At 37.7% G+C, this 70652-nt stretch overlaps 1 pseudogene; it reads left to right on the top strand.

The window, feature by feature from the left end:
• The first annotated feature begins 28382 nt into the window (after window positions 1-28382).
• Window positions 28383-28691, top strand: LOC144455367 (ubiquitin-like protein 5 pseudogene; annotated as a pseudogene).
• The last annotated feature ends 41961 nt before the right edge of the window (window positions 28692-70652 follow it).

Here is a 70652-nt window from a genome sequence, read left to right as displayed (position 1 = left end):
TGACTCCATGAGACAGCAAGAATCAGTCAAACAAAATTTTTAAAAAATGAAAAAATAAAAGAAAATGTTTTTTCCTCATTGGAAAAAAAAAACAACTGACCTGGAAATTAGATTCAGGAGAGATAATTTAAGAATCATTAGTCTACTTGAAAGCAATGATCAAAAAAAGAGCCTGGACAGTATCTTTCAAGAAAGTATCAAGGAAAACTCCCCAGAGGTGCTAGAACCAGAAAGCAAAATAGTCATTGAAAAAATCCACCATTCACTTCTTGAAAGAGATTCCAAATTGAACATGCCAAGGAATATTGTAGCCAAATTCTAGAATTGTCAGGTCAAGGAGAAAATACTGCAAGCATCCAAAAAGAAACAATTTAAACATCATGGAAACACAGTCAGGATTACACAGGACCTTCCAGCTTGTACATTAAAAGATCAGAGAGCTTGGATAGGATATTCCATAACGCAAAAGAACTTGGATTACAACCAAGGATCAACTACCCAGCAAAACTGAGTATAATCTTTCAGGGGAGGAGATGGATATTTAATGAAATAGGGGCCTTCCAAACCTTCCTGATGAAAAGATCAGAGCTCAACAGAAAATTTGATCTTCAAATACAAGACTCAAGAGAGGCATTAAAAAGGTAAACAGGAAAGGGAAAAAAATGTTATTCAATAAAAGAAAACTGTTTATGTCTGTACATGGGATTTGAACATTACTCTCATCAGATTTGGCTCAAAGATGGAATAACATACTCAGATACTGAAATTTAATTTACCCTATAGGAAGTAGGAGGGGAAAATGGAGGGGGCTGATAGAAGGGAGAGGAGACTGAGGGAGGTGTTGGTCAGAAGCAAAACACTAGTAAGGAGGAAAAGGGAGAAAGGACATAAAAAAGCATAAAGGAGGGGGAGAGAAATAGGATGGAGAGGAAGACACAGATAGTAATCATAATTTGAATGTGAATGGGATGAACTCTCCCATAAAACAGAAGCAGATGGCAGAGTGGATTAAAAAAAGAATCCTACAATATGTTGTTTACAAGATACAAATTTGAAGCAGATGGATACACACAAAGTTAAGGTAAAAGGCTGGAGAATATATTACGCTTCAGCTGAAGTTAAAAAAAAAAAGCAAGGGTAGCAATCCTAATCTCAGACAAAGAAAAAGCAAAACTAAATCTAATTAAAGGAGATAAGGAAGGAAACTACTTCCTGCTAAAATGTACCATACACAATGAAGTAATATCATTACTAAACATATATGCACCAAGTGTGATAGCATCCAAATTCTTAGGATAAGTTAAGGGAGATACAGGAAGAAATAGACAGCAAAACTATACTAGTAGGGGACCTCAACCTCCTGCCTCAGAACTAGAGAAATCTAACCACAAAATAGACCTCTGGAGGAAACTGAATGGGGATAGAAAGGAATATACCCCTTTCTTAGTGGCATATGAAACCTACACAAAAATTGGCCATGCATTAAGGCATTAAAAACCTCACAATCCAATGCAGAAAGGCAGAAATATTAAACGCATTCTTTTCAGATCATGAGGCAATAAAAATTACATGTAATAAAAGGCCATAGTAAGAGACTAAAAATTAATTGGAAACTAAATAATCTAATCCTAAAGAATGAGTGGGTCAAACAACAAATCTTAGAAATAATCAATAACTTTATCCAAGAGAATGACAAGAATGAGACAATATACCAAAACTTAAGGGCTGCAGCCAAAGCACCTCTTAGGGGAAATTTTATATCTTTCAATGCTTATATGAATAAAATAGAGAAAGAGGAGATCAATGAATTGGGCATACAACTAAAAAAGCTAAAAAAAGAACAAATTAAAAACCACCAATTAAATACCAAATTATAAATTCTGAAAATCAAAGGAGAAATTAATAAAATTGAAATTGAGAAAACTATTGAACTAATAAATAAAACTAAGAACTGGTTTTATGGAAAAAAAACAATAAAATAGATGAACTTTTGGTTCATTTGATTAAAACAAAGAAAGAAGAAAATCAAATTACCATTATTAAAAATGAAAAAGGGAAATTTGCCACCAATGAAGAAGAAATTAAAACAATAACTAGAAACTATTTTCCCAACTGTATGCCAATAAATTTGACAATCAGTGAAATGGATGAATATTTACAAAAACATAAATTGCCCAAATTAACAGAAGAGGAAATTAAAAATGTAATAACTCCATTTCAGAAAAAGAAATTGAACAAGCCATCAACAAACTCCCTAAGAAAAAATCTCCAGGGTCAGATGGATTTACAAGTAAACTCTATCAAACATTTAAAGAATAATTAATTCCAATACTATATAAGCTATTTGAAAAAAATTCTTTTTATGATACAAATATGGTGCTGATACCTAAACCAATAAGAGCCCAAACAGAGAAAGAAAATTATAGGCCAATTTCACTAATGAATACAAAAATTTTAAATAAAATATTATCAAAGAGATTACAACAACTTTTCTTGAGAACAATACACTATGACCAGTTGGGATTTATGCTAGGAATGCAGGGCTAGTTCAATATTAGGAAAACTATCAGCATAATTGACCATATCAATAACAAAACTAATAGAAATCATATGAGTATTTCAACAGACACAGAAAAAGCTTTTGACAAAATACAATATCCATTCCTATTAAAAACACTAGAAAGCAAAGGAATCAACAGAGTCTTCCTTAAAATAATAAGTCATGTGAGAAGTAAGAAACGTTAAATTTCCTTATAAGGAAATTGAAAGGAAAGTAGCTCTGGGTAAGGAACTTCAAGAACCAGCTAAAATCAAGTGAAACTGGTAGTATGGTTGGGAAGGCTGTGAGTAGGACAAAGGTTAAGCTTTACTTAGAGTGTGCAAGCTTAATAGGCTCATGAATACTAGCTTCTCCACCTCCAGGCAGGTCTAAGACACCATTATCTGAACATACATGTATGAAGAAGGGGGAGAACACACCAAGGGGAACATGTGGTAGGTGTTTCAGGAAGTCTGTGACCTTTGATGACTTCTACCAATGAAAATCAGTTAGGAGGGACTTGCAGCCAGGAATAGGGAAAAAAGGTTTGCTCTCGCTTCTGTAGGGTGTATGTGTCCATCTTGAGTTCCATACCCACTTCCTGCAGAAAGTGTATTAAAGGTTTCAACTGCTTCATTCATCCTGACTCTTATCTAACTTAGACTGTGTCTATTTGGGCACTAGAGGTTATTTCCAACAGTGTTGGGGCTTGTCTGGAATGATGTCATCAGACTGGGGATCAACCACCACTGGAGAATGAAAATGGGCATCCCCACTGAAGGGGCAGCTTTGTTACCCTGGCAGTGGCCTCTCCTCTGTTCCTCTCCAACTGTGGGGGACCAGGAGCTCAACATTTCGAAAGGGTGAGTGAACCAGCGATTGAAAAGGAAGCAAATGGCCACCATTACATAAGTCTGCGTGCAGGGCAAAGTAAGGAAAATCAGGGTTGGGGTTCGAGTCTCAAAAATGGGAAGTAAAGGAAGTAAAGAAAAGGTACCTGAGAAAGTAGGTTCAAGTCCTCCAGAGATTCCTGTGAATAGCCCATCAGAGAGGATGTTAAAATATTGGAAAGACACTGAGTCTACTGGGGTACAGTGGAGTTCTTTAGGTTGGTCAAGGTTACTTTAAAATTAGAGTTGTGCACACTTTGTCTTGTCAAGCTATCTCTGTCTGTGTGTGTGTGTTTCATGTTTGTGGTGAAAGTTTGTTTTTTTTTTAATGTAGCCAGAAAAACATCTAAGGAACTTCTAAGGTCTATAATTAGAGAGAATGCATTAGGAAAGAACTCCCACCTTAGGCTTTCAGTGGGAGATTAAGACCTTTTCTTGGTGAGGGAAGGGGGGCTGGGGATCCCAACACCGACCAAGTTGGGATACCAGAATCAAAAAGCGGGGGCTCTCCCAGAAGCTAGTAGTGAAATAAGAGCAGCAAGTAGCCTCTACTGATAAGGATCTAGAGCATATGGCCCAAGATAGCAAGGGCTGAGAGATGAACAAGCAAAGTATTTGAATTCAGGTTTAATCAGATCCCAAAGCTGACAGTTTAAATTACTGTCTTTGTATCCCTCTCCCCAATATATCTGATATCAAGGTGATGTGTTTAAAACTGCAAAAATAAGGGTTTTTCTATCTTTTAATGTGATCACTTTAGGATTTCAATGATTTGTTTAAAATGCATATTAATATTATAAAAGCTGTTTGTGAAGAGAGTGAGGGAAATCCAGTTCTTAACTCCCTTCAGATTTTAACAGGGCAAAGAGAAGCAGACCAGAAATGGGGCGAGTGTAATTTTTTTTTAAATTTGGAATACAAAGGAAATTGGAGGTAGTCAGGGTAACACATTTGAAAGATTAGGAAAGAGGAGTTAAGGTTTTGAGGAAAAATATGACAGGTAAGGAAAAAGAAAAAGAAAAATTATATACAGCATGTATACATACATACATACATACATACATATATACATATATGTATATACATAGTTTGAGAATGAGTGGGGGTGGAGTGTTCTGAGGCGAGCCCATATGCTCTAAGTTCCTCATCCTTGGATGTTTGTTCTGGGTGACGTTATGCCATCTTGAAGGGAGTTTAAAAATGTGGGGAAGTTTGATTCTGTTTTGGGCAGAAAAATTGATTTTGAAAATTTTGTAGCTTGATTTAAAAGCCAATGAAGTTATAGAAGGCCACCCACCTCTCAGGACAAACCTGCAGGAGGGCTTTATTAAATTTGGCCTTGCGTAAATTTTGGCTATGATAAAGATATTGGTTATTGTGATTGGATATTTTCACATAAAATCTTAAAATTATTTCCTGGGCCATTCAATTAATTATTGGAACTCTAGAGGCTTTCTGCCTTGCAGGTGAGGTGGTGGTGGGGGAAGAGAATCATTCAGAGCAGGAAATGTCATCACATGCCTTTTTAAGGGAATATATGAATTTGTGGAGAATATTTCCTTTTAAAGGGCTAAGAATATTGGATTTAAAACAAAAAAGTTTTAAAATGTTTACCATTAGTGACTAAAAATTCAGATCTGATTTAAGTTTAATATTCTGTAAAGGAAAAAAAAAATAATGGTCATGGGATAAAAATGATATAATGATTGTAAAGTGCTTAATACAATGGCATATGTTATATATGGCACTATTATTCTCTAATTTAATGTAATTGTTAAAAATACCAAGAGTAGTAAGATCAATAATTTCTACATGGGATAATCTGGAAATGCAATTGATAGTATCTGAAGTTTATTGTTTGCATTTTTAAAATTGCATAGCACATCTAAAACTCCCTTAGATTGTAAAATTTGAGAGACCATTGTGAGGTAGAAATGGTATTAAAGCAACTCTTAATCTGGAGTGGGTCTTTTAAAAAGATGTGATAAAAATAAGATAATTTGAAAACTGTTAAATATCTAGCAAGGTATATATTTGGTTACAAGCAGGTAATAATAATGATATTTACTATGATAGCAGATTTTTCATCTGAAATCTTGACTATTATAAAAACATATGGTGGTTTAAAGTTGTAGTTTCAACATATTAATTATGAGATGAATGATTTTCTGTGCAAAATAATTTATCTAAATTGATAATAGGTTGTTTCAAAGTTTATTACTATTGTGGAAATAATACCTGTTTATAATGTGTGCCCTGTGGTACAAACATATTTTATTGTGAATAACTTATTGCCCATATATCAGGGCCTCATTTAAAAGAAAAAGTGTGTAAATTTATGGATAATAATCTTTTCCTTTAGAGTAAGAAATTAAAATGTATTGTTGAGGTTTAGAGGTCGCAACAATAGTCCTGCCTGAAAGAATTTGACCCAGGCCTTCTTTTAGCCAAGGACAGGGTTTGTTAAGGATGACCCATGTGGGCCATACTCTTGAAGAGTCTGAATATTTGCGAAGTTTATCGGGATGAGTAAGCATGGATCTTGAATGCAGAGGGACTATGGGGGTGGCTCTAGGAATGGCCAGGTGTCTTGATTGTAGTAGACAGTAATTTGGGGACGGTCCAGGGAGAATCCTCATGGGAGTGTCTGGGAGGTTGAATGGGGTCTGGATAAAACCAAGGATGGGAAGTGTGGCCTGGGACTATCAGGACAGTATTAGACAATGAAGGGTTAGACTTCCATTAGGTTAACAAAGAATTGAGAGATTGGGCATAGGTAATAAGGAAAAGTTAGTTAATAGGAATGGGAATGGACTTCCTTGACCAGGTGGAGGAGTTCAGTGCAGGTTCAAGAAAGAGTTGTTTTTTTTTTTTCAGGGGCCCATCTTGGGCCCATACCCCATCATTATCATTAATGATTATGGATCCAGATTTTATATACTCATCCAAATAATCACCTAATAATAATTAATTGGTTCTGTTTCAAGTTTTAAATATATGATAATTGCTTATGGTATGGTTATATTTCTGAATTTTCTTATATGGTGTAATCTGGTAAACAAATTGGTATCAGCTGTGTTGTTAGAAAAACTATTTCTCTTATAATCTAGAATGTTGTTAGATTAAGAATTGTACTGTCAGAGAAAGAGAAAAAAGAATGGGTTGGGAAGCTGTTAGGTCATTCCATCTGACTATGTGTTGTAACTGTAGTTTAAGAAATATGAATTTCCAAGTTTTGTCTATATTTAAAGGGAAGTTTCAGCTAAAATTATTTGGTTCTCACGACATTCAAGATTGTTAACTAAGCTATTTGGAGTTATTATTTAAATCAGGTATTTGTAAAAGTATTTTTGTGAAAGGAACTTGGTAATTATGCAAAGATAGGACCTCATAAAATCTTGTAATTAATTTAGTTTGTTATAGTAACAGGATAAATTGTAAGCTGTTTTTAAGAAAGGGAAATACTTTTATGAAGAAATGTTTTGCAAATTCTTTGTGTGATTTTTAAAGGGCCTACTAAATTTCTATTTGCAAACTAATTTTGTTGCAAGTAATAATTTGATATCAATGACAATTATGTCCAAACTTACTGTGAATTTTGAGTTTGTTTCCTAGGTTTGTTGTGTCCCTGGACTGGTCTTAATTGGTGCTTTCTGAGAAACAGAGTCAAAATCAGCAACTAAATGGAAGCAGCATGAGAGATCTAAGGCTAGTGATTAATACTAAAGTAACTGCTGTAATGAGTTGTAAGTGGGGGAGATCTTGCTGTTCTGATCTGAATTCATTCCAGGGCTTAGCAAGGGTTAGAATGAGTGTTTCCTATAAATAAGCTTGAGAAACAGAAAGGCAAATTTATTAGAGTAGCAACTTATGATCTTAATGGAAATTTGATTTTACTAAGGATGTTATTAGGAACTAGAACATGTGTAGGAAGGCATGCAAACTACTAAGGGCCCATTTTGGAGGTGTTCTCTAATTAATGTGGTATAGTCACACCTGAAAACCCGGATGAGGGGAATTTGCTATCCGAGATCTTGGAGACTGTTAATGAACTCTAGGGAAGAATTGTTCCCTTACTTTAGTTATGTCCCTATTCTTTCATGGCAAATTTCTATAATGATAAGCTTTGTAAGCATAATATCAAATCTATTAAGTAATAGATTGATGCAGGAAAATCTGAGATTATTATAATAAGATGCAAATATAAGATTGACATATTTGGCCTAGAATTTTGGAATTAAATATTCAGTCTTGACATCTTTTACTAGTATATTTCTGTGTAAGTCAGGGTCCTTTAATTTCTCATGATGGTATGGGGATAATTAGGCCAGGAGCTTGTAGAACCAGGACATTATTCTGTTACATAGTTAATACTTAGCTAATATTAAAGTTGTCTCAGTTTGTTATGATTAATTAATGTTAAAAGAAGAATGCCTTGTGGCCTATCTTGTAAATGCCTTAAAAGAAGCATCAGTTTTAATTAAAGATTAATTATTTGTACATGACTAGAAGTTGGAATTGCTTTATTACTTCACATGTACTGTTTTTAAATTGATTACTATGTTTTGGAGTCTGTTATTAATTCCTTAGTGGAATCTCATCCTCCTGATAGAGGAATATGTATATGAATGAATAATGAATGAATTAATGCAAGGTATAAAACTAGAAGTAATTCAGAGTGTAAGGCTTTTTCTGTTACTTTTCTAATTTGAGTTTCTTAAACATGACAATTGGCCAAGGTTCCAATTTTGGTCTTATAATAGTGGAGACATAAGGGTTGAGTTAACTTGCATTATTTGCCCTGGTTATTGGCAAGGTAATTTTAAAATTGTGTTAAGATCAATCTTGTAAGAGAGTGGACACAAGAAAGAGGATCTCTACAAGAAGACAGTCTGCTAGACACTGCTTGAACAAGACTTAGACCAGAAAACTTCACTAGGTAATGTCTAGAACACCAGGCAGCTATATAAGAAGAGACTTCTGAATCCTTAAATGGACAATATAGCATTACTCTTGGGTCTCTGTATATGTACTTACTAAGGGGACTGCCCTTTTTGAATTTGTCAATGTGTTAATCAATTTCTCCCTTCCTTCTCCTGTATTGTTATAAATCCCCAAAATCCCTTGATGAAATGTTGTCCAACAACACAGCCCCAGATGAAACCATTACTAAGATTGCAAGGTCTAACCACTTTAGCTGAGGAGTCAGCAGAGAATTCTGGGATAGATAATTAGTTAAAGGGATGGTTACAATCATGGTTTGGCAAATGGAAGGGAATGGTGGTCTCGATCATAATCTCCCCCAATTGTGGTAACTGAAGTTCTAATGGTAGTAGGATGCTGCATAACCCCTCGTATAAAGGTGCTGGTGCAGACTTATCAAGCAAAGGCCAGTTCAGTACAAGCAAATTAATCTCTTCCTAATGAAGGAACAAGACTTGGAGGAGGCTTGTGCCCTCACCCTAGAGAAGTTTGAAAGGTGTGGAAACATAAAAGCTGAGAAAAAGAGAGGGAATTGTGAGAAGTAAGAAATGTTAAACTTCCATATAAGGGAATTGAGAGGAAAGTAGCTCTGGGTGAGGAGCTTCAAGAACCAGCTAAAATCAGGTGAAATTGGTAGTGTGGTTGGAGAGGCTGTAAGTAGGACAAAGGTTAAGCTTTACTTAGAGTGTGCAGGCTTAACAGGCTCATGAATACTAGCTTCTCCTTCTCCAGGCAGGGTTAAGACACCATTTTCTGAATATACAATGTATGAAGAAGGAGAAGAACATACCAAGGGGAACATGTGGTGGGTGTTTCAGGAAGTCTGTGACCTGTGCTGACTTCTAACAATGAAAGTCAGTTAGGAGGGAATTGCAGCCAGGAATAGGGATATGAGGTTTGCTCTTGCTTCTGTAGAGTGTGTGCTCATCTTAAGTTGCACACCTGCTTTCTGCAGGAAATGTATTAAAGGTTTCAACTGCTTCACTCATCCTGAGTCTTTCTAACTTACTGTGTCTATTTAGGCACCAGAGGCTATTTCCAACAGTAGCGTCAATCGAAAACCATCAGCAAGCATTATATGTAATGGAGATAAGCTAAAAGCATTTCCAATAAGATCAGAGGTGAAACAAGGATGTCCATTATCACCACTGTTATTCAATATTGTACTAGAAATGTTACCTTTAGCAATAAAGAAGAAAAAGAAATAGAAAGAATTAGAACAGGCAAAGAAGAAACAAGGCTATCACTCTTTGCAGATGACATGATGAAAATCCTGGGGAATCAAGCAAAAAACTGCTTGAAATGATAAACAATTTTAGCGAAGTTACAGGATATGAAATAAAACCACATAAATCATTGGCATTTCTATGTATTACTAACACCCAGCAGCAAGAGGTAGAAAGAGAAATTCCAGTTAAAGTTACAGTAGACATCATAAAATATTTGGGAATCTACCTGCCAAGACAAATCCAGGAACTATCTGAACACAATTATAAAACACTTTTCACACAAATAAAGTCAGATCTAAATAATTGGGAAAATATCAGTTGCTCATGGGTAGGCTGAGCTAATGTAATAAAAATGACAATTCTACCTAAGTTAATTTACTTATTCAATACCATATCAATCAAACTACCAAACATTATTTTATAGAGCTAGAAAAAATAATAACAAAATTCATCTGGAAGAAGAAAAGATCAAGAATATCAAGTGAATTAATGAAAAGAAATGCAAGGGAAGGTGGTCTAGCCAATACCAGATCTTATATTGTGTTACAAAGGAGCAATCATTGAAACTACCTGGTATTGGCTAAGAAATAAAGTAGTAAATCAGTGGAATACATTAGGTATATAAGACACAGTAGTCAATGACTATAGTAATCTACTGTTTGCTAAACCCAAAGACTACAGTTTCTAGAATAAGAACTCACTATTTAACAAAAACTGCTGGAAAAACTGGAAAATGACCAACAACTTACACTGTATAGCAAGATAAAGTCAAAATGGATACATGATTTAGATATTAAGGCTGATACTATAAGCAAACTAAGAGACCAAGGAATAGTTTACCTGTCAGATTTATAGAGAATGGAAGAATTTATGACCAAACAAGAGGTGGAGAATATTATGAAATGCAAAATGGATAATTCTGATTGCATTAAATTGAAAAGTTTTTGCACAAACCAGGCCAATTCAATCAGATTACAAGGGAAGGAAAAAGCTTGGAAAGAATTTTTTACAACCAGTGTCTCTGATAAAGGCTTAATTTCTAAAATATATAGAAAACAGAGCCAAATTTAAAAGAATCCAAGTCATTCCTCAATTGACAAATGTTCACGGGATATGAACAGGCAGTTTTCAGCTGAAGAAATTAAAGCTACCTACAGTCACATGAAAAAATGCTCTAAATCACTATTGATTAGAGAAATGCAAATCAAAACAACTCTGAGGTACCACATCACACCTGTCAGATTGGCTAACATGACAAAACAGGAAAATTACAAATGTTGGAGAAGATGTGGGAAAATTGGAACACTGAAGCATTTTTGGTGGAGTTGTGAACTGATCCAACCATTTTGGAGAACAATTTGGAACTATGCCCAAAAAGCTACAAAATTGTGGATGCCCTTTGACCCAGCAATAGCGCTTCTAGGGCTGTATCCCGAAGAGATCACAGAAATGGGAAAAGGACACACATGTACAAAAATATTTATAGCAGCTCTTTTTGTGGTGGCCAAGAACTGGAAATTGAGAGGATGCCTATCAATTGGAGAATGGCTGAACAAATTGTGGTATGTGAATGTAATGGAATACTATTGTTCCATAAGAAATGATGAGCAGGTGGACTTCAAAAAAACTTGAAAAGACTTACATGAACTGATGCTGAGTGAAGTGAGCAGAACCAGGAGAACATTGTACACAGTAACAGCAACATTGTGTGATGACTAACTTTGAAAGACTTAGCTCTTCTCAGCAATGCAAGAACATAAGATAACTCAAAAAGACTCATGATGGCAAATGCTGTCCATTTCTAGAAAAAGAACTATAAAGTCTGAATGCAAATGGAAACATATTATTTGCTCTCTTTCTTGTTGTTTCTTCTTTCTCGTGGTTCTTCCCATTGGTTCTAATTCTTCTTTACAACATAACTAATGTAAAAATATGTTTAATATGAATGTAAATATAGAGTCTATATCAGATTGCACACCATCTTGAGGAGGAGCTAGGGAAGGATGGGGGAGAAAATTTAGGACACAAAATCTTATGGAAGTGAATGCTGAAAACTAAAAATAAATAAATTAATTAATTTTTAGAAAGAAAATAAAAACAGAAAAAAGAGAAATCATTTTTAAAATAATATAAATAAGTTTGTAGGTTCCTTGACCAAAAAAAAAAAAGAAATTTTTTAAAAGCTTGCAAATACAAAGATACCTAGGTTTCATTTTAATTAGATTGTATTAGATTTTTTATGTCATAGATGGAAGGGTCCTTAGAGATCATCTAGTCCAACCCTTTCATTTTACAGCAGAGGAAACTGAGGCTCAGAAAGGTTAAGTGAGGAAATGGAAGTTCAGAAAGATTAAGCAACTAAGTGACACAGGAATTCTTGGTTGGAAGCCTTCAAATCTCTTCTCCATCTCAGGAGACTGCTTTAGGGCCTGATTTTCACTTTCGTTGTTCTTAAAACCTTTTGCTTGTTTCTTTTGATTTATGTGTTTGCATGGAGATTATTTCCCATAGTGAAGCATTTTAACAAACTATTCGTTTTCTTTCCTGTTGGAAGCATGTTTCAATCTGCTTCTGAAAGAATATTGCTTTGGAGACATTTGGAGGAGTCTCTTATGTATCACTTGGCAGAATCTTGGACATAGTTATTCAAGGATTCCCCCAAAGTCAGGTTCCACAAAAGTGCATCATTTGCATTTGTCTGATTTTCTCAAGAAATTTTTCCACCACTTATTGCAAACCGTTTTCCACCAAATGTCTCTCCCTTGTTGAAAAATTCTTACTTTAGAAGAGGCATTTTTTATATAGTCACGAATGCTGAATGTTTTGAGATTAATTTTTAGGGTAAACAGCTTTTTTTTTTTAACAAAGCATATCTTGCTATTCTAGCACAGAGGAAAAATCCATATAATGATAGCTAACATTTACACAGCACTTTGAGCTTTGCAAAGTGCTTTATATTTATTATTTCATTTGATCTTCAAAACAATCCTGTAAGATAAATACTATTAGTATTATTATCATCCAGTGACTTGACCAAGTGAAATAGCTAGGAAGTGTCAGAGGTAGGAGCCAGATCTTCCTGACTCCAAGCCCAGATTCCATCCGCTTACTCCTCCTCCACACTGGCACAGCATCAATGCCAACAAAAAGCATCAAGTCAAACATTTATTAAGCATCTATTATGTGCCAGGTCCTGTGATTAAGCACTGAGGATACAAAGAAAGGCAAAAAACAGGCCCACCTTCAAGGAACTCACAATCTAATGGGAAGAATGTCATCCTTTGTGGGCTGGATCTATGGAAGTTGAACTTTTGAGGCACTAGTCATGTTGAGATTTCAAAGAACAGAGAAATAGTCCCACCTGCCATAAGTAAGCTGACCATGGGGTTCATTGAGTAATATACAAAACCCACAGTTATACTTATGCAGGAAGGATATAAGAAGACAGACATGTACACGCTTCTGGTCCACCTCACTTCCACTTGTTGAATCTGTCTGGCCTGGGGAAATCAAGCTACATGTAGAACTGTTCCTACAAAGTTGATTTTGTCCAGACGATATCAACCAGCAGATGGTCCGAAGACAGGGGCTGTGTGCTTTTACACTGAGGAGGACAAAGGGAAACAGAACTTCTTACAAATACACCAATTCTGGGGTAAGCAGATGAAACTAAACACAAGAGTGGATAAATAGTTCTGGCACCAAATGCTGGACTTGTGGATTTCCATATATTTCAGTTGCGTCTATCCAAATGCATCCCCATCTCTGGCAAATAATACCTCACGTCTGTACTATAGGTATAATTTTCCCCATTTTAGAGGGGAGGAAACTGAGGTTCAGAAAGGATTCAAGTTATGCAGCTATTTTCATAGGTAGGATAAGCAGAGCTCTCACCTAATACTAAGTTCAACAGTCATTCCACTAACCCAAATTATCTATTCTTTCCTTTTTAAGTATTTTCTTTCTTAAAGCATTTGCTAAGCAGGCCATTTGCTTCCTCCCAGGCTTTTATTCTTTACCTCTAGTTGCTACTAGCAGGTCATTAATGATAGTGTAACTGGCATAGTTAAACTGGATAAATGGCTCTGGGGATAGACAGTCAATAAAATCACAGATCTTCTACTTCACACTACCATTTATAATAACATAATAGGAAATAGTTAATTCACTTTTAACTGTGCAAACCATACAGTAACAAAAAGAATAAAGAAAAATAAAACTTCTAAGGACAAAGTATAATAGTATTACTTCACAACTTAACAATGGTAAATTTTCAGTATAACCGTATGACTTGTAGTATCATTGAGTCTGTTCCAGTTATTTCTAATTACCACTCTCAGGTTGTCTATAGGCAGCTGACAGGATGACTAAGAACACTGACATATTTAAAAGAGAGACTGCTTTGCAACACTACCTATTAAACAAAACTATACTATTTAACAGAGCAGTTGTAAGTTAAACAAACAAAAACCTTTGCCTTTTCACTTGATTGCTCAATATTAATCCATAATTTCACTATGAATATACCACTAGGGAAAAGTGATTAGCTTCCTAATTAAAATTAACTTCAGGCCCCCTTATGAGGGTGCCTAAAATGCATGTAATATTTATGTAAAAATTGTGGTAATCAGGAAATTTGTGAAGCAGGCTAATGTTTCTGTGATTCTCACTCTCTCTTGAGTCTCCTCTACCTGTCTGATGACTCCCTTTCAGGGTCTACTATAGGATAATCATCCTTTCCCACCCAAGTGTAGGTGTTACCCCAGGCTCTTTCCTAGATCTTTGTCTCTCTCTTTACAAGTTCTCCTTTTGTACTCTCATCTGCCCCCTGGGGTTCAATTATCATCTCTATGCATTGTCAAATTTATATATACAGCCGGAATCTAGCTTCTGAATTCTAGGCTCTTGCTGCCACCTTCCTCCTCTACCTAACTCAACATATCTAAAATGGAACACAACCTCCTCTTCCCACCAAAACAGAACAAAACAAAATAACAAAAACAATAATAAAACATAATCACATCCCTCCTCCAAAATTCCTAACTTTCTGTCACAGATACACATCTATCCCTATAGTTAGCAGGATCGCAAACTCAAATTTTGCTTTCGCTCACTCCTATATCTAATCAGGTGCCAAATCTTGCTAATTCTACCTTCACAACATATCTCATTTACAATAAAAAGCATTTTAAGGTTTGTGAAGTACTTCACAAATAATATCTCTTTTTATCCTTACAGTAACCGTGAGTGATAGGTGCTATTATTATTCCCATTTTATAGATGAAAAAATTTGAGGCAGGCAGAAGTTAAATGACTTGCCAGATGAAGTCCCTGAGGCTTGATTTGAATAGTTTTTCCTGACTCCAAGTACAACACTCTAGTTACCTAGCTACTCCAGACATGCAAATGTTCTTCTAGTTCAAGGCCTTAACATTTCTCATATGTACTATTGTAATCACCATCTAATTGGTGAAGGCAGCTAAGTGGTCTGGTGGATAAAGTGCTGGGCCTGAAGTCAGGAAGACCCATCTTTGTGAGTTCAAATCCAGCCTCAGACACTTATTGTATCTGTGTGACCTCAGGAGAGTCACTTGCACCTGTTTGCCTCAGTTTCCTCATCTGCAAAATGAGCTAAAGAAGGAAATTCCAGTATCTTTGCCAAGAAAACCCCAAACGGGGTCACATAGAGTAGGATACAACTGAACAGCAACAACCTAACTGGTGACCTTATATTATAGCTTTGTATGTAACTCAGGAATTTATATCATATATCCCTAGAATATATTGCCTCTTTGAAGGCATGGAATGTTTCTGGGTTTTTTTTATATCTCAATGCCTAGTACAATGTCTTGTGCATTATAGGTACTTAACAAATATTTGTTGAGTTGAATTAATTCTAGAATTGTTTTTAAAAAGATAACCTGTCTAAGGTCATCTACATTTCTAACATCAGTTGTGTACAAATGTAACTTCCAATCTCAGTTCTGTAGTGGGTCTATCTCCTTCAGCTAGAGAAGAATTAATTTCTCAGGAAGACATTAAAGTTTTTTGCTGGACCAAATATAACACCAAAGCAAGAGTTTTATATAATATGACCTAAACGCTTTAGCTTACTCTTTTTCTGGTTCAAATTAAATTATATGCTAAACCAAAGAGGATCTTGGAAATGTCTATCTCAAAGTGAAATACTGATCTGGAACAGAGTGCTATAATCCCTGCCCAGACATAGAGATTGAAAAGAAAAGCCTTAGTTGTAGCCCAAGTTCACTTTGCCTAGTTTTTGTTATCTGGGTGTTGTAGCTATGATAGATAGCTCTCTACTTGTCCTTTTGGGTTAGCCAGTTGGGTTTTGTGGGCAAAGATGCATAGTCAAGTATATTATGTAAGTACTTGTATAACAAGAGAGAAAATAAATTTCTCTAATTTTTTATTGATGAAATTCAAAATGCAATAATACTAAGATGTTGTTCAGTCGTGTCTGACTCTTCATGATCCCACTTGGAGTTTTGTTTTGTTTAGTTTTTTTGGCAAAGATACTGGAGTACCTTGCTATTTCCTTCTCTAGCTCATTTTTCAGATGAGGAAACTGAGGCAAATAGGGTTAAGTGACTTGCCCAGGGTCACACAGCTAGTAAGTGTCTGAGGCCAGGATTGAACTCAGGAAAATGAGTCTTCCTGACTCCAAGCCTGGCACTTTATCCACTGCGCCACCTAGCTGCCCTAATAATAATAAGTACATTTTAAAAATACAGATCTACTAATAAGGGGAATAGAATTCTTTGGGGGTTTTTTTGGAAGGGGGTAACATTTTACTTAACTGAGGTGCAAAATTAATGTTCCCTAGCATCAAAATCAATTACAAATGTTCATCTGTTAATGCTGATCTATAATGAGATTTTACTTATTTCATATTTGAAAATGTCTTTTCACACATAGGTACTGCCAAATGCTAATATCAGTTTGTGAGCATATGATATTAATTGAGCATATTTACTACTTATAAGGCATTTTTAGAATTCTATTAGATTCTTCTCCTGAAAATTTCCTTTTAGTATGTCATTACATTGCAGATTAATTATTTCCAGTTGAAGGGTAAGTGAAGCTCTGCAATTGCACAATTAAATGGATTTTGAAATATGGAAATTTCTTCTGCACTTGCATTCAGATCTTAAGAAAAATATTGGAACTGTAGTTTGAGCTCAGAAAATATATCCCCTGAAAATCTGTATGGGAATGGAGATCTTGTTTTAACTTTTGACAGTACAGTAAGTGGATAAAGCAGCTTAACATTACTTGCAATTCAAATAATGCAAGTTGGTATCAAATTTACTATACTCCCAGTACAAGTTTAGCAAATAAATGCTATTTCACCTTATAATTTTATGTTAAATTTATTGAGAAATATTATCAAATCTTCAGCAAAAGCTAATTCCAAACTCATTCAATGTTCAATAACAGTGGTTGAAGATGGTTCTCATTTGAAAAAAAAATTTCCATCTCAGTTCTGAGTTTAAAGTATTGTAACAAAACTTTTTTCCCTCATTTTTCCCCTTCTTTTAACATGATGGATATGTACTGGTAATTAAAATTAAATAAAATTTTGTGGTATGATGAGAGACATGACACTCAAAATACTGTCAAATTAGAATTGTGTCACTGAGATTTGTAGTACACCAAACAGCAGTGCAAATCTGAAGAGAGGGCCACATATGGTCTCTGTCACAACTACTCAACTCTACTTTTGTAGCTTGAAAGCTACATAGACATGGAATGTCATAGACAATATATAAGAAAATGAGCATGGCTGTATTCCAATGAAACTTTATTTGACACTAAAATTTGAATATAACAATATAATTTTTACATTGTGAAATAGTATTCTTTTTTTTATTCCCCCCTCACACAATTTTAAAATGTAAAAACCATTTTTAGCTCACAAGCCATATAAACACAGACAGTAGGGTGGATTTGGCCTGCAGACTATAGTGTGTTGACCTCTGTCCTAGCAGATAAGAACTAAGATAACCTATAGCAAGTCATGATGAAACAAGGCTCAGAAGCTAGAGAGCAATGCCCAGTGTAGACTAAATACCTTGTAGCTATCATAAGACCAATGGGGTCTTTCAGTAATTAGTCCAGTAGTAATACCACTCCAGTTGGGAACATGCCCAGTAAAATCAGATTAATGACAACAACAGAAGGAATAAATAGTTCTGTATTGTCAGAATTAAGAGTTAGTTGACCCTCCACATGTATGTACTGGCCACATATGTTTCCTCAACTAGCATTTATTCATTGCTTATTATATGCTATAGGTGAACTCCCATGTGTGTCCACTCTCTCCACTGATGGTTTACATATTTGTGGAAGAATATGAAAGGGATGTTCTCTTGTACTTTCTTAAATCGTATTTTCATTAAATGCCTTTGTTCTGAACTTACTGTTAGTCAACATTCTCTGACTTTAAAAAAAAAGCATTGGTGGAAACTTGTGAGCTATGGTTTTTGATGGACTCATACCTACAGGGTACCAAAAACTAAACCTACAGGTGCTACACTAATAATAATAGCTTACACAGCACATTGTAATTAGAAAACACTTTATATGTATATCACTGGAACCATAAATATTATTTCTTTTTTGCAGAAGAGGAAGTAGCATCAGAAGAGTTAAGTAATTTGCCCAGAGTTATGTATATAGTAAGTAGTTGAGTCCATAATTAAGACAAGATCTCCTAACTAAAAATCAGGGGGCACTGGAACTAGCTAGAACCAGCTCATTCAAGTCAATTGTTAAAATTCCAGTGTAAACATTTATGTCTCTAAATTGGCAAACACTAAAAATCATCGGTTGGTTTATTGTTTTGTTGATTGTCTAACCTTAACAAATTGATAGACAATATGGTAATAATATAAATTAATATTGTGTTGAGGTTTTTTTTTTGAGATCTAGTTGTTAAACATTTACCAGGGCATTATTGCTGAAAATCCATGACTCTTTCCCCTATGTCATATTGCCTCTATTCTTTACTAGATTTTTTTCATCACTTATGATAAGTTCTTCTTAATTTGGCATATGACTAGAATTCTTTTGTTATTGGATTCGTTTAAATTCAGGCCATTTTCTTTTACCCTATTGTCTTCATTATTAGTGGTTTTACTTGTTTACATATCTATTTGACAATGTCTAAGCCCCTAACATGAGTTGTACAAGTTATCTATTATATTGAAATACTTCATTTTACTAAATGTAATCTGAACCAATGGCTAACGTTTACTAGTGTGTTTTATGGGGGACGGAGCCAGACTTGCTTGAGCTCTCCCCCAAAACCCTCCAAATACCTGTAAAAAATGGCTCTAAACAAATTCTAAAGCAGCAGAACCCACAAAAAGACAGAGTGAAACAAATTTACAGCCCAAGACAACCTGGATGGTTGATTGGAAAGGTATATTATGCCAGGCGGGGAGAGGAACGCAGTTCAGCATGAAGCACAGGCAAAAAAAGGCCTCAGCAAACCTGAAGGACTCAGAGGACGGAATCATGGGCAGCTGTGGTGGTTTCCAGACTTCTCAACCCATGAACACCAAAGACTACTTAGAAAGTCAATAGGAAAAGTCTATGACTGTGGTGAGAGAGAAGCTCGGTCCCAACTCCAGTTCCCAAGCATGGCCCTGGGGCAGTGGCTGCTTCCAGAGCTTCCGGCCTACAGATTGAAGGGGAAGCAAGTGGCTGATTAGATGGGGTTTGCAGGGATCTCTTTGCTGTTGCAAGATTCTCTTGCTTTGCCCTGCTTGGATCTGGTTCATAGCTCTAGGTGGCAATCCTAAGGCGAGGAGGACTGCTGGTGTGGTAGAGCACAAGCACTACAAGTAGTGATAGAAAGGAAATCCCCCTTACAATTCAAAGGCAGAAAACAGTGCTTGTGGTTACTCCAGACCAGAGCACAGGCCAGGAAAGGAGTAAATACCTTGCCCCTGATTATACCACCTTGGAAGAATTGAAAATTTATAGGTCCCTAGAAGTATCTCTGAAAACAGCTGCACAAAACTCCCAAAGTTTTGGACCCCTACCTTAAGGAAGCATTTATAATTCAAGTAATTGGCTGGGATCATGAGCAAACCTTGCAAAAAAAAAAAGTCAGACCATAGAATCTTTCTTTGGTGACAAAGAAGATGAAAACATACAACCAGAAGAAGACAACAAAGTCAAAGCTCCTACATCCAAAGCCTCCAAGAAAAACATGAATTGGTCTTGGGCCATGGAAGAGCTGAAAAAGGATTTTGAGAAGCAAGTAAGAAAAGTAGGGGGAAAACTGGGAAGGAGAAATGAGAGTGATGCAAGAAAATCATGAAAAACAAGTTAACAGCTTGCTAAAGGAGACCCAAAAGAATACTGAAGAAAACAACACCTTAAAATAGCCTAACCCAAATGGCAAAAGAGGTCCAAAAAGCCAATGAGGAGAAGAACATACTAAAAAGCAAAATTGGCCAAATGAAAAAGGAAATCTAAAAGCTTACTGAAGAAAATATTTCCTTAAAAATTAGAATGGAGCAATTGGAAGATAGTGACTTTATGAAAAATCAAGACACTGTAAAATTCCAAAAGAATGAAAAAATAGAAAACAATGTGAAATATCTCACTGGAAAAATAACAGACCTGGAAAATAGATCCAGGAGAGAGAATTTAAAAATTATTGGACTATCTGAAAGCCATGATCAAAAAAAAAAAGCCTAGACATCATCTTTCAAGAAATTATCAAGGAAAACTGCCCTGATATTTTAGAACCAGAGGGTAAAATAGAAATGGAAAGAATCCACTGATCACCTCCTTAAAGAGATCCCCAAAGGAAAACTCCTAGGAATATTATAGCCAAATTCCAGAGTTCCCAGATCAAGGAGAAAATATTGCAAGCAGCCAGAAAGAAACAATTCAAGTATTGTGGAAACACAATCAGGATAATACAAGATTTAGCAGCTTCTACATTAAAGGACAGGAAGTCTTGGAATATAATATTCTGGAGGACAAAGGAGATAGGATTACAACCAAGAATCATCTACCCAGCAAAACTGAGTATAATCCTTCAGGAGAAAAATGTTCATTCAGTGAAATAGAGGACTTTCAAGCACTCCTGATGAAAAGACCAGAGCTGAATAGAAAATTTGACTTTCAAATACAAGACTCGAGTGAAACATGAAGAGGTAAACAGGAAAGAGAAATCATAAGGGACTTATTAAAGCTGAAGTGTTTATATTCCTACATGGAAAGATGATATTTGCAACTTGTGAGACCTTTGTCAGTATTAGGGTAGTTGGAGGGAAAAATTATATGTAGATAGATAGATAGATAGATAAATAGATAGATAGTTAGAGGACACACGGTGAGTTGAGGGTGAAGGGGTGATATCTAGAGAATAAAATTAAGGGGTGAGAAAGGATTATACTGGGAGAGGGAGAAAGGGAGAGGTAGAATGGAGTAAATTATCTCACATAAAACAAGCTTTTACGGTGGAGGGGAAATGGGGGAAAGTGAGAGGGAATGAGTGAAGCTTATTCTCATCGAATTTGGCTTAAGGAGGGAATAACATATATGCTCAATTGGGTATGAAAATCTCTCTTACCCTACAAGAAAACAGGGGGAAAAGGGACAAGAGAGCAGGGAGATGACAGAGGGGAGGGCAGATTGGGGAAGGGGGCAATCAGAAGCAAACGCTTCTGAGGAGGGTCAGGGTCAAAAGAGAGAATAGAATAAAGGGGGGGCAGGATAGGATGACAGGTTATCCTAACTATAGTTAGTTTTTCATAACATGATTACAATGGAAGTGTTTTGCGTGACTACACGTGTATAACCTTTATCGGGTTGCTTGCCTTCTCAATGAGGGTAGGTGGGGAGGGATGAAGGGAGGAAATTTGGAACCCAAAGTTTTAAAAACACGTTAAAAAAATTGTTTTCATATGCAACCAGGAAATAAGATATACAAGAAATGTGGTATAGAAATCTATCCTGCTCTACAGAAAAATTGAAGGGAAAGGGGATAAGAGAAGGGGACGAGAGATAGAAGGGAGGACAGATTAGGGGAAGGAGTATTCAGAATGCATGCCATCTTGGGGTGGGGGGGAGGAATGAGATGCGGAGAAAATTTAGAACTCAAAATATTGTGGGAGTGAATGTTGAAAACTAAAAATTAATTAATTTTAAAAAGAAATGTGTTTTATTATAACAGATATCTGTGGTAGGAGCTGTATCTTAACTTCTCTTCCCATGCAAGGCTAGCTTTTCCTTACAAGGTATTAAGAACACTATTAAGTCTTGGTTGGATCAGGGGACTCCAGACTCAGACTACTGATATTATTTCCTCATTTCTAGAGTACAAAATAGCCATGAGATATTCTGGGTACATTCAGGGATTTGGCTAATGGATGAGGATTCATAAATCAGGCCAAGGAGCTCTGCCCAGTTGAATCAAATCAAGGAGTCCTCAGTGGCTAAACTTTTCAAATATCTTTATCTCATTTTGTTGCAATATTAAACTTAAAGGACCAAGGGATTGGCCCAAATCAGGCCTAGCATAAAACATTCAGCATAGTGGCTCAGGACTGGAATATGGTGAGCTTTTTGAAGTAGTAGATGGGCAGTGCTAAAGAAGGTGACCCAAGATTGACCTTATGCTTCTGATGGTTTTTTCTGTGATGCTTCTAAATATAGTGATTATTTAATGTGATGTACTCCCCACTCCTGGGAGATTAAAGAGTAAACTGACTATGATAATCCAGCAAGGAGTGACTGATATGAGACCTTAAGAATTGTATATTTGAGATAATGATAGTAAACTATCTTTTGTGCCCTTCAGCTTGTTTGGATCTCCTAGCCTGGTAATTTAAGGCTCCACCAAGTTCTGCTATGTGATATCTTCATCATTCAGTTTACCTTCAAAAAAGTCTGGGTAGATTTAATTTTGGAGAATAAAGAGAGATTTTCTGAATGCAGAACCAATATGGCAGAGAGAAGCCAGGAGATGCCTGAGCTCTTCCCAGTTTCCCTCAGAAACAACTTTAAATCAAACCTCTAAATGCATTCTGGAGTGACAGAACCTGCAAAAAGATGCAGTGACACAGTTTTCTAGGTTAAAATAACTTAGAAAGATTTCGGGAAAGATCTGTCTCACTTGAATAAAAGAGTAGTCAGCCCAGCACACATGGTGTCTGAGCAAGTCAGCAGGAGGCTTTTAGCCACGGCACAGATCAGCAGCTGAGGCCCCTCAATCCTTATTCAAGAGGCCAGTGGCACAGTAGGCCAGCTGTGAGGCCTCCAGCTCCAGGACAAAAGGCAAATTGCCAGCTCCAGCTTGGAAAAAGAAGGACAAAAAATGACTGAAGAAAACAATTTCTTAAAAAATAAAATTGGCCAAATTAAAAAAAAAAACACTGAAGAAAAAAAAATCTTTAAAAAGTAGAATTGGCCAAATGGAAAAGAAGCACAAAAGTTAACTGAAGAAAATAATTCCTTCAAAATTAGAATTGGCAAATGGAAGCTAATGACTCTGTGAGACAGCAAGAATCAGTCAAACAAAAGCAACAGAACGAAAAAAATAGAAGAAAATGTAAAATACCTCATTAGAAAAACAACTGACCTGGAAAATAGATCCAGGAGAGATAATTTAAGAATTATTGGTCTACCTGAAAGGCATGATCAAAAAAATAGCCTGCACAACATCTTTCAAGAAATTATCAAGGGAAACTGTCCTGAGATCCTAGAACCAGAGGGTAAAATAGTCATTGAAAGAATTCACGGATCACTTCCTGAAAGAGATCCCAAAATGAAAACACCAAAAAATATTGTAGCCAAATTCTAAAATTATCAGGTCAAGGAGAAAATATTGCAAACAGACAGAAAGAAACAATTTAAATGTCATGGCACCACAGTCAGGATTACACAGGACTCAGCAGATTCTACATTAAAGGTTTGGAGGGCTTGGAATATGATATTCTGGAAGGCAAAAGAGCTTGGATTACAACCAAGAATCAATTACCCAGCAAAATTGAGCATAATCCTTCAGAGTAAAAGATGGACACACACTCAATGAAATTGGGGATTTTCAATCATTCTTCATGAAAAGACGAGACCTGAACAGGAAATTTGATCTTCAAATACAAGACTCAAGAGAAGCATAAAAAGGTAAACAGGAAAGGAGAAAAAAAACATGTTATTCAATAAAGTTAAACTGTTTACATCCCTACATGGGAAGATATTTGTAACTCTTGAGAACTGTATCTTTATTAGAGCAGTTAGAAGGGTGTGGGTATAAGTTGACTGTGATGTGATAATATAAAAAAATAATTAAGGGGTGAAAAAAAGATTGTACTGAGAGAAGAGGAAAGGGGAAGGCAGAATAGAGTAAATTATATCACATAAAGAGGCACAAAAGACCTATTACAATAGAGGGAAAGAAGGGGGGGGTGAACATTATTTAAACCTTACTCTTATCAGATTTGGCTCAAAGAGAAAAAAGCATGCACGTTCATTTGGGTATCTTACACTACAGGAGGAGAAAGGGGAAAGAAAAGGGAGGGGTTGAATAGAAGGGAGGGCAGATTGAGGGAGGTGGTGGTCAGAAGCAAAACACTGATGAGAGGGGAAAGGGAAAAAGGAGAGAAGAGTACAAAGGGGGAGGGGATAGGGTGGAAAGAAAGATACAGTTGGTAATCATAACTGTGAATGTGAATGGGATGAACTCTCCCATAAAACAGAAGCAGATAGCAGAGTGGATTAAAAACCAGAATTCTGCAATATATTGTTTACAAGAAATACATTTGAAGCAGACAGATACACACAAAGTAAAGGTAAAAGGATGGAGCAGAATATATTGTGCTTGAGCTGAAGGAAAAAAAGCTGGAATAGCAACCCTGATCTCAGACATAGGAAAAAAAATACATCTAATTAAAAGAGATAAGAAAGGAAACTACATACCATAGACCATGAAGTAATATCACTACTAAATATATATGCAACAAGTGTGATAGCATCCAAATTCTTAGAGGAGGAGTTAAGGGAGTTACAGGAAGAAATAGACAGAAAAACTATACTAATAGGGAACTTCAACCTCTCCCTCTCAAAACCAGATAAATCTAACCACAAAATAAACAAGACAGTTAAGAAAGTGAATAGAATATTAGAAAAGTTAGATATGGTAGATCTCTAGAGAAAACTGAATGGGGATAGATAGGAATATACCATTTTTTCAGTGGCACATGAAACCTACACAAAAATTGATCATGTATATTAGGGCATAAAAACCTCACAATCCAATGTAGAAAGGCAGAAAAAGGCAAACTTTTCAGATTATGATGCAATAAAAATTACATTAAATAAAGGGCCATGGAAAGACAGACTAAAAATTAATTGGAAACTAAATAATCTAATCCTAAAGAATGAGTGGGTCAAACAACAAATCATAGACACACTCAATAATTTCATGAAACAGAACAACAATAATGAGATAACATGCCAAAACTTATGGGATGCCGCCAAAGCAATTCTTAGGGGAAGTTTATATCTCTCAATGCTTACATGAATAAAATAGAGAAAGAGGAGATCAATTAATTAGGTATGCAACTAAAAAAGCTAGAAAAAGAACAAGTTATAAATCACCAATTAAATACTAAATTAGAATTCTGAAAATCAAGGGAGAGATTAATAAAATTGAAATTAAGCAAACTATTGAACTAATAGATAAAACTAAGAGCTGGTTTTATTTAAAAAAAAAACACAACAACAGTAAAATAGATAAGCCTTTGGTCAATTTGATTAAAACAAAGAAAGAAGAAAACCAAATCATCAGTATCAAAAGTGAAAAGAGTGAATTTGCCACCAATGAAGAAGAAATTAAAGCAATAATTAGGAGCTATTTTGCCCAACTGTATGCCAATACATCTGACAATCTAAGTGAAATTGATGAATATTTACAAAAATATAAACTGCCCAGATTAACAGAAGAGGAAATAAAATATTTAAATAACCCATTTTAGAAAAAGAAATTGAACAAGCCATCAATGAACTCCCTAAGAAAAAATCTCCAGGGCCAGATGGATTTACAAGGCAGTATGGAATTATGCGGTAAGTTATCAAAATGCACATACCCTTTGACCCAGTTTTTCTACTACTATGATTATGTCGCCAAGAAGACTATTGAAAGGGGAAAAAAAGAGTCCTATCTGGATAAAAATATTCCTAGCAGCACTGTTTGTGGTAGCAAAAAACTATAGACAAACTGAATATTCATTAATTAATGAATGGCTAAATTAATTATAGTCTATAACTGTAGTAGAATATCATTATGCTCTAAGAAAGGGCAAGTATGGAAAGACTTGCATAAAGAGATAAAGAAAAGAGAAAGCAGATTTAAAAGAATACATGTTAACTACAATCACAACAGTAAAAATAAATTCGTTATTCATCCAGTTAAATTGTCCAAAAGAGGTCAGTATGCGTACAACTATGTTAAAGTCAATATACATATCTTTTGAGGCAGAGGCCACAACTGACAAATAGCAGAAGGCATAAACGTACATAATCATTAGTGATCTTCGAGTTTGTTTTGGTTGATTTCAACTTATGTGCCTGTTTTAATATTTTCTTTTCTAATGTGTTTATTAATATATTTGAATATTTGTCAATGAAAGTAAAAATAAAATCTATGTTAAAATATTCATATGGGATGGAGGAAGATTATGAGCAGTATTGCTTAATAAAACAGTGAGAAGTATGAAGGAAAAACAAGCTTACATAGATCTTGGCATAAGACCCAGTTAAGTCCTATCATCCTAAAAGCACTCAAAGGTGAAATTGGAAGGAGAACAATAAAGAGAAAAAATTGAATGGTTTTGGCAGTATTTATATAACAAACTATTTTCTTCATCAATAACAGTGCTAGCACCACACTTAGGCTCCAACATCTTATTTCCCTACATGCTGAATGAGGAAATAAAAATAACAGTAAAGAAGACAAAGACAGGAAAACCAGCTGTACCAAATTAAGTGTGTATATACATGTACCTGTATGTATACATATACCCACATATATGTATGTTTATATGCGTATACAAACACATATATGTATATGTGTATACATACTTACACATACATACTTTTCACCAGGCAGTCAACAAAGGACCATATGACACAAATTTGAAGGCACTGAGGGCCTGCATTTCAATGTATCTGAAAAACAAGAAAATACAAAACCTTTGCAACAAATCATGGGAAGTATTACTACTGAAAGAAAACACTGAAGATGACCTGTATTCTAACATTCTTGTTTCTATAAAATCTTTATAAGAATCATATGTGTGTGTAAATATACACATATACAAATTTACACACATATTTCAAGGGTATCCTTGATGAAAATATGAGAAAGAAACAGGAAGGTTTTTTACCAGTGACATTTAACACATCTTCACACAACTGACTGAAAGATGCAGAGAATACAAGGGCCCACTGTACAAAATGCAGCCTTAAATATGTTTGTCCATATGATGTCAGTCTTTGATTTCAGTATGCCACAAAGCACAAAACAGAAAGGTACATGCCTATGACAGTTGTGTGCCACTGTCATGAAAGACGTCCATTACAAATGGAAGAGAAATTCCTTATAAATGAAGAGGTCTTCCAGATGGTCTTCTTTAAAAATGAACTTGTGTTCATTGTGTTAAGCCGTAGCACATTCCACATTCTCCTAAATGAGATGCATAACACAAATTTTTTTGGGGGGGGCCAGGCAACGGGGTTAAGTGACTTGCCTAGGGTCACACAGCTAGTAAGTGTTATGTGTCTGAGGTCACATTTGAACTCAGGTCCTCCTGAATCCAGGGCCGATGCTCTACCCACTGCACCATCTAGCTGCCCCCATAAGACAAAATTTTGAACTAACATCCAATTCAGACAAAAAAGTGGGTAAAAAGGATCTCTTTTTCAGATTATTACATAAACATGAACCCATAAATATTACATGTATTTTGGACAGAATACTACAGATGAACAATGAGATAGACACAGAAGTATACACAAGAAGAAGAGAATGAACTTGATTACTTTGACAAAATTGTGTAGCACTTTCAATGAACCCAAGCTACACCCTGAAATGAAATACATCTTTTAAACATTTTTTTCCTAGTGATGCTATATGGCTGCAGATAATTTCTGAAGAATTAAAGTGGTAGATGATCCAAAGGTTATCCAAGAGACATTTTATGGGCATAAGTATGCTGTAGCATGTTGCCAATGATGATTTCATCTTGAGAAATTGTATGAAAGCTACCATCTAAGAGGTGTGTGTTCAGAAAAGGAGGTAGGTTGACCATGTAGTCAAAGTGAGGAACAGCAAATAGATGGTGGCTAGCCAAAGGGCTTCACTGATTATGAGCATCAGAGAAATGCATCTGTTCGCCTCCTTCTCATGAGGGTCTTATGCAGACACAAGGCTGGGAGTCACATAAGACAGTCTGCAAACAGCTCCATTGAAATGAACGTACATATTAAGTCCACAGATTCATTGGCATGATGAAATATAATACATATTATGTATATCACATATAATATCACCAGTAGTTAGCCACATTGCTGACCATATCCAGCCCTAATGTCTCTCCTGAGCTCTAGTCCCACATTATCAACTGCCTGCTAGGCACGTCAGCTGTTATATCCCATAGCCAGCTCAAACTCAGGCGTCAGAATGGGACCTTTGACATGCGCAGTGAGGCCAGCGCTGCAGCTGCTGGTGGCCAAGGGCATCCGGGAACCACGATCGAGGTTGTGTGAAACGACAGGCTGCGCAGGAAGGTCCGTGTGAAGTGCAACCCCGAAGACTCCTTAGGGTACCTGACGAAGCTGGCTGCGGCTCAGACGGGCACCCGTTGGAAGAAGAGCGTCCTGAAGAAATGGTGCACGTATTCAAGGACCATGTGACCCGGGGTCTAGAAAATCACGACGGAATGAACCTGAAGCTCTGTTACCGTTAGGGGATGGCCAGCGCCCCGGCACCCAAATTATACACCTCTTCCCTACTTTTTTTTTTAATATAAAAGGCTAATAAAATAACTTTTAAAAAAAAGAACAACAAAAAAAATGGGACTCTTTCTCACTAAACCTACCCCTCCTTTAAAATTTCTTTTTTTGTCTTGAGAGGAATTTCTCTTCCCAATTGTTTCAATCATTGAACTTTACAAGCTTAGAGTTATCTTTTATTCTTCCCTCTTTTTATCCCCTATGTTAACTAGATGTAGTCTCATCAATTCTGCCATCATAGCATCTTTTGTATCTATTTCATTGTCTCCATACATATGGTACCCATCCTAGTTCAGAAAGATAAACATATAGACAAACAGACAGAACGTTTATTCAAAGCTTACCATATGCCAGATATTGTACTAAGTACCGGGGGTACAAATACAAGCAAAAAGGAGAATCCTTACTGTCAAAATGCTTACATTCTAATTCAGTAAGACAACACATAAAAGGTAGCTGGAGGGATGGCAGGGTCCTCACGTGCAGGCAAGGTTGCTTCAGAAGGCTGGAAAAATTTAAAGAGTGAGAAGTGAAAGTAGGCATGAAGTGAACATGGCCTGGGGAACTCATGTAATAGTGGGGTAGGTCAGGAGTTCATCAGTCAGTAGAGAGGATCACAGGCTGGATCCATATCCCAAGTGAAAAGGCTCCTGATAAGGAGATGGAAAACTCCAGAGAGTGAGGTGTGGAGCTGGGAGTGAAATAACCATGGCCTAAGCACCTCAGGAAACAAAGGTCTAGGCCAAGGACTCACCAATCTGGAAAGAGGGCCACACAGCAGAGGAATTTCCAGGTGAGAATGCTGTGGGGGAGGAGCTGGAACAGTCCAAAGAGTAAGAAGTGAAGGCCAGAGTGAAGTGAGCAGGCCTTTATCACCTCTCATCTGGATTGGCCATTCAAATAGCCTTCAATTGGTCTCCCTCTTCCTAGTTTCTCCCTTCTCCAAGCAGTCCTCCTCCACTTAACTGCCAAAATAATTTTCCAAATGCATAACTGACTGTGGCATTCCTTGCTTAAGAATCTTCAGGGATGCCATATTTACTTTTGGATAAAATACAGATTCTTCAACCTGGTATTTAAAATGCTCTCCCATCTGGCTCCAACTGACCTTTCCAGGCTTATTTCGGTTATTACCCATCACATACTCTATGTTTTAGCCAAACTGGCCTATTTACTGAACTCAACTTTCCATCTCCCAAATCCCTAGATTCATACAAGCTGAACTCCAAATCTGGAAGGCAAGCCCTCTTCACCTCTACCTCTTAGAATCCTTAGCTTCTTTCCAGGTTCTTCTCTGATCTAGCATTACTTCCTACTCAAAGCTTTTCTCCTGATTACACTGGGTGTTAGTGTGCTTCTCCTCAAATCATTTTGTATTTCTTCAATAAATCCCTACAATACTCTAGGACCATGGAGATCCTAGAGGACTTCTTAAAGTATAACCTCCTAATCCCCATTTACAAGATTAGGCCTTCAGGGAACAGCTATGCAGGTTCAAGGTACTCTGTGACCCAATATGCCCTAAAACTCAAGAATCCTAGCCAGTGTATTTATCCTTAAATAGTCAGCCAAGGAGACACAATTCAAAGCCATATCTTTTAATGAAATGGCATAGTAAGAAAAGTAACAACATATTGTCTCATTGACCTGGGATGCACTCTTCCTCAAATACATGCATCAGTGCAAAGAGTATAAACATATAGGAAAAATAAGTGAAGAAACATGGAGCTATGGAACACATGCATCCAGGGCTCATACGTGGTAGGGTAATTCAGGCCTCTGACACGTGAAGTCCACAGATGCCATTATGCCAATCCCACAGCTCATGTAAAGGCAGAAATACTTGCCTTTGGACAGGAAAAAAAAACTTTAACTTCTTGTCTTCCCCCTTATTTCCTTCAGAATCCTTGCTAAGCTTCACATCCACAAGAGGAGATTCTCAGCCCAGGGCCCAACACATTTAGAGCAAAGAGCAGGGTCCTCCCAGCCAACTCACAGATTTAATATTTTCTTTGTCCTTTCCCCACCTGAATCTAATGATTTACATCTCTCCAGCAGAGATCTCACTCAGTTTAAATTGAGTATCCCATAGACATCAGAATCTTAATCTCTAAAGACTAGATTGTAAACCAGTTAATGGTTATTTGACCTTCAACAATGAAACAGCACTGGGGTTGGTATTGACCTCTTGTCTAATCTTCAGCCTCTTCCATTCTTCAAGATGGGGAGTAGCTGAAGAAAAATGTCCAGAGACCAAACAAATCCAAGAGAGTAAAGACATTGTCTCCTCTATGTGTTTAGTCAAATTCTTGGCCTTTCGTATATCATATAGCTAGCCAAGAAACATGAGATATGTAAATTTAGACAACTCTACTCCAAATGTTCATATGGACTATTTGTGTCCAACCTGTGGAGCTTTCCAAGCTCATATTGGTCTGATCAGCCATGGATGGACACACTGTACTTTGACCCCAACGTAGTGATTTCATTTTGATTCTCTTGGAGAAGGAAGGACAACCAGCCAGCTAGCCAGAGCCTGAGGGGCTTTGAGGCACACTCTTACAATTCTGTATCTCCCAAGAGACTGCAAGCTCCTTGAGAGCAGGGACTTTATTCATTGTTGTCTTTGAATCACCAGTGTCCTATGCAGATCTTTAATAAATGTTTGCAACTGAATTGAATTTAGATTCCAAAAATCTATTGCTTTAGTATAATAACAATACTAATAGTATCTTAATTTAAATATCCCTTTGTGATTGTAAGGCACTTTATTTACATCTTGTTTGAACCTTTCAACAGTCTTCTGGGTTAGGTTATATTATCTATCATATTCATTTTGCAAATTAGAAAACAGAAATAAAAAGACTCCTAGCACATAAAGTTAGTAAACTGTGGGACTCAGACGTAAACCCAGGTCTTTTGGCTCCATATTCAGTGCATCTTTCTACTACACCATGGCTGAACCAAACCATGCCATAGTTGGACTAGAATAACCTGACTTGAAAGTAATTCATGTAAAGAAATTGTGGGTATTTTTGTTGTCCACAGGTTCATTCCGGGCCAATAGTGCAGCAGCTCTGGACAAATCTAATGCATTTTTAGACTAGTAGATGTGTTAATGGATAGATATATCTGGCTATCTAGAGATCACAGTTTCTGTTAGACTTAGAATATTGTATTCAACTCTTGGCATCACATTTTAAGAGACAAACTAGATGTATCTGAACTAGAATGACTGGGATGGAGAAGAGTCCCAAAAGTATGTCTTACCAAGAATGGCGCATGGTGATATTTAAACTAGAGAAGAGGAGACATATGATAGGTATTACTAAATGCTTGAGGGGATATTACAGAGACTTAAGCCATGATATTACAGAGGTCAGAACTAGGACTGAAGTTATAAGGAAGAGAATTTTCACTCATTTTTATGATGAATAACAATGGCTGTTATTATTATTAGAAGCAGCAGCAGCTGTAGTAATACTCAATATAAGATTTTGAACTTCCAGACAGCTAGACATTTGCAGCAGTGGAATGAGTTGCTTAATTATATGGTTAAATTCCCGTCACTGGAAGTGTTCAGTCAGAGGCTGAATGAATATTTGTCAGTAATTACCAAGAAGATTCTTCCATTCAGAAAAAGGATGGACTTCATGACCTCTAAGATTTATTCCAACTTTGAAATTTGATGGTTCCATGATCCTATAAAGGACTAGACTGGATGCTTTTCTGCTTTAGGAGTCTAGATATAAGGAATTATACTATTTCCTTAACTGGGGAATTATCCTTTTTGGAAATGGTAATACTTACAATTCTGTATGATTTTTAGATGGTGATGAAATCACTTGGGAAGTTATGAGTAGGCAAATAGAAGAAATGCAAAAGCAGGAAAATGGAAAGAGAGGGCACCCAGAGTAAAAGTGGAAGAAGCAAGAGACAGAAGGAGGGGGTGGAGAAAAAATGACTAGAGTTAGGGGCCCTTCCCTTGGCCTATTTCTTCAACTATAAGGAGTGTGAAGACAATTAGTTACTTACCTGCAGAAGCAGTTAGCCCACTGTATGGTTAGATTTTCCAGTAGAAGTGATTGGGAGTTCAGTCAACCAGATCTAGCTATGCAGCTGCTTAAAGACAGTTGTGGGAGCAGCTAAGATTGCTATGATCTATAATCATCTACAGTGTATCCTCAAAGAAAAAAACGAATAGCTGCTTTATTTACAGTAGTAAAAAAAACAAAAACCTAGAACCTCATCTAACAAAGGGTGACAACAATTTATGGTAAATTTATGTGATTAAATAAGATTTTCTATATATATATATATATATATATATATATATATATATATATATACATGTATATATATATATATATATATATATATATATATATATATATATATATATATATATATACATGTATAGAAATAAGCATAATGAAAATGTAATAAGTTATGAAGAATTACACAATGAAATTAGCAGACTAATGACAATATATGGTTTTCTTGGACTTTTGCAAGAACCTGCCTCTCTTCCTAGTTCATTAGATGCAGAAGCTTTCTTTCTTTCTTTCTTTTTTGCTGCTTGAGGGTACACTGTGCATCCTGAGAAATCTAACACACCCAAGAGGCCTAGTACCACTTCTAGTGAGTGACTAAGAAAACCTCTCAATGTATTAGAGAGACTATAAAGCTTAAGAGAAAGTGGTCAGACTTCCAAGGTTGTTCTTCTATTATGCCAAAAATACAGAAGTGGAGAAGGATGATATATGCAACCTGGAGATTAGAAGTAGGATTTTTTTTTAGGTGAATATGACTCTTTCCTATTATTCCTATTATTTTGTATTATTCATCTTACATTTCTTTTGTAAGTAAATTATTTTTTCTCCATTACTATCATTTTATATGTGTGTGAAATGATTTTTCCTGGTAAGTTTCAAGAGGTAAATTGGGGCTCATGATTAGGGACCCAAAACTGTCTAGGAACCTGTGTATAACTTTTAATATGGCTATTAAATTCTATTAGCAGTGATTTGGGGCAAAAACTGGGTAGGATATGATAAATTAATTTATTAATAGAGGTGTCATAATAGCTAAAATTCAACTCATGATATATGGTTTTATATGATGAATTTAGAAAAGTAAAATAATCACACATTGAGGTTCTAAGTATAATCAAACAACTGAAGGACTATAGGTCAAAATAAGAAAAATTAATTCAACTGCTTGAGCCAACTGCATGTGGCAGTGAGGGTCTTTGGTGTGCTTGTAAGTATGTTTTTTATTTTTCCTCCAGAGGCCTAGAATTAAAATTGGGTGAAATTTCACTAAGGACCCTAATCTCTTCCAGAAAAAAAATAATACATACAACAAATTAGAACAAATTGGAATACACTGTATTAAAGCCAGCAGGGGGAGCCAAAGAAAGGGGGTTGGGAACCTTGGGCATCAGGAAATTAAGCTGGACACAGTAAAGGAATAATAAATAATAAATAATAACAATGATGACACTAAAAAAATATCAAAAGTAATCATCAACTCTGGATAACTCCTGTCATGAGTCTCCTTGGCCCACCCCAAAGGGGTCAAATGTAATTTTAGGAAAGTCACTGCACCACTAAGAATGGGTGCCTAATGCCAATAGAACCCTCATGAGCAACAGTCATTTTATTCATCTCCTATTGACTCTCAATCATACATCCCACTTCTCTATCCCTCACCTTCTCTGATCTTCTCGAGCTCCCAACTCAATTGTCCTTCTCAACTCACTCTTAGAAGTCAACCTCACTTCTTTCTCTACTGAGAAGAGTCTGACATAGCTCTCTGTCAGCCCCTCTATTGCTTCTAAGCCTCTCAATGTCCTCATTCATTCTCTGTGACATTCCTCCAGTCTCAGAGTAAGAAAGGGTCTTTCTTTCTAAAGCTAATGACCACCAAGGATCCTCAGTCCATTCGAGTTTCATGTTGCTATGTATAATGCACTTTCCATTCTAGTCACTCTGGTCTTCTGAGGTATTCCCTCTGCAACAGATTCCATGTCCCAGGGTGCGTGTGTGTGTGCGCGCGCACCCGCGCGCACCCGCACAAACATACACCTTGGCACAGGCTATCCTCAATGTCTGAATTACATTTCCTACTCCCCTCTTAGAATCCCTAGCTTGCTTCCTTCTAAGCATAGCTCAGTGCCACTTCCTTCCTAAGGCTTCCCCTGAACCCCCAAGGTGTTAGAGCACTCTAACTCCTGAAATTATACTGTGTCGCTTTTACAGTATTTTTTTACGCCCTATCTGCATAGATTATGCAAATACCCACTGTCTCCCTCCAGTAGAACGCAAATCCTTGAGGGCTGAGATTGTTTCATTTTTGTCTTTGTATCTCTAGAACCTACCAAAGTAAGTGCCTGGCACACTGTAAGAATTTTTAAAAATGTGAGTTGAATTGTATTGAATTGAATTGAATTGCTCCCACTGCCCAACTCTTTCAAGACCTTGCTCAATCTATCACCCTTTTTCAAGCACCTTCAGATTCCCTGCTTCTATTATCTCCTTCCATTCAGGATACACACATACTCAGATCTCTTTTATCCTTAAAAAAAAAAATCCTTCTCTTGATCCCGCCTACTACTCCCTTAAGTTCTAACTTGTCCCTCCCCCCAATCCAGTAAACATTCCTTCTCTCTTGTCCTGGGCTATCTCAGAATTCACTTGCAGTTGACTGAGAAAGAAGAATGCCACCAACGAAGGGGCCCTACTTCTTTTGCATCTTGGGCTTCTTGACTGCCATGGGGTTTTAATGAGATAGAAGTCAACAATTCTGTTCTTTTTGATGAGTTGGAGGATTACTAGACAGGTAAGTGGTATAGGAAATGGAGTGTTGGACTTAGAATCAAGACCTGAATTCAAATCCTGCCTCGGACACTTATTAGCCATATGCACCTGGGAAGGTCACTTAACCTCTCCTAGGCTCAATTTTCTTATCTGTGAAATGGTAATAATAGTGCCTATCTCCCAGGTTTGCTGTGAGACTTAAATGAGACAATACATAAAGTGCTTTGCAAGTTGCAAAGCACTGTGTAATGCTTTATATAATACTACATACTATAACCAGAATCCCAGTTATTATTAGTATTTTTTTTTTAATTTTGCTAGGCAATGGTGTAAGTGACTTGCCCAGGATCACACAGCTAGTAAGTGTCAAGTGTCTGAAGCCAAATTTGAATTCAGGTCCTCGTGATTCCAGGGCTGGTGCTCTATCCACTGTGCCACCTAGCTGCCCCCCAGTTATTATTTTTTAACAGGCCTTAACACCTGCCCTGCTGCTGTCTCCCAAGATCCTCCAGGTCTTACCATTTATACTGCTTCTATGACCCTACTGTCCTCTGGTCCTATCTTAATTACTTAAGTTAAGGACCTCTGGGCCTTATCTGTCCCACAGCTGAACCCTTGGTAGTACTGGCTCTTTTCATTCTTCCCTTTTATGTGCTGTTTCCCCCACTGGAATGTGAGCTCCTTGAGAATAGCCTCTGTCTGACTTTTTCTAGTTGTATCCCTAGTGCTTTGCACATACGAAACACTTCATAAATTTTTTTTCCTTCATTCCTTCTTTCCCTCCAAATCCCTAAAACTCTGTTTTCTCTCCAGCCAATCATTCTTAGCTTCTTCCAACCTTTATTCTAATCCAAGCATTCTACAGAAATAGCTCTAAGGTTCTTGATGACCTGCTTGTCAGTAAATCCATTAGCCTTCTAATTCCATACTCATTCTCTTTTACCTTGCCATAGCATTTTACAGAGTTTACCATTCCCTCTGTCTGTATACATTCTCTGCCCTTGTCTTCCCTGACACTTCTCTCTCATGCTTTTCTTCCTATCTATATGGATAGATACAACAAAGGTTGTTGCTTCCAGGTCCTATCTACCCTCCATCTTAGTTTTAACTACATTTTCCAAAATGCAGGTAGGTGGAATGGTAAATAGAATGCTAGTCCTAGAGTCAAGAAGACCTAAGGTCAAAACGAGCCTTTGACACTTACCACCTACATAACCTTGGCTGTTTGTTGTTGTTGTTGTTGTTGTTGTTGTGTTGGACTCATCTTTTCTTGGCAAAGATACTGAAATGTTTTGCCATTTCCTTCTTCAGCTCATTTTGTAGATGAGGAAACTGAGGTAAACAGGGTTAAGTAACTTGCCAAGGACTGCACAGCTAGTAAGTCTCTGAGGATGGATTCGAACTCAGGGAAATGAGTTCTTAACTCCAGGTGCAATGCTCTATCCTAGCTGTGCCATATGGCACCTAGCTGTGCCATATGATCTTGGACAACTTACTTGCTCTCTATCTGCCATAGTTTCCCTAACTATAAAATGGGGATCATAGTAGCACCTATCCCCCGTGGCTGTTGTGAGGATCAAATGAAATAATATATGTCAAATGCTTAGCACAGCGCCTGGCACATACTAAGTGCTATCTAAATGTTAGCTATTATTACTAGTAGTAGTGGTGGTGGTATTACTTTATTATTATCTTCTACATGAAGTAGAACTTTCTTAATCCCCACAGTTGTTAATGTCATCCCCCAAATGCTTCTTATTTAATTATCTTGTATTTTTGTATATATTTATTTAATATATACTGGTATAAGTACATGTTCTCTCCCTAGGTAGAATATAAGCTCCTTAAGAGTGAGGATTATTTCATTCTTTGTATTCCCAGAACCTAGCACATAGAACCTAGAACCTAGTAGGTGCTTAATAAATGCTTGCTGCTTGATCAACTAACATATGCTTGCCTCTAGTTCATCACCATCTCTAGTCCAAACCAGTACCCAAGTAATGTACTTATTTTATTATTTATTCCTGTTACGCTACTTATAAACCTTCATTGTTTTCCCATTCAATGCCCTACTGAATTGAATATGAAACATTAATCCTCACCTTCAAGGAACATTTTCATGGTCCTGGTCTAATCTACTTGTCCAGTCTCATGTCTTACTACTCCCCTTCAGATTTTCTACTTTCTAGTCAAACTAGATAACTCTACATTCCATATTCCTGTCTGTCCCTTTTCTATTTCCATGCTTTTGCTCATGCCATCCCCTATGCTTAGCATGCACTTCCCTACATCTCTATTTGTGGGTCTTTTTTTTTCATGGCATAACTCGAGTGATTCCTTCTTCATGATGTCACTTCCCCTGTCCCATGTAAAAGTAGCCTTCTATTACTTAAATTTCCAATGGCACTTTACCTGGACTTTCTCTCTATTTAACCCCTTTGAATTTACAGTCTTAGGGTTGTTTGGGGGCATTGAAAATTTAAACGATTTGTATCGGGTCTCACAGCCAATACATGTCGGAGGACGGCTTGATCCCATGTCTGTCTGACTTCCAAGCTGGTTCTCTATTAGTATGCTTCACTGCCTCAAAAAAGTCTGTTGAATATTTGTTCTTATTGGTAATGATAATAATGCCTCACATTTATAAAGCATTTTGAGACTTACAATGTGTGTGTGTGTGTGTGTGCTTTCCCCACAACAGCCCCATCAGTTGGGTGTGGGAAGATAAGTATATCAAAGATCCCTGGCAACAAGGAGCTTTACCAACAAGCATTTATTAAGTGCTTACTATGTGCCAGGTACTGTGCTCTAAGCTAAGCCCTGTGGATATACACAAAAGTAAAAACACAGCCTCTACTCTCAAGGAGCTCACATTCTATTGGGGGAGGCAACATGAAAACAACTATGTATATACAAGATATATACACTATAAATGGGAGATAATCTCAGGAGGAAGATCCTAGTGTAGGATTTGAATTAAGTATTAGGGAAGCCAGGATGTAGATGTGAGGAAGGAGAGCACTGGGGGAAGTGAGGGAGCGTGTCAGCCAGTAAAGAAAAGGAGGCCCCCATATTCTAAAAGTACTAGATTGGGAGCTTCAACCATAAGACTTAGAGTCAGCAGGAAAAAAACATGTTTCTCTCCCACCCCTGACATTTAATAATTGTGGGACCATATGCAAACCACTTAACTTTCTAAGCTTCAGTTTCATCTATAACACAGAAATAATGAAATATTCCTGGGTAGCTGGGTGGCACAGTGGATGGAGTGCTGGGCCTAGAGTTAGAAAGACTCATTTTCATGAGTTCAAATCTGGCCTCACGCATTTACTAGCTGTGTGACTCTGGGCAAGTCACTTAACAATCTGTGCCTCAGTTTCCTCATCTGTAAAACAAGCTGGAGAAGGAAATGGAAAACCACTTCAGTACCTTTGCCAGGAAAACCCCAAATGGGGTCATGAAGAGTTGGACGTGACTGAAACAAATGAACAACAACAAAAACAACAGCTGATATATCCCCAGTGCAGGGTTGAAGTAAGGAACAAGTGAGAGATGTATTCAAAGCACTTTGTATGTCTTAATTATAACACATCATGTACTTTGAGGCTTTCGAAGCCCTTTCCTCATAGTAACCCTGAAACATAGATATTACAAGTATTATACAAATTATCCAGGTTGTTTATGAAGCAGAACTTGAATCGCAGATAGATTAAATGACCTGCCCACAAATCACGTAACTAGAAAGTGGTGGGATTTGAACCCTGGTCTGCTGACTGAATCTAATACCCCGTTCATTATGCCACGTTTCTTTCCCTTGCTTATTCCTTTCCATTTCTTTCCCTTTCCCTAGATGACTCTCTTAAAGCACTGTATACATATCAACAAAGTTCATATTTGGTTGTATCAATATATCAACTCTCAAGAACTTTCAAATTGCAGAGAGAGTACTGATTGGCTTTGGGAGAGGGCGTTTCCTCCCTAGGAGGAAATACCAATGGGATCACAAGGCTAGTCCAATAATAATAATAAGGGGAAAAGCACCAAATGAAATGGAGTTTTGGTAACTATCCACTTCATTTGGTCAATATTAATTACAAAGTCAGATTATTTACGGCCTCCCCCAACCCTTTGTATACAGAAGGGGCAGAGAAAAACTAAAATACTTGATTTAACTGTCTAATATTGGCAATTTCTAGAAGCCATGAATTTATTTGTGGGTAATCTCCCACTGGTACAGATTACAAACCCCTCCATGACTGACTTGGAGTTTGATAAACTGATAGGCTTCTGTCTCCCCCAATTTAATCCCCTGGTGACAAACCCTTTGGGGGATGAATTTCTCTAGAAGTAGTCAGGCTTGTCATTGCATGAGAGACATCCTCTCCATCACTGGGACCATGACTGAAGTTTTTCCAGTTTGGTAGAATACCCGCAGCATGTACTCTGCTTGCTGTAGCTTTCAACAACTCAGGGTCAGCTTGACGCTAAAAGGAATCAGAGTCGAACTTTAGTTGAGGTGTTTTTCAACGTGTTGATAAAACCCAGTGGAAGATTCGATTGCCTTGAACTGTTCTTGGCTTGATGCAAACCCACAGAAATGTTACAGTAGTAGTTCTGATATCAAGTATCAGATATAATCACCCATTGGTTAACTGCCTCATTACAAATAATTCATATAAATTTTGCTTTGAAATTGTCAACAATGCTGTCATCTAAGTTAGTATTCTGCTTTCATATTCTGAATATGGTTTTTCTGTGCTCTAGCTCAGTAGGGTCTGAAAGACAGGGTCTTTTAAATCGAAATAATTAGTCTGCTTACCTACAAGGATCTGTAGTTATCTCAGACCTCACACACTCAGCATTCAAAATAAACTTATTTGCACATCTTTAGGAAAATAGGATGATATTCACTCCTACCTAGAGGCCCTGGATTGACCACCTTTTGGGACTGGGAGTTTTCTCAGATCATAGATGATTTTAAGAGCTAAAAGGAGTTTTAAAGGCTATTTATTGCAAAACCCTTATCTCATAAATAAGGGCACTAAGGCCCATAGTGACTTGTTAAGTGACATCATAGGGACACTAAATGGCAGAGTCAGAATTTGAACCCAGGTTTTCTAACTCCAAATCTGGTGTTCTTTGTTTTGAACCATGCTCATAACCAATATAAGACACTATGATTAGAAGAAGCAAAGACGGAGTGATGCCAGACCAGTCTACACTGCTCCAGTGCTCCTAACTGGAAGCCTCTGTCATGTGACTCACACCCCCATCTTCTTCCTAACAGTATCTGCCTTCACCACTCCATGCCCTGTCCCCAAGCCATCTGCCTCTGGTCCCTTTTGCTGCTTGTCTCTGTACTTTCTGTTACGTTTTTTTGCCCCTACATCCTTGGTGCCTAATTAAAGTGTGATTACCTCCACATTTCCTGCCACTGGTTGTGATCTTTCCCAGCAAATACCCCAAGAACCAAGCATGTCTATCCCCATTTCATAATTTTGTAAATTCTCAATTCAATCACGATGGTTTCTTCTAGCTCCAAATTTGTATTTCTATGATCCTATACCCTTTGGTACCTATAGCTTCTCAAACTCCTGCCTGCTCAGTTAGTTACTGACCCACAGTCTTCTGTAGACCTCTGGCCTCTGGGGGTTCTTGGCTCAAGATTTCTTGTGTGGTTTCTGACCTGCTGCTTTGCCTGTGTGCCCCATGGCTTCTGACCCCCAGGTATCTGTCTTGGATGCTTGACATCTAAAGATTTCCTGGATCTGGTCGACTCCTGTTCTTTTCTTTCATTCCCCACGCTGTATGGCCTTTTCTCTATTTCAGTTTGCAGCCTTGTCACTGTGATCCACTGCTATATCACCCATGATCCTGAGCATGGTGTTACCCCAGGGAAGGAGTGAACAAGCAAATTTGCAGTTAAGAATGCTATGGGGAGGGGTTTATTTAGGAGGCATTATTTGGACTGAGTTTTAAAGGAAGTTAAGGATTTTTAAAGGTGCAGGTTAGATGAGTATGCATTCTAGGCATGAGGGACAACCTGTGCAAAAGTAGAAAGATCAGAGATGGAATTTTGTTTATTAATAGTAATAATTATAGCTAATATTTATACAGCATCTCCTATGTTCCAGGCACTGTGCTAAGTGCTTTACAAATATTGTCTCATTTGATCCTTATAACAACCCTGGGAGGTAGGTATTATTGTTATCCCCATTTAATAACTGAAAAAACTGAGGCATACAGAGGTTAAGTGACTTGCCCAAGATCACACAGCTAGTAAGTATCTGAAGAAAGATTTGAACTCAGGTCTGTCTGGTTGCAGGCCCAGCAGTCTATACATTGGGTCACCTCAGAAGGTCAGTTTGTTTTAAGAATAACTTTGAGTGAATAAGTCATTTTGATTATTTAAAATTTCCAAATTAACTAAAAAGGACATATGAAGAAAGACACTACCTGCGTCCAGAGAAAGAACTGATAAATAGAAGTATGTATAGAATAAATTTAGAGATATACACACACACACACACACACACACACACACACACACCTATTTATGTCTAATGGTAGCTATCTGTAGTGTGGAGGAGGGAGAGAAGAAAAAAAGAAGAAATTTACACGATAACTTTCTCATATATTTAAAAGGAATATCAAGTTGTACATAAGAGATTTGCAGTTTCGTGTGCAATCGTCTTTTTTTATTATTGTTATTATGCTATGTTATCAAGGGGAAAAAAAGGTCAGTTTGGTTAGACCAGTGACTACATAAACAGTAGTAATGTATAATTAACCCTGGGAAGGCATGTTGAAGTCAGATTAGAAGGATTTTTAAATTTCAGATAGAAGTGTTAGTCTTTGATCTTGGAATCAATTCCAGGAGCTGTTGTAGTTTATTAGGCTAGGGAGTGACACAGGCAGACTTGTTTTATTCCTAAATCCTATTACTTTAGCAGTTATGTATAGGACAATAGAGAATCATTTGGGATCAAAGGCAGTAGCAGTTTTTTTCCATGCATTTTTAGGAAGAACATGCTTTGCTTTGGGCCTATAGACTGGCTGTCTCACAGGATGACTTCCCAGATTTCCCCTTGTACATATACAGCAAAGGTCTCACCTCTCATACACATCAGTGATATTTTGCTAATTTTCCTTGCATGGGTTCTAGGTAGGCAGACAAGGTCTTAACTATTTCATCTCTTCCTAGATGCATGTTTTGGGATTTTCAAGCATTAAAACTGGTTGAGAGACCTGGGATTCTCTCCTTATCTTTATCTCCTGGCTTCCCAGTTTTACTTTAGTTTCCAGATAAAAGTTCAACTTCTAGTAAGAAGCCTTTTCTTAATGCTAGTTTCTTCCCTTTGTTGATTATCTCCAATTTATGAGAGATATTGTTTGTACATAGTTGCATCTTCTCCTTCATGAGATTGTGAACTCCTTGAGATCAGAGACTGAGTTTTTTGTTTTTGCTTCTGTTTGTTTCTATTTTTGTTTTGCCTTTCTTTGTATCCTCAATTCTTTCTAGCACGCCTGGCACATAGAAGGCACTTAATAAATACTTTTCAACTGGGTAAAGAGTGAAAAGGAAACAGGAGGAGACTACTTCACTACATAGCTAACCTGGCAAATTTATTATTCACTGCATGAAGACAGAGGTTTACTGACATGGTCTTGATCCAGGATCTGTGAAACCTTTTCTTAAAATGCTAGAGCCCATTCCTGCAAAAGTGGCATTATCTACACAGCTTTGGATCACTGAGAGTTTGGATAAGAGACCTCCCAACAAGGAGTGAAAGTTTAGCAAATGGTAAAAAGAACAAAGGTCTCATTAAGTTTGTACACAGTATGAATGGCTCTTACCTCTCTCAAGCTACTTTCCAAAGGAGTTCCAGGGGCTAAAACACTAGTCATGTGTAAGGAAGACCTGAAGCTCCTACACTTGTGGTATAAAAGAGAAAAGTGATTTTTTAATAGCAATGAGCTAGAAAGTAAAGGAGTCGTCTTCAGTTGGTAAAGGGCTAAACAAATTATGATATATGAATGCAATGAAATGTTATTGTATCAGAAGAAAATGATGGCTTCAGTGAAACCTGGAAAGAGTTACATGAACTGATACAAAGCGAGCAGAACTAGAATAATTTGTACAATAGCAACACTGTAAAGACTTCAGACTTAAAAATTCTAATCAATGCGATGACCAACCATAATTCCATAGAGCTGATGAAGAAGCATGCTACTCACCAGGATGCAGAATGAGAAATGTATTTTTGAGATTTAGCCAAAACAGGAATTTGTTTTGCTTGGCTCTACATATTTGTTAGGAGGAGTTTATTTACCTTCTTTTCTCCCTCTGAGGAGGGGAGGAGAGAAAATACATTTTTATCGATTGAAAAAAAATTCTTAGGAAAAGAAAGAGAGAACTGTGAGTGGAAAAATAGCAACACCAGGAGCCTGCTCAGACCTAGAGGGACCTGACAGGTGGGACCAGAAAGTAAAAGAAGCAAAAAATAGCAACATGATGAGCTACTGAGGAGTTAGAATGCCCAGATAGCTAGAACTATAGCTGATAAATATTAGGCAAGTATTTGCTAAATGCTTTTCCCTGCAAGAGAATATGGCAAAGGTAGAAATATCCAGGAGGCAGACAGTCAGTGATGTGGAGCTAGAGCTCAGGAGAGAGATAAGGGCTTCTCATATAAACTTGAGAGTCATCTGCATTGAGAGAATAATTGAATCTATGGGAGGGATGAGATTACCTAAAAAAGAAGGGAATGGTTGATATACAAAATGAAAGTGATGATACTGAGACTTAAATGAATTTATATGAACCGATACAAAGCAAAATGAGTAGAGCCACAAAAATGACATATACAATGATCACAACAATGTAAATGGAAAGAATAAACACCACCAAATAATCCAAGATGAATGTTTTGAACCTATAAAGAACAAGCTTGCCTCCAAAGAAGAGCTGCTGAAATCACCTCTTCATATTCGTTTCCAGTGGCGAGGGGTTGGAGGAGGAGTCCACAACATGGCAACACTGCATATAACTTCAGATTTTTTCAGTATATTAATTGAACTTGTTTATTTTTTTCTTCTTCTTTCTTTTTTTATTAAAAAATTCTTTATTATAAGGAATGGCTCTCTGGGAGAGGAGAAGTGGAGGGATACAGGGGAAATAAAAATGATATAAAAACAGAAAATATCAATAAAAGTATTTTTTTCCTCAGTGCTGGGGGAGGGGAGCATGAGGGAGAATCAAGATGATGGAGTAAAAGCAGTGATTTGCTTGAGCTTTCCTCCAAATCCCTCCAAATACCTGTAAAAATGGCTCTAAACAAATTCTAGAGCAGCAGAACCCACAAAAAGAAAGAGTGAAACAAATTTCCAGACCAAGACAACCTGGAAGGTCAGCAGGAAAAGTATGTTGCACCAGGCTGTGAGAAGAGCACAGTTTAGTATGGGCCCCGCAGGCAAAGACCAGGCTTCAGTGAACCTGGAGCAGGCCTCAGGAGACTGAATCACAGGCAACTGTGGTGGTTTCCAGACTTCTCAAGCCACAAATACCAAAGACAGCTTAGAAGGTCAGTAGGAAAGGTCTGTCAAACCTGTGTGGGAGAGGAGCTAGGTCTGGCCCCAGTCCTGGTGCAACCTGGGGACAGTGGCTGCTTCCAGAGGTCTTGGCCCACACATGGAGGGAGGATCAAGTGGCTGATCAGAGGGAAGTTGCAAGAATCTCTACTGGCAATGAGGCAGGATTCTCTTGCTTTTCTTGTGCTTGGATCTGGGTCACAGTTCTTGGTGGCATTCCTGGGGTGAGGAGGAGCATTGGTGTGGTAGAGCTTATGGTACTGGTGGAGAGAGAATCCTCCTCCCAGTTCCAAGGCAGAAAAAAGTGCTTGTGGTCACTTATAGACCAGAACACAGGCCAGGAAAGGAGTAAACACCTCGCCCCTGATTGTACTACCTTGGAAGAACTGAAAATTTACAGGTCCCTAGAAGTATCTCTGAAAACGACTGCACAAACCACCCCCAGCTTGGGACAGTACATTCTCCACACTGGAAGCAGACCCTTACCTTAACAAAGAGTTTGAAAGTCAAATAATTGTCTGGGGTCTTGAGCAAACGGCGCAAAAAAAGTCAGAACATAGAATCTTACTTCGATGCCAAAAAAGGATCAAAACATACAACCAGAAGAAGACAACAAAGTCAAAACTACTACATCTAAAGCCTCCAAGAAAAATATGAATTGGTCTTAGGCCATGGAAGAGCTCAGAAAGGATTTTGAGAAGCAAGTAAGAAAAGTAGAGGAAAAACTGGATAGAGAAATGAGAGTGATGCAAGAAAATCATGAAAAACAAGTCAAGAGTTTGCTAAAAAAAAAAAGACCAAAAAAAAAAATACTGAAGAAAATGGAACCTTAAAAAATAGACTAATCCAAATGGCAAAAGAGGTCCAAAAAGCCAAAAAGGAAAAGAATGCCTTCAAAAGCAGAATTGGCCAAATGGAAAAGGAAGTCCAAAAGCTCACTGAAGAAAATACTTCCTTAAAAATTAGAATGGAGCAAATGGAAGCTAATGATTTTATAAGAAATCAAGACATCATAAAACAAAACCAAAAGAATGAAAAAATAGAAGACAGTGTGAAATATCTCATTGGAAAAACAACTGACCTGGAAAATAGATCCAGGAGAGATAACATAAAAATTATTGGACTACCTGAAAGCCATGATCAAAAAAAGAGCCTAGACATCATCTTTCAAGAAATTATCAGGAAAACTGCACTGATATTCTAGAACCAGAGGGTAAAATAGAAATGGAAAGAATCCACTGATGAACTTCTGAAAGAGATCCCCAAAGGAAAACCTCTAGGAATATTATAGCCAAATTTCAGAGTTCCCAGGTCAAGGAGAAAATATTGCAAGTAGCAAGAAAGAAACAATTCAAGTATTGTGGAAACACAGTCAGTATAACACAAGATTTAGCAGCTTCTACGTTAAGGGATAGGAGGGCTTGGAATATGATATTTCAGAGGGCAAAGGAGATAGGATTACAACCAAGAATCACCTACCCAGCAAAACTGAGTCTAATCCTTCAGGGGAAAAAATGGATATTCAGTGAAATAGAGGACTTTCAAGCATTCTTGATGAAAAGACAAGAGCTGAATAGAAAATTCAACTTTCAAATACAGGACTTAAGAGAAGCATGAAAAAGTGAACAGGAAAGAGAAATTATAAGGAACTTATTTGAGTTGAAGTGATTACATTCCTATGTGGAAAGATGATATTTGTAACTCATGAGACCTTTGTCAGTATTAGGGTAGTTGGAGGGATAAAAAATATATGGAGAGATAGATAGATAGATAGATAGATAGATAGATAGATAGATAGATAGATAGATAGATAGATAGCAAGATAGAGGGCACAGGGTGAGTTGAAGATGAAGGAATGATATCTAAAAAATAAAATTAAGGGTTGAGAGAGAATTGTACTGAGAGAAGGAAAAAGGGAGAGGTAGAATAGAGTAAATTACCTCACATGAAACAGACAAGAAAAAGCTTTTATGAAGGAGGGAAAGTGGAGGAAGGTGAGGGACAATGAGTGAATCTTATTCTCATCGGATTTGGCTTCAAGAGGGAATAACATACACACTTAGTTGGGTATGGAAATCTATCTTACCCTAAAGGAAATAAGGGAGGGGGAGGGATGATAGAAGGGAGGGAAGATTGGGGAAGGGGGTAATCAGAAGCAAACACTTCTGAGGAGGGACAGGATCAAAAAAGAGAATAGACTAAACAGGGGGCAGGATAGGATGAAGGGAAATATAGTTAGTTTTTCACAACATGATTACTATGGAAGTGTTTTGTATGACTACACATGTATAATCTGTATTGAGTTGTTTGCCTTGTCAATGAGGGTGAATGAGGAGGGAGAGAGGGAGAGAATTTGGAACCCAAAGCTTTGAAAACAAATGTTAAAAAACTGTTTTCACATGCAACTGGGAAATAACATATACAGGCAATGGGGTATAGAAATCTATCCTGCCCTACAGGAAAATAGAAGGGGAAGGGGATAAGAGAAGGAGGGGAGTGATGATAGAAGGGAGGGCAGATTAGGGGAAAGGGTATTCAGAATGCACACTGCCTTGAGGTGGGGGGAGGGGGGAGATGGGGAGAAAATTTGGAACTCAAAATCTTGTGAAAATGAATGTTGAAAACTAAAAATTAATTAATTAATTTTAAAAATATATTTTTTTTTCCTTAAGGAGTGGTGATAGAAATCTCATGACAGCCTTAGGGACATCCAGAGTTAGGAGGAAGGGCAGGGATGATGATATGGCAAAGAAGCCTGAGAAGCTGTCAGAAAGGTAGGAATAAAGCTTAAAGAGATACCAGTACAGTGAAAGCCAAGGGAAAGAGAGGGGATCTGGAAGGAGGAGGTGGCTGACAATGTCAGAACCTGCACTGAGATTTAAAAAAAAAATGATGAGGACTGAGAGAAAAACAACAGCAGGTTCAGCAGTTGGAGATTCAGATTGTAGAGAGAACTTTCAGTCAGCTGGTGAGGTTGAAAGCCAGATTGCAAATGAGTTGAGCAGTAAATTAGAGGTGAAGAAGTGAAGGCAAGAGTTGTAGATGGCTTTTTATTTTTTTATTTTATTTTTTGACAAGAATGAGACTTTAATCAGTTTTAAGTGGAGTTTATAACACTAAGAGATAAAGGGTTAACAAACACAGTAACAAATGGACATCTGATTGGTGTGAGGCATTTATTATCCTGTACACATCGTATGGTGGTGGTTATGTATCCTCAGTGCATCGAATTACACACGGAGCCACTGAGGCACAGCACTGGAGGATCTCAAAAGGCTGAATCCGAGAAGGCTGTTGAACAGACTGGACTTTTTTTTAGTACATATACTCTATAGGGAAACAGACTGAAAATGTGACCGGGCAGAGTAGAGGCCCCTTGGAAGCCCGGAGTTCAGGCCCAGATCCACCCCTTGTATCTGCATGCAGGACACCCACTAACAGTATTTAAAGGTAAAAAGGCACTTGGTGGCAACCACAGCCATCATTAACATATTGCACGAGATTTCTAGAACTAAAACATGGACCTTGCACCCTACCTTAATTTTTTAAAGCTGAACCATCTGAGGCTGCCTGTAAACTTCACTGAGGCCTTACAGCCCATGCCACAGCCAATCATCTTTAAGCTCTTTGTTCAACTACCCTTTGAGAATGGTGGCAAAAAGAGCCTGGGGGAGGGAGGTGGGTGGTGGGCGGAGCTCCAGGTGCCTGGGGAGGGCCCAGGGGCCGCAGGGAGCTCTGTCGAAGGGATTGATACCTTCAAGTCATTTCAGACTTGGAAGCTGCTTGCCTAGATGGCTTTTTAGACAGAAAAACAACAAGTCAACATGTCAACAAACATTTACTAGGCACTTAGTATGTGCTGAGCACTGAGAATATAAATGTAAACAGGTTGGGGGAGGGGAAAGTTTCTTCCCTCACGGAGCTTACATTCAAATGGTGACAATAACACAGGAAACTGCAATGGAAAGTCCTGGAGAGTAGTATGGGAGAAAGTACCTGAACAGAAACATGGGAGATAAAGTATAGGGAATCAGGAGTAGAGTCTGGAAAATCATAGCTAGTCTGAGTATTTTCCTTAAAATGGAGGTCCTGGGAGTCACTTGCCAATTAGAGGAAAGAGATACAGGTGTGCTTCCAATGGGAAAAGTCCAGGGGCAGAGTGAACTTCCAGGATGAGGAGGCTTCTATATCAGAGTCAAAAGTAGCGCCTGGAGGGGAATGATAGCTTGAGATGGCAGCAGGGTTATATGCTGGTTGATTTGTTTTAGGATGGTGGTGACCTAAGTGTATTTGTAGGCATTGGTGAAGGAATGAGCAGAGCTGGAAGATGCTAAGGATAGGAAATGATCAGAGGCAAATTCCTGGAAGAGATGAAAAAGAATAGGACCAAGAATACCTGTAGAGAGGCTGATCATGGCAAAAAGAGCCAACTCTGCTTCAGAAATTGAAGGTAAGGAGGAGAGAATGGGAAATAATATAGAGTTTTTTTGAGATACAGACTAGAAGAGAGGAAGAAGCCTCTGTTTTGTCAGTAAGGAAGAAGTGATCCAATTTACTGAGTGGGAGGAGAGAAGAAAATTGGAACAGTGGCCAAGGGTAATGTGAGAGAATTAATCGGGGAAGAATGTAAGGATTTCCTTGTAGCAAGAGGGACTAGTTGAGATTGAATAATAAAAATTCATGGTAGAATCTGTCTGCAAAGTGGTAGGACTTCCTTCAACATCATTCAGCAGCACAGGAATAGAGACCTGGATGGTTGTAGGTTGACAAGGCCTGACTGGCAACAGGGAAAAAGGCATCACGGATTCAGGAGTAAGATTGTGCATAATTGAAATGGTAAGTTCTAAGGCCTAACTTAAAAGAGAGGAAATGGAAGACAGTGAAAAATGCAGTGAATAGTGTGGGAGGTTGATGAATAGAGATTATACTAAGGACACATAATAAGATTAGAAGGAATAAAGCCTAAGGAGAGGAGAAAGGATAAAGAGTTAGGATCGGAGAGGAATTTAAGAATTCTGCAAAATGAAAATAGAATATTTATGTAGTCAAACCTTAGAGAAATTGCAGGTGGGTTCCGGACCACCACAATAAAGCAAATATCACAATAAAGCTAGTCACATGAATTTTTTTTTATTTTCCAATGCATATGAAAGCTATATTTATACTTTCCTGTAGTCTATTAAGTGTGCAATGTCTAAAAAATGTACGTACTGAATTAAAAATATTTTATGGCTAAAAATTGCTACCCATCATTGGAGCCTTCAGCAAGTTGTAAACTTTTTGCTGGTGGAGGCTCTTGCCTCAGTGTTGATGGCTGCTGACTGATCAGGGTAGTGGTTGCTGAAGGTGGGGGTGGCTGTGGCAGTTTCTTAAAATAAGACCACAGTGAAGTTTGCCACACTGATTGACTCTTCCTTTCACTTGAACACTTAGAGGCTATTGTAGAATTACAAATTGGCCTAATTTCAATATTGTTGTGTCTCAGGAGAATAGGGAAGCCGAGAGAGAGAGAGAGAGAGAGAGAGAGAGAGAGAGAGAGAGAGAGAGAGAGAGAGAGAGAGAGAGATCAGAACAGCTGGTAGGTGGAGCAGTCAGAACACACACAGTGTTTACCAATTAAGTCCTCCCTCTTATATGGGCAGGTTTTGTGGAGTCCCAAAACAATTACAATAATAACATCAAAAATGACTGATCACAGATCACCATAACAGATATAATAAAAATGAAAAAGTTTGAAATACTGTGAGAATTACTAAAGTCACAAAGATATAATGTGAGCACATGCTGTTAGAAAAATGGTGCCAAGGGGCAGCTAGGTGGCACAGTGGATAGAGCTCCAGCCTTGGAGTCAGAAGGACTTGAGTTCAAATTTGACCTCAGACACTTGACACTTAATATCTGTGTGACCCCAGGCAAGTCGATTAACCCCAATTGCCTCACCAAAAAAAAAACACACAAAAAATGGTGCTAATAAACTTGCTCAGCACAGGGTTGCAACAACCTTCAATTTGGAGAGAAAAAAAAAGTATCTGGGAAGCCCAATAAAATGAGGTATGCTTGTGTGTGAAATTAGGATCAAGAGTATGACCAATGTGATGACCATTTTTGTGTGTGGTTGGGGTAGGATGAAGGTGTAAGTTGTGGGAGCTGGGGAAGTTGATTAATAGGGTGTTTCAGTAGAGAGTAACATCCATATTGAGGTCCACAGGTTTGAAGGAAGGTGTTGAGGATGAGAGGAAAACTATGATCCAGAGGCATGGAAAATGGGGGACCAGTAGATAATGACAACAAGGATCTGGATGGAGTCAGATAGATGGATGGTGAATGCCTTAACATATCAAAAGATAGTGGGTTATGGTGGCAGAAAGAAGAGCAGTGAGGAGCAGAGTATATTCCAGTTAATGTGGATATTAGAGGGAGAAGGAAATAGGGATGAGGCATCTAGTACTGAAAATGAAGCTTAGAGACATGGAGTCTCCTGTGCTACAGAAACCAGCTTTCTGGGAGAGCAAAAAGATGAAAAGAGTATTACAGGAAGAGACCTAAGATAAAAAGAACTTTGTTAATGATTGAACGAGGGTTTCAGGGAACACAACGGAACTGAAGGGTAGTGTGATTGGAGTTAAAGTAGGGGATGAGAGAGCCTGGAGTTGTAGGACAATGCCAAGGTAGTTGTTGGTGGTGGGTTTTGGTTTTTGTTTTGCATAGTCAGCCAGCTACTCTGAATTACCTCTGAATAACTTGATTTGGTAAAGGAGTAGGAAGATTTTAAAATATTTGCCCAAGATGACATAAATTTACAATTTTAACTATAAATTCTAGTGCCTTTAGGGCAAAACTGAGAAAGTGAGTGGGAGGAGGGGGAGGAGCTCAAAGGAAGGTCATGTAGGTTGCTAGAGAAAACTTGCTAGGGTGGGAAATGAGGGAACCTACAGACGAGTCTCTCCTATAGTCCCACTGCCCCATGCTAGATAACCCCAGGAGGCAAGTGGGGCTGTCTTGTTGCAGCACAATCCTTGAGAGGAGGCAGAAGAGGGGCAGAGCAAAAGGGATCCTGGTAGAGAAGGGAAGGCTAGTCTTTCTGCACTTCCTGGAAGGAGGGGAAAGGGCTAAACAGCGACATGGCCCTTCTGGGAGGCAAGCAGATGTCAAGCAGAGGGGAGAGAGCCTGCAGAGAAGAGTCTGCAGTCCCACTGGCTGAAATGGTAGTGGGGGTGTTGGGGTGGGATCCTCCTAGTGCTTGTAGGCTCTGGTGCCCTACAGAAGACTGGGACCGCTTGGGATGGGCATGTTCTACCTGTGATCTCTACCTCTCAAGGCTGTTATGAGGCTCAAGTGAAATAATGTATGTAGAGTGCTTGACAAACTTTAATGAACTACAGAAATGTCAGTTGTTATTATTATTAAGTCATTTCCTGGCTCTCCCAGGTCTTGGCATCTGCCTGGTATCTCTAGCTGCTTGGGCCCAATGTGACACCTAATCAGGTCTCCAAGTGCTCATTATTCCATCCCTTTCCTTATATACCTGGAAGCAAAAGGAGAAAGCATAGATACATGTGCCTTACATTTGCCAATATAATTCTCTTTGCTTTGGATTACAAGATCCCCCCCCCCATCCTAGCCCCTTGAAGCCACAGCTGTCTTTATCTCTGAATTTGAAAACAAAGTTTCAATTCTACTGAACATGTGTTAACAGCCTACTGTGTATCTAGCATTGTAATAGGCATTGGAAGATAATCAGTTTAGAAGCTCACCATCTAGAGTAAAATTTACCTCTTAAACATTAAATACTAGTTTCCTGTGACTTTACACAGCCTGGCCTCTGACGTACACATACTACTCTCTTTTAAGGCATCATAGTTAGAATTTTAAACAGAACAATCTTGAACTAGTGATCACATTTATGCTTCCATCTGCATTTTAATTTTTTTTTAAAGTTTCCACTTAAATAATCTTCAAACACTTATAGAGTTGGTATAATATAGTGACTAGAGTGTTGGGTTTGGAGTCAGGACAATTTCAGCTCATACCGTATTTCTCACAGACTTCAGTGTGCTTAGGGCAATTTTCCTAGACCTTAGCTCCTAATTGTCTTATTTCTTTTATATGCAATAACAATTTAGTTAGAGAATGACCTTACCAACATTCAGATCAGTCTCTGGCACACAAAACCTTTTTTGGGGGGAGGTGTGGGGAGGGCTTGGACATGAGGGAGGGAGCCTGGAGTTGTCATTTCACCAGCACATGGATGAAGAAACTTCATCTACCAAGGCAGATCTGTAAACCTACAGTCATAGAGAGTTGGCTGGGGAACTGGGAGGTGAAGTGATTTGCCCAGGGTCACATAGCCTGTATGTGTCAGAAATAGGACTTAAGACCAGGTCTTTCTGATTCTCTAGACAAACCTTTTCTCCACTATACTAGGCTGTGTGCATTTAAAAAAGAAAAATGACCTCTGCACTAGATACAGAATCGAAGATTCTCAACCTAGCCACCTAGTCTGGAAAAATGGTATGCATGAAATGGGAACTGAGGGGTGATTTGAATAAAAAGAGAGGAGACTCAGAGGCAGAAGAAGAAGGCCTGAGCAGTGTTTTGCTAGTCCCCTACATCTTGTTGCTTCTCTTCTTCAACTGCCTTGGGTGAGGCTGAGCAGCAACATGGTTCACTTGGCTGTTCCCTCCAGCTCTACTTGGAAATGACCTAACACCCTACATCAGCCTGGGGCCCCACAGGTCTGCCCCCTCTAAAATGCCTCTGAGACATCCTTTCTCTTCAAGTTTTGGCACCCTTCCTGACTGATACAGCCAAAACCCACAGACGAAATAAGGTTAATTCAGGCATTACAAACTTCTAGCTCAGGGGGTGGAAAGTAAGTCGTTAAAAAAATGAATGGAGGAAAAGATTGTGGGCCAGAAGTAATCCTGATTTCTCTGTTTTGCTTTGCTTTTCCCCAAGAATAAGCTCCTCATTAACAGACTGGTTGACTCAAAGGGCAGGGGGTTGGGATGGTGGGGGGGGTTCAATTTTATTATTTCATCATAATTCTGTACATTTAGGATCATAAATATCCCAGAAGGATCTTTTAATCCCAAGCTGGACAGAGATGTAGGACCCCAAGCTAAGTATGTTATCCCAGAAAGGTAGCAATCCATCTTATTGATATTCAAAAAATTGAAAGCTCCTTCATTTTTTTTTGATAATTCATTTATTTATTTTTAGTTTTCAACATTCACTTCCATGAGATTTTGAGTTTTAAACTTTTCCCTCTCCCACTTTGCTCTCCACCCCCAAGACAGTGTGCAATCTGATATGGGCTCTACTTATACGTTTATATTAAGCATATTTTCCCATTAGTCATGATGTAAAGAACAATTAGAATAGGAGGAACCACAAGAATGAAGCAATAAAACAAAACAACAAAGGAAAAGGAGAGCAAATAGCATGATTCCATCTGCATTCAGACTCCATAGTTCTTTTTCTGTAGGTGGATAGCAATTTCCATCATAAGTCTTTTGGAGTTGTCTTAGATTCTTGCATTACTGTGAAGAGCCAAGTCTATCAAAGTCAGTCATTGCCACAATATGGCTGTTACTGTGTACAATGTTCTTCTGGTTCTGCTCATTTCACTCTGCATTAGTTCATGTAAGTCTTTCCAGGTTTTTTTTTTAACTTTGCCTGCTTAATATTTGTTATAGCACAATAGTATTCTGTTACATTCATATACCACAAATTGTTCAGCCATTCCCCAATTCATGGGAAATTCCCTCAATTTCCAATTCTTTGCCACCACAAAAGTAGCTGCTATAAACATTTTTGTACATGTGAGTCCTTTTCCCATTTTTATGATCTCTTTAGAATACAGACCTAGAAGTGGTATTGCTGGGTCAAAGGGTATGCACAATTTTATAGCCCTTTGGACATAGTTCTAAACTGCTCTCTAGGATGGTTGAATAAGTTCATAACTCCACCAACAACGATTTTCCCACATCTTCTCCAACATTTATCATTGTCCTGTTTGTCCCGTCAGCAAATCAGATAGGTGTGATGTGGTACCTTAAGAGTTGTTTTGATTTGCATTTCTCTAATCAATAGTGACGTAGAACATTTTTTATATGACTATAGATAGCTTTAGTTTCTTCCTCTGAAAACTGCCTGTTCATACCTTTGGACCAATTATTAATTGGGGCATGACTTGTATTCTTATAAATTTGACTCAGTTCTCTATATATTTTAGAAATGAGGCTTTTATAAGAGACACCGGTTATAAAAATTCTTTCCCACTTTTCTGCTTTCCTCCTAATCTTGGATGCATTGGCTTTGTTTGTGCAAAAACTTTTCAATTTAATGCAATCAAAATTATCCATTTGGTATTTTATAATGTCCTCTGTCTCTTGTTTGGCCATAAATTCTTTCCTTTTCCATAGATCTGAAAGGTAAACTATTCCTTGGTCTCTTTGCTTATAGTTATCAGCCTTTATATCTAAATCCTGTATCCATTTTGACTTTATCTTGGTATAGGGCATAAGATGTCGGTCTATGCCCAGTTTCTGCCATGCATTTTCCCAGTTTTCTAAGAAGTTTTTGTTAAATAGTGATTTCTTATCCCAGAAACTGGAGTCTTTGGATTTATCAAATAGTAGATTAATATAGTCATTGACTGTTGTGTCTTGCATACCTAACCTATTCCACCAATCCATCACTCTGTTTCTTAGCCAGTACCAAGTAGTTTTGATGATTGCTGCTTTATAATACAATTTAAGATCTGTTACAGCTAGGCCACCTTCCTTTGCATTTCTTTTCATTAGTTCCCTTGATATTCTGGCCTTTTTGTTCTTTCAGATGAATTTTGTTATTGTTTTTTCTAGCTCTATAAAATAATTTTTCTTAGTATGGTTGGTATGATTGGTATGGCACTGAATAAGTAAATTAACTTAGGTAGAATTGTCATTTTTATTACATTAGCTCTGCCCACCCATGAGCAACTGATAGTTTTCCAATTATTTAGATCTGACTTTATTTGTGTGAAAAGTGTTTTGTAATTGTGTTCACATAGTTCCTGGTTTTGTCTTGTCAGGTAGACTCCCAAATATTTTATAATGTCTACACTAATTTTAAATGGAATTTCATTTTCTATCTCTTGTTGCTGGGTTTTTTTAGAAATATATAGAAATGCCAATGATTTATGTGAGTTTATTTTATATTATGCAACTTTGCTAAATTTGTTTATTATTTCAAGTAACTTTTTACTTGATTCTCTAGGATTCTCTAAATATACGATCATATCATCTGCAAAGAGTGATAACTTTATTTTTTTCTTTGCCTGTTCTAATTCCTTCAACTTCTTTTTCTTCTCTGATTGCTATAGCTAACATTTCTAGCACAATATTGAATAACATTGATGATAATAGACATCCTTATTTCACTCCCAATCTTATTGGAAATGCTTCTAGTTTATCGTCATTACATATAATGCTTACTGATGATTTTTTGATAGATGCTGTCTATCATTTTAAGGAAGACTCCATTTATTCCTATGCTCTCTAGTGTTTTTGATAGGAATGGTATTGTATTTTGTTCATAGGGAGTTCATTGATGGCTTGTTCAATTTCTTTTTCTGAAATGGAATTGTTTAAGTATCCTATTTCCTCTTCCATTAATCTGGGCAATCTATGTTTTTTGAAATATTCATCCATTTCACTAAGATTGTCAAATTTATTGGCATAGAGCTGGTCAAAATAGCTCCTAATTTTGATTTCCTCTTCATCGGTGGTGAATTCATCCTTGTCATTTTTGATGCTGGTAATTTGGTTTTCTTCTTTTTTTCAAATGAAATTAACCAAAGGTTTATCTATTTTTTTGGTTTTTTCATAAAACCAATTCTTAGTTTTATTTATTAGTTCAATAGTTTTCTTAATTTCAATTTTATTTATCTCTCCTTTGGTTTTCAGAATTCCTAATTTGGTACTTATTTGGAGATTTTCAATTTTTCTTTTTCTAGCTTTTTCAGTTGCATGCCCAATTCATTGATCTCTTCTTTCTCTGTTTTATTCATGTAAACATTTAGAAATAAACTAAGAACTGCTTTCACTGAATCCCATAAGTTTTGGTATGTTGTCTCATTATTGCCATTGTCTTGGGTGAAGTTACTGATTGTTTCTATGATTTGTTGTTTGACCCAATCATTCTTTAGGATTAGATTATTCTGTTTCCAATTAATTTTTAATCTATCTTTCCATGGCCTTTATTTCGAGTAATTTTTATTTCATCATGATCTGAAAAGAATGCATTTAATATTTCTGCCTTTCTGCATTGGATTATGAGGTTTTTATGCCCTAATACATGGTCAATTTTTGTGTAGGTGCCATGTGCCACCAAGAAAAAGGTATATTCCTTTCTGTCCCCATTCAGTTTTCTCCAGAGGTCAATCATATTTAAAGTTTCTAAAATTCTATTGATCTCCTTACCTTCTTTCTTGCTTATTTTGTGGTTAGATTTATCTAGTTCTGAGAGGAAGAGATTGAGGTCTCCCACTAGCATAGTTTTGCTGTCTATTTCTTCCTGTATCTCCCTTAACTTCTCCTTTAAGAATTTGGGTGCTATACTACTTATCTATAGTACTTTTTAGCAGGATTTAGTTTCCTTCCTTATCTCTTTTAATTAGAGCTATTTTTGCTTTTGCTTTATCTGAGATCAGGATTGCTACCCCTGCTTTTTTTTACTTCAGCTGAAGTATAATATATTCTGCTTCAAACTTTTACCTTTACTCTGTGTGTATGCCTCTGTTTCGAATGTGTTTCTTGTAAATAACATATTGTAGGATTGTGGTTCTTAATCCTCTCTGCTATCTGCTTCCATTTTATGGGAGAGTTCATCCCATTCACATTCACAGTTATGATTACTATCTGTGTCTTCCTCTTCGTCCTATTCCCCCCACACCTCTTTTATGCTTTTCTCTCTCCTTTCCCTCCTCAGTAGAGTTTTGCTTTCCACTTCAGTCTGCCCTCCCTTCTATTAGCCCCCTCCCTTTTCTCCCTCTTCACCCTTTCTACTTCTTCCCTCCCTTCTATTCACCCCATCCCTTTTCTTTTCCCTTTCCCTTCCTACTTCCTATAGAATAAGTTAAATTTCTATACCTAAGTGATTATGTTATTCCCTCTTTGAACTAAATCTGATGAGAGTAAGGTTCAAACAATGTTGGTCTCTCTCCCTTCTTTCCCTCTGCTATATTAGGTTTTTGTACTTTTTCATGTAATGTAATTTATTTTTGTTTGCCTCTTCCTTTCCTCTTCTCCCAATATAATCCCTTTTCATCACTTAATTAGATTTTTTTACCATCACATCAAAGTCAATTTATACCCACACCCTCTGCTAAGTATACTCCCTTTTAAATGTCATAATGACATTACCATTCTCAAGAGTTACAAGTGTCATCTTCCCTTGTAGGGATGTAAACTGTTTGCCCTTATTAATAATATGTTGTTGTTTTTTTCTTTCTTGTTTACCTTTTTATGCCTCTCTTGAGTCTTGTATTTCAAGGTCAAATTTTTTGTTGATCTCTGGTCTTTTCATCAGGAAATTTTCAAAGTCCCTTATTTTGTTGAATGCCTAGCTCCTCCCCTGAAAGATTATGCTGTTTCACTGGGTAATTGATCCTTGGTTGTAATCCAAGTTCCTTTACCTTATGGAATATTATATTTCATGTGCTCTGACCTTTTAATGTAGACGCTGCAATGTGCTGTGTAATCCTGACTGTGGTTCCATGATATTTAAACTGTTTCTTTCTGGCTGCTTGTCAGTGTTTTCTCTTTGACCTGGTAATTTTGGAATTTGCCTACAATATTCCTTGGTGTTTTTAATTTGGGATCTCTTTCAGGAGGTGATTACTGGAATCTTTTGATGACAATTTACCCTCTGTTTCTAGGACCTCAGGGTAGGGGTTTTTTTTTTTGGATGATTTCCTAAAGCATTTTGTCCAGACTCTTTTTTTCATCATGGTTTTAAGGTAGATCAATAATTTTAAAATTGTCTCTCCTAGATCTATTTTCCAGGTTAGTTTTGTTTTGTTTGGTTTTGGTTTTGTTTTGTTTTTACCAATACGGTATTTTATGTTTTCTTCTATTTTTCATTCTTTTGTTTCTGTTTGACTGATTCTTGTTCTCTCATAGAGTCATTAGCTTCCACTTGCCCATTCTAATTTTTAATGAGTTGTTTTCTTCTGTTAGATTTTGTACCTCCTTTTCCATTTGGCCCTTTTTACTTTTTAAGGAATTCTTCTCTTCAGTGAGTTTTTGTGCCTCCCTTTCCATTTGGACAATTCTACTTTTTAAGGACTTGTTTTCTACACTTAATTTTTGTCCTACCTGAGAGGCCAACTAATCCAAATGCCTCATTTTACATATGAGGAAAGTGAGGTCCACAGGCATAAAAGGGCCCACAAGCAGTCACACAGATAGTAAATGAGAGAGCTACAATTCAAATCCAAGTACTTTGATTCTAATCCATTATCTTTTTTCCCCATTGTTCCAGGCTGGCCTTGTTTGGAAATGCAATGATCTTGAAGGGCTAACATGATGTGCAAAATCAAATATTGTGAAATTTAGCAGAGTAAATGACAAAATTTGTAATGCTTAAAACTGTGCAAAATGGAATGGGCTACCTTAGTAGCTGGGGTAGAAGTAAGATAGAAAATTCATAGCTAAGATCCCAAAAGTCCACAGAAAGCTAGAACAATGTATTTGATAAGAGAACATTTAGTAGAAATAGATGTAAAGTCCTTATTTGAGTTTAAAAAATCAATTTTACAAGTACAAGATAAAGGAAATATGGTGATAAGGTTAGACAACTGTTTGAAAAATATCTTGGGGTTTAGTAAATTTCAATCTCAATGTGAGTCAACAATGTGACATGACAGCACCAATTGGTAGTTAACTATACGGACAAAAGTATATTATCCATAATAAAGAACATAATGGTAAAAAAAATTGTCCTTCCTTTTCCAAGCTATTGACTATCTCTTGCGTACCTCTCATTTCCTTGCCCAATTTTTCTTCTGTCTTTCTTATTTGACTATTAAAATCCTTCTTAAGCTCTTCCAAGAAGGCTTTTTGGGCTTGAGACCAGTTCATATTCCCCTCTGAGGTTTCTAATGTGGGTATATTGACAATGTTGTCCTCTTCTGAATTTATGCCTTGATCTCCCCTTTTCCCAAAATAAGAATCTATGGCCATTTTCTTCTGCTTTTTGTTCATGGTGTTTGCCTGTTTCCTGACTTTTAAAAAAAGAATGTTGAGTTCTCCTGCTGGAGTGAAGGGGGCACTTACCTGAGCTTCTTTTCCTGATCACCAGGGAATGTTTGGCTCCTGCTCCTCCTGGCCTTGCACAAGGATGTTTCACTGCTGGTGGACGTCTGTCAACCTGGAGCTTTGCCTTCTGGAGTTGTGCTTCCCAGAGTTGTGCTGAGGCACTGAGTGATTTTGCTGCTTGAGAGCAGTTGCCCATGGTGTTTTTCTGAGCTGGTGTCTACTACTTCCCCTGCCTATATTGAGGCTGTCGGGGGAGGAGAGGTCCTGATGTTGGTACTTGCCTGCTCCACCATCCTGGGTCTCAGGATCTCCCCCTGGTATGCTGAGGTAGGGCTTGCCATTGCTTACTGGGAACCCTCCAGTCCTGTACTGCTCCCCTTCCCCCAAAGCAAGAGGGAAACTCTACTGCAGAGAGCACAACTCTAATGGGCTGGTCACATTGTTCAAATGTTGAAAGTACATTTGCCTAAAAGACTATTTTGTGAAGAACTCACACAAGGCAAGTGCTCACATAGAGGTCGGAAGTGATACAAGGACACTCTCAAGGTCTCTTTGAAGAACTCTGAAAAAGAGTGTGAGACATTGGAGACACTGACACAGGACTGTCTAGCATGGTGTGCCTGCATCAAAGAGGGCACTGTACTCCAAGCAGAATTGCAGTAGCTCAAAAGAAATGTGAGATGCACAAATATAGAGACATTTCCACTCCAAATGTTCATATAGATTATTTGTGCCTGACGTGTGGTATAGCCTTCCAAGCTCACATTGGTTTGATCAGCCACACTGTGCCTTGACCCTAACATAGTGATGTCATTTTTGTCCTCTTCAAGAACAAAGCACAACTACCACCAGTCATCAAGATTAAATGACTATAAGTTCAGTATATTTTCAACAATAATTAGCATTTTAGATAAGATATGAAATGTCACTAGGGATATGTATAGTCAAATATGATAATTTCTCAAGAAAAAGGAATGATAGATGTGGACAATATGAGTGCTGAACTGGTATCCTTGAAATATTAAAAGAACCACAAAAAACCCAACCACTATATTGGGTAGATATTATATGTATTACTTCATTTCCACTATTGGAATACAAGTTTCTTGAGTGCCAGAACTGTCTTGCTTTTTTCTTTGAACTCTTAGCATTTAGTTCAGTGCTTTATACATAATAATACTTAATAAATTCTTTTTCATTCATTCACTTTCTCCCTTCCTTCGTTCCTCTCTCCCTCCCTTTCTCCCTCCCTTTCTCTCTCTCTCTCTCTCTCTCTCTCTCTCTCTCCCTTTCTCTCTCTCTCTCTCTCTCTCTCTCTCTCTCTCCCTTTCTCTCTCTCTCTCTCTCTCTCTCTCTTTCTCTCTCTCTCTCTCTCTCACACACACACACACACACACACACACACACACACACACACACCCACCCCTATTCTAGAGAAGAGAATTAGTCACATAGGATGAGAAGGCATGAATGGATTACAATAGGCACTGGGAGAAGAAGTCTCTGTCCAACCTATAGTGACCCCTATCTCTTATCATTTCACTCTACCACAAGCCTGTGCCTCTCTCATTACTGATAGCAGAAAGAATATTAGGGTAGATAGCAAAGGCTATACTTCATCAGCCATCCGTATAAAATGGAAGAAAAGATGTCTTAAGTGAGTAGAACATTTCTCCTTCTCAAACACATTGCAACCAAATTAATACCAGCCAGGAAATATCCCCACAGTTAGATTATAAGCATTTCTTTCTTCTATGGCCATAACAGATCCTCAGCCATATCCATGATTTAGCTACACAGTCTGGGCATACAGAATAAAATGGCATCTTACATTTGTATTCCAAGTATTATTTCTTATATATTATTTTGTTGTTCATTCTTTTTTCAGGTGTGTCCAACTCTTCATGAGCCCATTTGGGATTTTCTTGGCAAAGATACTAGAGTGCTTTGCCACTTCCTTCTCCAGTTTATTTTACAAATGTGGAAATGGAGGCAAATAGGGTTAAATGATTTGCCCAAGGTCATACAGCCAGGTTTGAACTCATGAAGTTGAGTTTTCCTGACTCTAGGCTCAGCATTCTGTCACTGTGCCACCTAGATATTATTTATGACTGTCATATTCATATATTTGGAGACTTGGTATGTGGAAGAGGGATTAAATTTATTTAACATAACTAGGACTACCTAGTATAAGATATAGGACTCCTTAATATGAGGGAAAATCTTCTAAAAGTCAGATCTGCCTCAAGAGGAGGTAGGCTCCCTCCCCATCACTGAAGATATATGCAAATGAACACTGAATGACTATTTATCAGGGATGTTGTGGAAGGTGTAAGTGCTAATTGATGTGTCTCTTCTATAGCTCTCTCATTTCAACCCAACTGAATAAGTTTTCATTCAGCAAGCACTATGAATGTACAAGGCATTGTGCTAGGCTCTGGAGAGGGAAAGAAAAAACTGAAAAAACTAGATTAAAAGAGCTTACAGTCTGCTCATCTGATTTTCACATTAAGGCAGATTTGTTGTTCAGTGATTCAGTCACATCCAACTCTTTGTGACCCCATGGACCGTAGCACACCAATACTGTCCATGAGGTTTTCTAGGCAAAAATACCAGAGTGGTTTGCCATTTCCTTCTATGGCAGATTAAGACAAACAGGAATTAAATGACTTGCCCAGGGTCACACAGCTAGTAAGTGTCTGAGGCCAGATTTACACTCATGTTTTCCTGACTCTAGGCCCAACACTCTATCCACTGAGCCACCTAATTGCCTCATGAGACAGAGTAGATATTATCAGGTTTTGACCAAGAAACTGAGTCCTAAAATCTCTGAGTCATAAGAGACCTCAGGGAGCAGCTAATTGAAGTCCCACTTGAACAAGAATTAGCCTACAACATACCCAAGAAGTGGTTAGCTAGTCTTAGTTTGAAGATCTCAAGAGAAGGGGATCATACAGTCAATTGAGGCAGCTCATTCCAGTTTGGGAAATGTGCTACTACCTATAGCAAAATGGGAGAAAGGCACTAGTTCTGTACATCCAGCCTAAACCTGCCTTTTTGCAGCCTCCACCTATTATTCCTACTCCTGCCCTCTAAGGCCCAGAAGAATAAATATAATCTCTCTTCCACATGGCATTGTTGCAGTTGTTTGAATTGTTTTAGTTATTTGAATACAGTTATTATATCCTCCTCAAATCCTTTCTTTCCTGGGATAAATATCCTCATTTCCTTTAACTGATGCTCATTCAGCATGACTTCTTCCCAAACTCAGCAATTTCCTTCCTAAAATGTAGTATCCAGGTGGAGGAAGGTGAGAGGGAATGAGTGAATCTTATTCTCGTCAGATTTGGATTAAGGAGGGAGTAACATAACACTCAGTTGGGTATGGAGAGATATCTTACCCTACAGGAAAGTAGGGGGAAAGGGCATAAGAGAGCAGGGGGATGATAGAGGGGAGGGCAGATTGGGGGAGGAGGTAATCAGAAGCAAACACTTCTGAAGAAGGACAGGGTCAAAAGAGAGAATAGAATAAGCGGGGGGCAGGATAGGATGAAGGGAAATATAGTTAGTTTTCCACAGCATGACTACTGTGGAAGTGTTTGGCTTGACTATACATGTATAACCTGTATTGAGTTGCTTGTCTTCTCAATGAGATTGGGTGGGGAGGGAGGAAAGGAGAAAATTTGGAACCCAAAGTTTTAAAAACAAATGTTAAAAAATTGTTTTCACATGCAACTGGGAAATAAAATATACAGGCAATGGGGTATAGAAATCTATCCTGCCCTACAGGAAAATAGAAGAGGAAGGGGATAAGAGAAGGAGGGGGAGATAGAAGGGAGGGCAGATTAGGGGAAAGAATACTCAGAATGCATGCTGTCTTGGGGTTGGGAGAGGGATGAGATGGGGAGAAAATTTGGAACTCAAAATCTTGTGGAGGTGAATGTTGAAAACTAAAAATAAATAAATTAATGGACAAAAAAAAAAAACAACTAGGAAAAAAATGTTGTAATCAGGACTGAGCCCAGTGTTCTAGATGAGGTATCATGGGGGCAGATTGTAGCAAGACTTTAATCTTCCTAGGCCTAGACACAATGCCTCTCAAGGCAGTCTGGTGTGACAGTTTTTGACTGTTACTTCACACAGTTGATACATATTTAGAATTCAGTCCACTAAGAACCCCAGAGCTTCAGAGGAAGTGCTTTCTAGTCATTCCTCCCTCACCTTGGACTTGTAAAGTCAATATTTTTAACCCAACTTTTAGACTTTATGTTTTTCCCTGTTTCATTTCATTTTTATTATATTTTACCCAATGTCCTAGCCTGCCAAGGTCTTTTATAATAAGAAATACCATCCAGGGCAGCTAAGTGGTGCAGTGGACAGAGACCAGATCCAGACCCACCTTCATGGGTTCAGATCTGGCCTCAGACTCTTTCTAGCTGTGTGAACCTAGGAAAGTCACTTAATTCTGTTTGCCTCAGTTTCCTCATCTGTAAAATGAGCTAGAGAAGGAAATGGCAAACTACTCCAGTATCTTTGTCAATAAAAACCCAAATGGGGTCACAAAGAATTGGACACAACTGAAAAATTATTCAGCAACAATAACAACAACAACAACAACATCATCCAGCAGGTTATCTATCCCTTGCAGGTTTTGGTAAAGATAAACGTGCCATCTACGCCTTTATCCAAATCACTGATTAAAAAAAAAAAAGACCCCTGGGGCATTCCAACAGAGACCTTCCAAGTTGATACTGAACAGTAATGATTAATTTGGGGTTATTCTGCATTCATTCTAAGTGATCCCTTTAAGAAAAAAAAGTACTTTAAAAAAAATGGGGCAGCCAGGTGGCGCAGTGGATAGAGCACTGGCCCTGGAGTCAGGAGGACCTAGGTTCAAATCCAGTGTCACACCAGATACTTGATGCTAGCTGTGTGACCCTGGGCAAGTCACTTAACCCCAATTGCCTTGAAAAAAAAAAGTACTCTAAGTGATCCATTTCCCTCTTCCCAACTTTCATATTGTTATTGTGGGCATCACTATCCTCTCAGTCACCCAGGCTCACTACCTAGGGTTCAACTCTGGTTCCTCACTCTTTTTCATTTCCCACATCTTATAAATCTCGTCAGTTCTACCTACCTAATATCTCATATAAGTCCTTTTCTTTCCTATGAAACTGTCACCATTCTGGTGCAGGCTTTCATTACCTCATTCCTGGCCTGCAGCAATAGGCTTATAGTTGGTCTCCCTGCCTCACTTCTTCCCACCGCAGTCCATCCTCCACTCCACTATTAAATTAATCTTTCTAAAGCAGAGATCTGACTACGTCACTTCTTTATTCAATAAACTCCAGTGGCTCCCAATGACCTCCAGGATCAAATATCAGATCTTCTGTTTGGCTTATAAAGCACTTCACCACCTGGCCACTCCCTACTTTTCCAATCTTCTTATACTTTCCTTTGCAGAGCTTAGCACAATGCCTGGTATATCATAAGTGCTTAATAAATATGGTAGAGGAAGTGCCAGTTCATTATGGCTACATGAGCTTGAGAGGAAAAACTGGACTTTCGAAAAGCTGTGGCATGTGCAAGTGTGCACATTGTTCACATGTGAATCACATAGTACCCACAGTATTATCCTCTATCAAATCTCTCTGTCTTTTTCAATGATAGCATTAGAGACTTCTAAAAGCTTTGCTGAAATTTAGGCCAACTTCTATAGCATGGCCCTGTCAAAGAAGGAAATGAAGTTAGTTTAGGATGAACGATTCTTGAAGCCATGAAGGCTTTTTATGATCACAGCTTCCTTTCCTAGAAGTTCACTACCAACCTGTCAAATAATACATTCTAAAATTTTACCAGAAATAGATGTCAAGCTCATTGGCCTTAGTCTGAGATTCTACTCTTTTCCTTTAAAAAAAAAAACATTTGTACCCTTCTACTGGTGCAGAGTGTTTCCCATTCTCTATAACCTTTCGAAGAATATGACATTACTTGGTAATTGTATCTGCCAGTTCTTGTAATATCCTAGGAATCTGGTGACTTGAACAAAGATAAGTAAGTAATAACAATAATAGCATTTATATAGCACTTTTAAGATTTCAAAAGCAATTTATAAGTATTATGTCATTTTATTCTCTTAACAATTCTGGCTATTACTATCTCCCTTTTACAGGTGAGGAAATTAAGGCAAAGAGATTAAGTGACTTGCCCAGGGTCACTCACCTAGTAAATGTTTGAGGCAGGATTTGAACTTGTGTCTTCCTCCAAGTCCAATATTCTGTCCCCTGCACAGCTATTTGAGCCATTTTTTATTTTATCTATTTCCAATCCAAAGATCATTCTTCTCAGCAGAGAAAATAGCAGCAAAATGTCATTTGTTATCATCACCTGATCCATGTCACAAACAGTTGTCTTACTGTTCATCCTTCATAATCAAAGAGGACAAAATGCCATCACGGCATTGGGGTCAAGATATGGTATGTTTGACTGTGGCTCACCAGACTAAGAGGAGCTCAGAAAGCCCTACCCCAGGTCAGTCACAAATTGTCCATTTGAACATTTGAGATGGAGATGTCTCTAGATTTGTGTATCATGCATTTATTTTGAGCTACTGTGATTCTGCATGGAGCACAGTGACTTCTTTGATGTAGGCCATTCCATACTGTGTAGTCCTGTGCCAGAGTCTCCCATATCTTGCAATTGGTACTAAAGTTCTTCAGAGAGACCTTGAGAGTGTCCTTGTGTCACTTCTTCTGATCTCTGTTGTGAGCTCTTGCCTCACATGACTTCCCGTAAAATAATCTTTTAGGAAAACATATATTTAGTGTTCGGACTACGTGGCCAGCCCATCGGAGTTGAGTTCTACCTCCCAAACAGTTGTCTTAACCCATCTTTGCATCTCCTTTATCCCAGTACTGTAAAAAGAAACCATTTGTAAATTGTCCTTAGCTTTTCTTATCAGTCTTGGTTTGTTCTAAACTTCAGTTAGTGCTCCTAAATATTTACTTACAGAACCTGAAATGAAAATGCATAGCAAATGAAATTGAATAGCACCTAAACACTTTGCCATGCTTTCCCCCTCTGGTTCCTGGATTACTTTACATGAGTATATTTTATTAATATAAAATGTTTCCATCATTCTTGTACCATCATCTCATACTCTTAACTTTTCTGTTAATTTTGAATAATATATATCAAAGCCAAATTCTATTCATGGGTCTTATATCATATCTTAGTCCTGCTTAAGCTTCCTTCTATTAGTACTTCTTTCTTTTCCTTGTTAACCTTGCTTTGTTAAGTGTTAAGGGTCTTTTTGGTGATCATAGAGCTAAGACATGGCAGGTCCAGAACTCAAATCTGGGTCTTTGATTCCAAATACAGGGGTCTCTTCACTCAGCCCCTGCAAAGCAAGGCAGTAAAATGCTCAATCACAAGGACCGTAGGTGCACTTACAAGAACATGATTTCTATGTAGAGAGAATGGTTGGAATACCTGTGCAATTCCATCAGTACTTTGGTATAAGGTGCTATAAGAGACAACTCTGTAGTTATCCAGACTAATGAACAGAAGAAGTGGAAATAATACAAAATAAGGTATACTTTCAAACCATTTTTCCTGTCTTTGAAAAGCAGCAAGAAATACGTGCCCATCCAGATATAGTCACATACAATTTCATATATTCATATACTCCATGTCATTTTTAATCCCTTTCAATTCAATCCTTATGTTAGTATCCTGGGATCCAGACAGGCAATCAGTGGAGTTATTACCCACTGTCATCATGAATAATCTACCAAATGATAATCCTCTTATGAATCATCAACAATTGACAGCATATGAAATACACATCTCAACAGAAGCAATTCAATCCTGGTCATCATAATAGAGTTCATTGGCAGTCAGCTCAATCTCTTTGGGGATTTTATGTTATTTGACCATACTCTGCATTCATTTGAAGCCTGGGACCTGGCTGAGCAGTGGGAGAGAGAAAGTGCCAGCTCACCATGGATACATTCTTTTGCTTAGTTTAAGAGAGAAAAGCTGAACCTTTGAAAAGTTGTGTGTGTGTGTGTGTGTATTATTTACCATCACATTACCTTAGGCAGGCTGCTTTCCATCTCTGAGACAGTTTCATCAACTATATAATTAGAAGGTTGAGCTAGAGAATTTCTAACAACACTTATTGCTAATAGAAATCTCTGTGGTTGTCTTGAGGCCATTTGTAGTAGATACCATGCATAACCCAGAAATTGAAAGTGTTCTTGGCCTCGAGAAATAGCCTTTCCGAAGGGTAGAATCATAGAATGTTGGGGCTGGAAGTGATTCTAGACACGATCTAGTGTAGGCTCCAAATTTTACAATAGAGAAAACTAAGGCACAGAAAGGGAAAGAGATTTGCCCAATGTTATACAAGAATAACTGTGTGTGTGTGTGTGTGTGTGTGTGTGTGTATGTATGTGTCTCTCTGTCTCTGTCTGTCTCTGTTGCTCTTCCTCTCCCTGTCTCTCTCTACCTCCCTCTGTCTCACCTTCTCTCTGTTTCTCTCTCCCTCAGTCTCTCTCTCTTTCTCATCAGTCTCTGTTTCTCTCCCTTTCCCTTCTTTCTCTGTCTGTCTCTCTCAGTCTCTGTCTCTCTGTCTCCCTCTCCCTCTGTCTCTATCTCTGTCTCTCTCTATACCTCTCTCTGCTCTCCCTCTCTGTTTCTGTCTCTGTCTCTGTCTCTCCCTCTCTGTGTTTCTGCCTCTCTCTCTCTCTCTATCTTTCTCTCCCTCCCCCTCCCTCGCACACACAAAGTAAGCTTGCTGAAGGTTCGCTTTACCCTTCAGAAGAGAACATACATTTAGGGATGGGGAAGGGAGAAGAATTACTTGACAGTAGAACCATCAACAATCCTACAAACTGAACAGGCAAAGGTTAATACTGACTGAACTTTCAGGGATCCCTGTGTACTATTCTTGCTGTTCCTAAGAAATGGTTCTGTCTTTCCTCTGCAGTACCAAGCTGCTGTTCTATTTCCTATGCAGGTGTACCTCACTTTAAGCAAACCTTATACGTGAAAATCCAGATTTACAGAGCTTTCAGTTATTTTGTAAAAGTATTATTATTGAAAGAAATTCACAATAGAATCCCTTCAAAAAGCAACTTCTTTTTTTGTTATTGTTGTTGTTTTTAGTCATGAATGACTTTGCGTGACCGCATTTGGGATTTTCTTGGCAAAGACACTGCCATTTTCTTCTCTAGCTCATTTTACAGATAAGGAAACTGAGGCAAACATGGTTAAGTGACTTGCTCAGGATCACACAACTAGTAAGTGTCTGAGGCCAGATTTGAATTCAGGAAGATGAGTCTTCCTGACTCTAGGCCTGGCAATCTATGCACTGTACCCTACAGCTGCCCCTAGGTGCCTTCAAAACAGGATTAAACTTATGGAATTTAATGTATACTCAACTGTCAGAAACATGCTTACATGCAGCACACCCAGGGTTATGCTGGAGCCATTTCTGCTCATGAGATCTGATTGTTAAATTTTCAGTGTGAGCATTTATGTCCCTGGAAGTTGGCAAATGCAATAAATCAGGTCTTGATTTGTTGTTTTGTGGCTTGTCTAGACTTAAAGTAATTGAGAAAATGTCAATAATGAAAATTAAGCTTAAAAGTCTGTCAAGGGTACTTACCCCACGCTCAAGAGAGTTGGTTGTTAAGTATTTATCAATCAGCTCATCCCTGATAACACCTCTACAATGCTGGGCATGCAACAGACCTTCAATACATTTTTATTGAATGAATGAATGAAACCAGTTATTGCCACAGCTATTGCTTCCACTGGTACCTCTCAGACCCCTTAGAGTGCTACTATATTTGACGGTAAAGAACTTGAGAACTGGTCCTATCATCTCCTTTTGGAATTATTTGTATTTTAATGTGATTGTAGATTTGAAGATACACTATTGCTAAAACCATAGCAAGATGCTCATAAACAGAGTTCTTTTTTCTTTTCCTTTCTTTTTTTCTCTTCCTTCCTTTCTCTTTCTTTTTTACAATTTATTACATTTTACATTTATGGAATAAAACAAGAATTTTCATAACATAGTACAATAACAAAGATAATTGCACATGAAACTGCAAATCTACTATGTACAACTCACCACTCCTTTCAAATATGCAACAAAATTATTGTGTAAATTTTTTTCTTCCCTACACCCCCACCCTAGAGATGGCTACCATTAGACACAAATA

This window comes from Phascolarctos cinereus, unplaced genomic scaffold, assembly GCF_003287225.1.
Source record: "Phascolarctos cinereus isolate Bilbo 61053 unplaced genomic scaffold, phaCin_HiC Scaffold_9;HRSCAF=440, whole genome shotgun sequence".
In the NCBI taxonomy this organism is placed as follows: Eukaryota; Metazoa; Chordata; class Mammalia; order Diprotodontia; family Phascolarctidae; genus Phascolarctos; species Phascolarctos cinereus.
This window is presented reverse-complemented; position numbering and strand designations above follow the sequence as displayed.